Genomic DNA, 72,089 nt, shown 5'->3' with positions numbered 1-72,089 from the left:
AGAATAACAGGATACAAAGTAAAGCTTTGCCATGGCATCTTTGAAGTGCCTTGAAAGACATCCCCAAGGTATCTGAGTCCCAGCTCCCCACTTTTCTTTCCAAAGACAAAGCATAGGAACAATTTGAATAAAATGCTTATTTGACTGCTAGCTAGGTGCAAGGCTCCCAAGGCTGGTGTGGGTAGAAATTGTTTGGAGGCCCCTAACAAAAGCAGAGATTATATAGCTAGTTGAGTGTCTGGCTTCTTCATCACAATTGGGTCCTGTTTGATTTGTTTGCATTGACATTCTCTTAGTCATTATTACCCCAATCAAGCCAGTTTTCACAACGATATTCCATAACCCATTTTCATCACTACATGAAATGTAGCGTTGAAAGTGCCAGGAATCTTTCATGAAGCACAACAGGACATTGACAGTCAAGCAGATTATCTCCAGATTCAATCCCAGGGCTTACTTCTTTACGATTTTTTTTCTCTAGACCTGCAGGCTTTTGCTCATCAGGCTGACCAAGGCTCCCTTCACACATACCACTCAAGACTTCTGTACAGTGTAAAATAGAAGATCAAAAGCAGGTATAGAAAAAAGGAGCCTAAGAGCAAAATGAACCCTGAAATAAGCTCAGGTTTCATGTTGGTGATGATTAGTTTCACAAAAATCTCAGACCCATGGAAGCATCTCTCCTCGTCTGAAAACCCAGCCTTTTCTTTCTTTGAAAAGACTTTTCATAATGAGCAACTCTTCTCTCATTTGAAGGCTGGAATCTTTTCTGAAAAAGTTTGGTAGGCATTTGAACACTGTCACATGCAGGGAACCAGGTACATGGAGGACAGCTGACTCTACAGAACCAGGGACTTGGGTAAGTGCCCAGCATGGAAGCCACTCAAGCTGGCCACTGAGCATGGAAGACGCATTTTAATTTAATAATTATGTTTTCTTTACTCACACAAGACACTGGTAGTGACACTCTAGGAAATGATTTTGGTTCTACTGATGGGTAGGTAAACAGTTTGAACTGGGAAACATATAAAAGTAGCAAAAGGGAGTGGAAAAAGGTGTTCTGCATTTCACTTCAGAAAGGCAGCTACAAAAAGAGATTTATTTATTTAGTTTTTGTGTGTGTACTGCAGTCATTTGTGATTATCTTGCTGAGGCTTGAAAAGAGAACAACTATTTAGGCAGTTTCTTTAATTTTGGGGGGGTTGGGGCTTGAGATCCTAAGTTGTGTGGTATTTTCATACCATCATATTTTTGATATCAATTCCAGTCCCTTTCCCTTCCCAGACTGATACAGCCCAGAGATTTTTGGGTAGTGGAAGGAAACACAATTTATATTGTAGATTTCTTACCCAAACTCCAATGCACCGGAGAAACTTGGTGGACATGGGTGGCATCATCTCTAGTTACAAAGATATGATAACTGAAAATAATTGTAGCTTCATTTTCTTCTAAATGAAAATAATTTTAGCTATCACCTATACAAGTGTTGATCTGGAATCTCACATGACCTGCGTGAACTTATCCATTTCTGATGGGATAACTTTGGTTTCCATTTCTTGGGAGGCTCTTTTCTTTCTTGTGGCTCTTTCTACTTGCCACTTGCCAGAACTAGGTTCCTTTTCTTTCTTTCTTTCTTTCTTTCTTTCTTTCTTTCTTTCTTTCTTTCTTTCTTTCTCTCTTTCTTTCTTTCTCTCTTTCTTTCTTTCTTTTGTGGTGTGTGTGTGTGTGTGTGTGTGTGTGTGTTAAAGCTGTGTTATTATTTGGGTCCATATATTTGACACAACAATCCTTTTGGTTTTTTGTTTGTTTCTCTTAATAAGTTTCATTAAAGCAAAACAATTTTTTATTTGTTGGTTAAATTTATTTTTTGCAACAAAAGAGGAAGTTGAATTTATTTAACTCCTAGGATTTCTCTTCATTCATAAAAGGAAGTATGTGTTAATTTTCTTTTTAGTCACTAGTGTGGCACACTTTAAAAAAAATGTTACTTAAGTCATAGCCTCTAGTTGTTAAGTTTAATGTCCCTAAGTGAATTTAAAAATTCTTATTTGCAGTTATAACACTAAGCAAAATACAAAAATTTGGAAATGTACTGTATGAAATTTAATTTTAGAAATTATTTTCAGAAATGTTCTTAAAATACAGCCGTCATTCTTAATAGTTGCCTAGTACAGTAACAAGAGCAGTGTAGGGATTCCTATAAATTACATACCTCAAGACATTCAAGCTTTATATTTTCCTCTTATGATACACAGATGATAACTGAATTTCACTGCTAGAAATTTGAAATTTAAAGGTAAATTTTGATCAATTGAATCAAGGGAAGATGCTTAGATTATAATTTATTTAGTAAGGCATCAAACCTTAAATAACCAAAGATTCATAGTTTCATAACCCTTTCAATAGCCCAGGAACCATTAACTTCATTGGGAATGATTGATAATACTTTATATCATTTTAAGAAACCCATAGTAATATTTGCTTGCAAGAAACTCTGGTTGTTGTCTAAGTTAGCAAACTTATGCATTGTCTTTCTGGATTTAGGCTGGGATGTAAACTAGGTCAAGACTATAAATTATGGTTGTTTACTTGGCTGCATTTTGTTTTCACTGCAAAATGGTCTAGCTGGAAAGTGGATATTGTAACTTTGCCAAGACACGGCTAAGTAAAGCCTTAAGCTGAGTGTTACAAACTTAAGAGTTATCTTTCATTTTGATGATCTGTCTAAGATGATGTCAAGTGGGAAATTAGAAAGCATCCCACACCCATTTCTTCAGTGATGAGGAAAAGAGAGACTTTTAAGAAGCAGCCTAGACACTCGGCTAGTTCAACACTGATGTTCCAAATGCCGAATGAAAATCATGGTGAGGCTTACAAAAATAGTAACAAATGAATCAAAAGGTACTTATTTAACTAAATTTTCACACACACACACACACACACACACACACACACACACACACACACACATACATCCCATCCTAAGCTCTGTATCTGAAAGTTTTGTGTAATTAATTATACACTAATTGCTTTTGTCATCTCAGTGAAGTCCTCCATGTAAAGCCAGATAGGAAATGTTTTACTTTGTTGTAAATATCTGTGTCCACTACTCATCTGTCATTGTAGTTCAAAGATGGCCATAGAAAATAGTGTATGCAAATAAGATGTGTTCCAGTCACACTGTATTAATTGATGTTGAATTTTATGTGGCTTTTACATTTTTAAATGAGAGGTTATTGCTTTGCTTTCCTTTTAAATATCCAGAACTGTAGAAATTACTCAGGTTATGAGTCATAGAAAAAGTAGGTTACAGGCAAAATTTGGTCATAGTTTAGGGACTGTTTGGTTTAAAACATTAATTGTCTAGAACTCACAAAATGATAAGCTAATATAAAAATAATATAAAATTATGCATATGTGTCTAAGATATTTCAGAATAGTAACACTTAGAAGTGGAACGAAGCTAAAAGAACCCAAAGCTGTTCGGTATTAAGGATATCAAAATGGAAGCTATGTTACTTAGGTTAGTGATCTCTATCACTGCATGTCTAAAGAATCCATACTCTAAAGACACACTATCAAAGAGATATTTTTACTTTTATTTTCACTAAATGACAGCTGAAGGGGCAACAAAAAGCCAGTGGCTTTATTGTTTGCCAAGTTGAGTCTATAAATAAAGCTTTCTTGAGGCTTTCGCTAACATCACTGTCACTGAATATGTTTGCATTATTCAAAAGTGAATAAGACTAAAACCAGTTGTTGTTTTACTCTAGCACTCAGGGTTTGTTCAATGTCCTTATCTTAGAAGAACCCAGCTGTATTCCTACCTTTGTCTCAGCTAAGCATGTTATTCTGTCACAGGACAGCAATATTTGTATCTTGGGATCTGCACTTTATTATTAAATCATCTTTCATTAGATAAGAACTATTGTGGTGTTGGGAAAAAAACTCATGGCCAACTTTTCCATTTCAAATGCAAGTTATGGAAATTTAGATATAGTAAGTTGTAACAATTTTGCAAATTTTAGGAATTCTAATCTTTTGTAGATTTTTAAATCATCCGTGGAATTTATTTGTTTTTAAAACTCATGTATTAGTGCTCATTGATTTAAATTCTGACACAAAAGCTCTAAATAAAAATTTATTTTGAATAAATCTTAAACTTGAAGTACATTTATGTTTTCTGGTTTATAAAATCCTTCTTTTATCAAGTCTATCAAAATGCATTAATAATCACTATTAATAGTGCAGTGCGAATGGAGACTAAGTTAGAGATTGTGCTATTTATATTTCAGTGTTCTTTCAGCTGATATTGATATTGTTTTTGAGGCACCAAAAATACTAGCTGAAGAAATTTTTAAGTGAATCAATTAATTGAAGTATAGAAAATAAATATACTAATCAGATATTTATAAGAAACTGGATCAGTTTATCAACTAAATTCACATAGTCTTTAATTCAAGAATTTTTCATAAATTGTTATGATTTCAGATCAATTTGTATATCAGAAATCCCATTTGTTTTTTCTTTTTTATATTAGAGGCATATTAACCCAGTATAAATCACTCTATTTATTGGTGAGCTGATTTAATTTTAATTTGACTAATGTTTGGATGAAATTGAAAATTTTAATTCCATTAGTGATGGAATAACTAAACACTAACGTACTGTTTTGACAAGGACTAAATATTGATTCACTTAATTTTCTACCTTTCCTTTGGTTACATGATAATCGTCCATTGACAAAAAGGTTTTGAGAATCTATAGATCATCTCGTCTTCTACTAGATCCTAAAAAAATAACAATGAAAGCACATTGTTATTCTTCAGGAGCTTATGAATTTATTAGGAGGGCAAACAAATGCCAGCAAGAGTGACAGTTGTTTGTAATTGGTCACCAATGTCTGCAGAGGTTTTGAGGATCACAGCTTGAGTTGGGGAGTGTACCTTTTATGTCTAAAAGCCAAGGATGATTGATGTTAAACATACCAAAACAAAGAGTTACCTGAAACAAATTACCAATAATACTGACATCAGGAAATCTGAATCAAAAGCAATACAATGTTCGGACCGCTACAGAACAAGACATGAACTTTTCTAGGAACGCAGTTACTCCAGTTCCAGGAGATTCAATGCCCTCTTGTCATCTTTGTGGGCACTCATGCAGTGCACATACACATACATGTAAGCCAAATGTTAATATACATAAAAATAAAAAGAAATCTTTAAAAAAACCTAAAACAACAACTCAAAATAAGGAACGAATCTCAGGTATAGTGAACTCTTGTTTCTCTGTGTCAATGTTCTCAACCCTGGAAGCTTGCTAAAGACAGAGAGATGGAAATCTTCACTTCTTAAAATGATCTAGGTGTGTGTGTGTGTGTGTGTGTGTGTGTGTGTGTGTGTGTGTGTGTGTGTGTGTGTGTGCGCGCGCGCCTGTACAATACAACATTATCTGCAGTCAGCCAAATATCGCCATCTCAGTGCCCATTTCCTTCCACTCTCCCCCATGGTCACTTGCCTGCCACTGAGTTCATGGGCTTGGAGTGCTTAATACATGCTGTGGTCCACAATGATGTTTAGACCTGATCTGCTCCGTAAGATCCTCAGGGCCTCTGTTGTTAATGAGACAGGAGCTGAGAGTCATGCCTGGAGTTATGTTCTGTAGTTCCAGCTCTGGCTATTGCAGGACTATAATGTTGTTAGAATTAGGTTTATCTCATCCAGACTCTAAACCTCATATACTGTCTTAAGTGGTAATAACTTTGCTCTTTATCAGAGACTTTTATGACAACTTTGATAGTCCTGACTTTGAAATAAGTTAACCTGATTTCTGCATCTTTGTCTGTCTAACTCAGCAAGTTAAAGGATAGAATGCCATAAAGCAAATTTGTGTGACATCATTGTAAAAACTATTTACTTACTTAGATCATGTTTCATAGACAAAGAGAGGAGAGAGAATATGCAGTGAGCTAGAGATGATGTAGAATGAGTTACTTAGAGATGATTCACTTTTGAGCTTTCATATGAGACATTTCAAATATACAGTATTGAAATAACTCAATTGTTAATATTTTGTATAATTCACATACACTTATTTTTTAATGACCCATTTTAAACAGAAATACAGTTGCTACTTAAAAGTCAGGAGTAACAATTATTTCTTTCTAATGAGTCATTTTAAATAGTCATTTTAACAGAATTTAAGATTTAAAACAATGGTCATCTTTAGTGATCTTTGAATGAATGGTTTTTAAAAATTAAAAAAAAAATTGGTAAAATATAACCAAATGGTGCTGAGTAAGAAGATTAAGTGAGCAGGAGAGATAGTTTGGTAGGAGAAGGTGCTTGCTAGCAACCTTGATGATCTGAGTTGGATCACTGAGACCTGTGTGGAAGAAAGAAAGAACTCACTCCTGGAAAGTCTTAATTGTTCTCTAACCTCCGTACATATGGCAGGATACATCTCAAGAATACCCCTCCTCCCACACAACACCTTTCCCTCTCTCTCTCTCTTTCTCTCTCTCTGTCTTACACACACACACACTCACACACAGTCTCTCTCTCACTCTCTCATATATACATAAACACACATAAAGTGACTAAATGTAATAAAAACATTGAAAGGAAGTATAAATATAGATATTTAAATTTCAGATTCTCTGAGTTCAACATTTATCTGAAATAACGTATGATACTTGCTCCAACTAGCTGCAACTTCAGTGGATCTCATTTTTTTCCTCATTATCATTTCATCACAGGTATGTTAATATGCTGTTTGCAAACAGCTAAGTTTTCAATTTTAGAAATATTTTGCTAGCTGATTTTCACTTCTCTTCATTCAGATTACTCATAGCAATCAGGCATTTAGTTACTTGCCATCAATTCCTATGCCTAACAGATAAAGGTGGTTTGTTTCTCTCCCTGTTATTATTCAGAGGGAGGCCACAAAACTTATTATTATCTCCCCTGAAACAACTTAACAAATAATATAAGAACCCAGGAACAATAATGAGAGTAGGGCTAAATGTGTACTTTAGGCAAAATAAAATATTAGCACAAATTACCAGCGGCCTATTTTATTTTGTGAATATTGCTTCTTAAAGCCATTTGAGGAAAAAACACAAAAATTGTCACAGCAAGGAGACATTAAATAAGCACATGCAGCCAATGGCAATATACTTTCCCATATAATTTAAACTTTACTATATTATTTCAGTTTTGTTTGTGGAAGGAAGAACCAAATCACCCCAAAGTGGAAGGGCTAATGCTTTTGTTAGCTCTATCTAGAGTAGGCTGTGGGGGCTTCCTCCCAATTTCTTTTCTTAGAATTAATAGTAAATATGAGAGTTTTCTGGGTGTACCATCTACAGCTTTATCAACTATCATGGTAGGAAGGGAAAAACAGATTACCAGAGCATTCTGATGTCGTGGTCTAACTCTAGATAATGGGCATAGGTCAACTTTCTCTTGCAGCTGTTTATGTTTCCTGGGATTATAGGCTCTTCTTAGATTGGCATCATCCTGTAGCCCCACACTTCATACTTGAGGTAATGGATATAATAAGTCAATCTTGTGACTTCTCCAGGCCACACTGATAATTAGCATAGAAAAGGGGTGGAATCCAAACCCTGTGTTACATTTATACAGTTTTGTTAGTAATTGTGGCATACATATCATATTCTAGGAGATAGATACCATACCTGAAAATATCTGTTGGAAGCTAGGAGAAAGTTATTATATGCCTGACTACATTTTATGATGGTGAAGCATTTTTAAAAATAAAATATATCTAATTGTACATAGGCCATATGCTCTAAATTAATTTCTAGAGTCTTTACTACTGCTAACACAATGATGGTGAAGCTAAAATGTTTCCCCTTTGATCCCATGCTTCCTAAGAGTATACTGTGTATACTAATGCCAGTTACACCACACTGGCATTTACTGTCAACAAATTCAACCACAATTATCACAAATTGCATAGTCTTCCCATTGTTCTAGTTATTGGGCTCATTACTGTATAAATGTGAACACAATTCAAGCTGATTTTAATTCCAATGTAACTGTCACACACAATTACATTGGGTACAAAATTTTTAACACTAATTTTACTTATGGGTGTGTGTGTGTGTGTGTACGCTTACATGAATTTATACTGTCACTTGATATGTAGATGTCTGATGGCGATTTGTAAGATTCTGTTTTCTTTTATACTATGTGAGTCTTGGGTTCAAATTCAGGTTGTCAGGTTTGGCAGCAAGTGTCTTTGCCTAATCAGCCATCTCACCTGAACATCATTTGTGTGTGTGTATGTGAGACATTTTTTTTTATGGCACACATTGATACATTGGAAAATGCATTGAAAAAAATTTAAGGATTCATATTCAATCAAATATGGAAAGCTTCCAATTTATCCTTCCAGATTCTAAGCTAAAGTTTTAATTCTATTAGAATTTGACTGTCATTGGTAAATGTTTTCAAGTGAGCATATCCATTCTTGACTCTCAGTCCTTTGGTTCTAAACTCTGGACTTCTCAGGCCAGCCCTTCCTGATATCCTCAGCTAAGCTAGGTTATTCCGTTTACTTTCTCAAAGGATCTTTTATGTTTCTTCTCCAGCATCACCAAATCATTTATAAATACCTTCTCATACTTGTGACTATTTATATGATGTTGATCAAGTCTTTAGTCTACAAATGCTGTGGAGGTAACAACCGTGTCTACTTTGCTCATCATTGTACCTCTAAAATTCTGAGTCTCAAACTTAAGTAAGACATGAAATAATTATTTGTAATAAACAAAGAGTGAATGGATTGATGTAGAAATTTGAAATAGTGAAAAACCTATTGTAGAGTTAGTCAAGGATTAACAAAAGCATTCATCTATATTTCCATTCATGCTGCTTATATGAATATAATTTTGATTTTGGAGAAATCAGTTGTAGTCTTCTAATTACCTTTGTTGTATCATCTGGTAAATATTTTGTAAATCATCTCTACTAAGAAGGACATATTTTCATTCTGTAATAGTCATTCTAATAGTCAATTGTCTAATTAATTAGAAGGAAATGATTCTTTATGCTAATCAATGAAATTATCATTTTATTATTAATTTGTTATGATTACACTTCATGTAAGACAGAGGAAGTCAATACACTAGTACTGCACCGAAGCTCCTTCAGAATGATAAAATATACAAATATCCTGCAAAAGAACTTGATGAATTATTAAGGGAAAAAAAAAGCTTTTAAAGTGATTTAGTTTAGTCTGTCAGTTCACTTACTCCCCTCAAACTAAGGTGCCAAAATAAATGATCTAAACTAAACACTGTGCATCAGTTAATCACTAGATGACTTGAGGCAACCATCAGCAGATAGACAAATGAAGGAGGTGGCAGAAGGAAATACATGAACACTCCCTCTGTGTCAGAGAATACTGGCGTGGATTTTCCTCCTAGGAGCAGCCTTTAGCTTTCATATTCCTTGTGGTATACATCAACACATTCAGAACCATAAAATCTTGCAATGAGCTCTTGGTGGTGACACACATTTCCTTCTTTGTTTGAGGCATTGTTCTGAAACTACATGGCGGGCTTTATTCTTTGTTTAACAAGACAAGGGCATTTTATGTTAACGAATATATATGTGCATAGTAATAGATGTTTCTGATGAAGGTTTTATATTTTCATTTTCCTTTTCATATATATGTTGCCTCTAGTGTCCAAGCATAAAAGAAGTAAACAATATAGAACTTTAGTCTAGACATTCTGTCAAAAGCAATCTTTCTTTATTAAAAAACTATGGTCTCCAGCACACTTTGAAAACAGTGATTTTGAGAGTGAGTAAATGCATCCCTATTTTCCCCCACCTAGTGGGAAGATTGTAGGGGAAGGATACATAACTCAAGGAGACAGGAGCTTCCCTGGCAAACATTAGTGCCTCTTTACCTAGGTTCTGATGCTTGCTACTGAGAAGGGAGTAGCCCTTCATTTCTGTACCTCAAACTTTGACAGCTGTTGAAATACATTTATTCCAGGATAGACATTGCAAAAACTTGGGGAATGTGCCTCCACCTGCCAGATCTATGTAGGACAGCAAAATCAGGGCAGAGGACATGATGCCAGGGAGCACAAGGCATAAGTTTTGAATCTTGTGTGTGTGTGTGTGTGTGTGTGTGTGTGTGTGTGTGTGTGTGTGTGTGTGTGTATGTGCCTGTGTATGTGCCTGTGTGTGTATGTGTGTGTGTTTCAAACTTTCAGATTTAGCTTAGTGAAAAAGGCACCACTCTTAGACTGTTGATTATTCATTTAAGAAATTATACTTAGCTTGCATTTTCCATTTTTTTCTTCCTAGCTATCTAATCTAGCAAGTATGAAGCCCATACAATTCAAAAGCATGAACTTTGATAAATTGTTGTACCCATTTGTCTTTGCAAAGTTATTTCCTAAGAGCAGAAGAAAGTACTTTCCAGGCATGTTCACTCTCCACCTGCCCATCCCTGGTCACAGAAGCAGGGTTAGATGGGTGAGTGTGGAGTGGTTTGGGGAGGGGGAAGGGAGGATGTGGGGTCACTACTTAGTATTCATCTTTATACATCTGCAAAGGCCAATGCAGCTTTTCAAAGTGTCTAGGTTATTCCTAAAGAATAATTTATGAGCTGATTTTTTTAATTTGGGTAGTACTTAAATAGGAAGAAATGAAGTATAAGCTATTGACAGAAAGGACTGCTTGTTTATAACTTACAGCTATTCCTATGGGTTAATGGTATATTTCTGACTACATATACAATTTCAGTACTCTGTCTCCACTTCCTCATTCCTCACTCTATTTTTACCCATTGCATCTATCACATACATATTTTATATTGTACTCATAGATTTCCCCCACCCCTATTTCTTTTATTAAATTTAAGTTCTATGCAGTCTTGCCCGCCCCTTTGTTTTACTTTAGTTGTCTTCTGTTATAGGACCAGTTACATGAGATTACATGAGAACATTCAATAATTATCTGGTAAGTGAATAAAAGAAAGGTACTGCATTGATCAAGTGTACTTGGCGAATGCAAACTTACAGTTGACTTGGTGCTATGTGCATCTTTTTTTTTTCTTTCTTTCTTTCTTTTTCTTTTTTTTTTTTTTTTTTTTTTTTTTTTTTTACTATGATGTCACATAATGGCTGGGGTCAGTTTCTAGAGTCTTTGAACATAAATCCTATTACAAGCTGGATGTCTAGTTTCAAGCTGATTTTTTCACAATTCAAATTCTTTATTTTCTTTCCCTAAGAATAAACAGAATAAATTACCCATTTGGTTAAAAGATATGTCTGAATTGCTTAAAACATTCTGGTGTACACTCAGACCTTATAGCTCATTTGTACTTTGATTAAGTCAATTTGCAAAATGAATAATATTCTTCATGGTCTCATTGCCTAAATGAAACAGGGATGAAAATTATGTAGATACTAAGAAATATTTTCCCCCAATTATCGAAATCACTTTGCTCAGAGCATAGTTAAGCATACATCATTAATATAATTTACTTTTTGTAAAGTAGAAGGACATTAACTTTATTTATTGAACGAACCCCAATGAAATCAGACTGTGGTATAATCATTACAAAGGTCAAGTTGAATTTTGAATTCTGGGCTGCCATTTCCTAAATCTGTGACCCTGTACAGCTCAATTAAAGTCTTGTGGCATGGGTGAAAACTAAATCTGTATTAGTAGTTGAATATTAAGCACAACTCTGTGGTTGACACATACCAAGTTTAAACAAAAAGAAGGTACAAGATACTATTTTAGAATGAAATCTAGAGAATGGTGCTTATGAGAGACTAATAATTTATACTAATAATTTATATAAAGTTAAGTAAGAAGTGAAATTTTATTTGTTTCACTTCAAATTTAGTCTCAAACAAACAAATTAGAAATACAAACTTTTGAAGAATTTCCCATTTGTAAAGGAAATTCAAATAAGGTAAGTATTGATGTGTGAGGCAACAAATTAATTATGATGATGCTTCCATTGTGTTAATACCTATTAGCACCAGTTTAAGAAATGTTAGGATTTCCTTGTTAAATTGACATTTACAATTTTTTTCTCTTTTCCTTGACTTTTTGAAACAGAGTCTTATGTAACCTCGACCATTCTTGAATTCATGATGATCTTACTTCTTCAAGCTCCTGATTGCTAGGATTATAAATGCACACTTCCATGTGTGCATTTGTCTTTAAAATTCAATATTTATACATACAGTCCTCTTTTTCCTCTGCTGCATTTGACTTAAATTTATGATGGTGCTAAGTCAGATGCAAAAATCTCTTGTGTATGTAATATCTAAGCATGTCATTGATATTTGTAATTTTAACTGTTAGGCCATTTTAAAAACCACTCTTCTCTGAGGTAGGCATGGTAAGGGCTGCACTTCCATTTGGGAAGAAGAGTGCAGGCTCTTCTGTAGAGGGTCTAGCAAGAGGCCTTTGGAGCCTTAATGGGACAAAAGACAGTCTAGAGCATTCCATGGTGTTCCACAGACATCAGCCTGTGCCTAAACTTTTTTAGTAGGATTAGTAAAGAAATAAACCATGTGTGGAATAAGAAGAGCTGCGAAGCTCCTGTAATGAATGTGACCTAATTTCATTTCAGAGAAAAACAAAAGACAAAAGGCACCATGAATCTCCCTTCCTGTTACTGAGAGTGGAGGCTCCTATTTTCTATGCACCAGGGAACGGTGGAGACAGAATTGAGGATAGGGATATTGCAAGTTAAAGGCTTTGTTTTGCTTTCTTCTGTGAGTAGAATACAAAGGGCTTCTAGAAGTGTTGAAAATGGCACAAACACAATCAATATTACATAAATTCAAAATATATATTCACCTATACAGGAGATGTACTAATTACACGTTAACACTAAAACTCAGGTGAGTCCCAATATCACTAGAAACCAAGCAATGTGATTCAGATAATTACAGCTGTCACTAACCCAGGGGATACCGTTGTGTCTGGTGTTAGTCTGGCACACATGCTTAGGTGAGGAGTGCAGACCTAATCATTGTCCTTTTCCTTGGAGATACTGTGTAGGATAGAAACTTGTAGAGCAGTGTGTGGTGACCCTAGACTGCAATCTCAAAGCTTTCTGTGTGCTCAGAATTTAGGGATAATAAGATGTTAAGATCAGCATCTTGGCTTTGAAATGACAAACCCAATAAATGACTGAGAACACTCCGAATCCGTATTTGCTAACACAAAAAGTAAATGTGTTTTCTCTTAGAGGAAGCTGCCTCCCACTTCTGCCTCTTCTTCATCAAAAAATAAACTGCCAGGAGTTTTAATCTTCAGGATGCTGCTACAGCATTTGTGTAAACATAAGAAGGATGGTGAGAGTTCACTTTTGGACAGCCTTAGATTTGATGTATGGTTGGAAAGCAATCTTTTACTGCTGCTTGTAGCCTGATTCAATTAGCAGGAGTATCCATCCGTTTTAAAAACTACAGATGAGTCTAATATTTTTATGTTTTTTTTTTCACAATGAGAGAGGAGAGCCTCCCTCAAAGAGACCATCTCTGTTTTCAAACTTGCAGCACTAAGACAGAATTTGCTTATTCATTCTCAGAAGAAAAGATCTATTGAAGAGTACAAACTTTGCAAATGCAAAGAAACAGCCAGTGATGATGGATGGAAATGAAAATGTCAACTAAATTATTTAGTAACTGCTGATGCCTAGGTAGCTCAAGCAACAGGGTTGCTATCAGAAAACATGGGGATGGAATTGTATTTCCTTTGTTTACTTTTTATGCCAGTTAAACTTCCCAAGACTCAGTTTTCCTCTACTGTACTGGTTAAGTGATGATCCCAACCTCAGCCATTCATTCAGGAAATATAATTGAGAAGGAAAAGTAAATATAATATGTCAATGAGAAGGCACAGGCATATATCTGTCACATCCTTGTGCAGAGTACAAATTTGGGAAGTTATGTTTTGCTTCTTAAAACAAAAGCTTGATGATGTTTCATTCTAATAAAAATAATTCAACCAGATAAGGTTCCAGGCCATGGACCCGTCAGACACACTCTCTATTTTGGGGAGAAAACAGTGTGGATTTAGAGTTTCCAGTACTTTTTTGATAGGACTCACAGTAATAAGGCTGTTGAAGTGCAGTGTCCAACTAAGGCTTCCCTGCTCTTTTCCCTAGCCATCTTTGAGCTTCTCAAGTGAGGAATAAAGGGGTCAAGATCATGCTGGGAAAATCCACAGAAACAGATGACCTAAGCAAGTGGGAACTCATGGACCCCAGTATGACAGCTGGGGAACCAACATAAGACCAAACCATGCCCCCTGAACGTGGGTGTCAGCTAGGAGGATTGGGCAGTATTATGGGACCTCCGGCACTGGAACCAGGATGTATCCCTAGTGCAGGAATGGACTTCAGGAGTCCATTCTCCATGGAGTGATATTCCCTTAGCCTAGATACACTGGGGAGGGCCTAGTTCTTTACCCCAAATGACTTGACAGATTTTGATGATTCCTTATGGAAGGCCTCACCCTCCCTGGGGAATGAAGGGGGATGGGATGGGATGGGAGGATGGGAGGGAGAGGAAACTGGGATTGATATGTAAAATAATATATAAATTATATTTATATATTTATATAAAAATATAATATAAATATATATATATATATACATTTATATTAAGAATGAGCTTATTCTGTTCTATTTTAAGTGTCTTGAGGACCTAGACAATGGTGATGTAGATGTGGCCAGCAGAGGGCAGCCATTTCTGTGAGCCCTTTGTTTACAGAGTGTTCCAAGGGATTAGAAGTTACCAGATAGACCATTGATGTTCTTGCCGATATCATGAGGCTTGTGACTTGGGGTGGTATGACAGAGGGAAGGATGCTCCCGTTGAAGTATGCTTTTCAGTCTATTTTTGAGAATAAAATCATGCCTTCCTTTCCCACATCCTCACCAAAGTGACTCTGTTCACCATAAACTTCGTTCTAAACTGGTGATTTAAAAGAGGCACATTTCCTTCCTTTTACTGAAGATGTAATTAATCAGACAAGTCAGATCTTTAAGAGCAGCTAAAATATTGTTTTTTTCCTCAAAGCCCAAGCTCAGAAAATGCATTTTACTGAGTAAACATTTATACTTTTATTCTCTTTGTGCCTTTCATGCATAGACCCAAGCCACTAACTGATTTTTTTCCCCAAGCGTACAGACTACAATGTGGGAATAAATTGCATATTTCTGGAAGCCATTTTAACTTCATTAGACCAATAAAAGCTCATCCAAGAAAACATTATTGAACATTCAGCCAATGCCCATTTATTTTTCTCAAACCCACATTGGCATCTTACAGAACAACTTCCTTTATCTTAGAAATTCAGTGTTCTTATAGGGATATTAGTCTTCCCTTCTCATCAAGGAGCAGTCATTCATTAGAGCAACTGCCATGTTATTCACACACACACACACATACAGCTTTCCTAGTATTTTGCTCTATTCTTGTGTTTCTCGAGAAAATATTACACAAGTCATTGATTCCTGAGACACATAATAGTCTAGAATTGCTGTGTTGAAAGAAAGACATTTCTGATGTTATTTGTTCATTGAGAATATTGGTAATATTCCTTCTCAGAATAGAGCACTGAATGCTTGAATACCCTAGACTGTTTCTGTACCCCAGATATTACACAAGTACTGTTGCCTCCAAATTTGTTAGTCTGTGTGAACTGGCCACAGATTGGGTTGAGTTCATCATATTTACAACATTTTTTTTTTCTTTCTCATACTGTTTATGATTTAGCATTAGTTCTTTTAGTACAAAAACATAGCTTTGTTACCATTATCAAACTGAAGTAAACAAATTAATAGATTGAGCCATTGTATCCAAAATCTCTGTCCTCAGTTTTTATGATTGCTTTCTATGATCCCCTGGCTTTGACTGGATAGCTATAAGTTACTTACCCGAAAAAAGGGCTGAGGTCTGCCTCAGTCTTTTTAGCAGGAAAAACTGATGGTTGTTGATGTCCACAGGTTTGTTCTTCTTTTCTAGGTCTTTGCCATGGAACGAATATGGTTGCTGCTCCTTCTAGCGATTAGAGTGCTTCCAGGGTCTGCTCAGTTCAACAGTTACAACTGTGATGCCAACCTCCACAGCAGATTTCCTGGTGAGTCTGGGCTCCATCTACTCTCTAATGGCTTCTAGGAAAAATAGTTATATTTATTTAAATACATTTGAATACACATAGAAAATGAGGTCTATCCCTTTGCATCGAATGGATATTAACAATGGAAGATGAGATCAAGAAATTTTTGGGGGGATTTTAATTTATATCACATTAGCATACAGAGTGGTCATCGAAGTTAAGTGCTCACAAATGTGGAAACATATTGGTCAGTGGGCAATAAATTGTGAGTCTAATTTCCTTTAAGTTTTGCCTAATTGATGATCTTTTTCTCAACTTAATTCAAACTTAAAACCGTCTTTACACATGGATATCTTTATTTGGGAGTTATAATTTAAAGAAATAATTGTGAAATACTATATGGTAGTTCCAAAATACTGTTTCAATGAAATGTTTGTCACAATCAAATTGCACAGGTCAACTTTTGAATGATTTTCACAAAACCTATCAATAAAATAGTTGGGAAATATGTCCATATTGGTGGACATGTCCTATAGGCCGATAAACCAACATTTAATGGGGAAGATTCTCTGTACCTTATCATTCTTCATTAGCTAGAGTTACATCATTTTCAGCCCACATTTACAAAGTATGATCACAGAATTAGAAACTGTTTTTCCAAGTCCACCATGTGAACTAAAATACCTTTGGTCAGCATTTGTTTCTTCATACTTGCCAAACTCCAATTTTTAGAACATGTGAGAGCAATAAACCTGAATAGAGCAATCAGTAGGTTTCATTTGATGAAGGGAGAGTTTTGAAGCAAGACTGGAGTGGGGCCAAATGGTTTCATAAACTCAGACCTCTAGTCTGAGCTCCTGACCTGTGAGGCAAGATATAGTGGTCATTGTGTCAAATGCTCAAAGGTGAATCTGTAGAATGTAAAGGTGAGGTTTTAATAATACTGAGTTTCATGAATAAATTTCCTTTTCAAGTCACCTTTACTTTACAGCTAATGTCCACTTATGAGTGAGTAATACTATATTTGTCTTTGGGTGTGGATTATCTCACTCAAGATGACTTTTCTAGTTCCATACATTTGCCTTCAAATTTCCTGATGTCACTGTTTTTTTAACAGCTGAGTAATTGTGTAAATGTACCATAATTTCTTTATCCATTATTTGGTTGAGAGGCATCTAGGTTGTATCCAGCTTCTAGATATTACAAATAAAGCTGCTCTGAACATAGTTGAATACGTGTATTTTTGATATGCTTGAGCATCTTTTGGGTATATGCTTAAGGGTGGTGTAGCTGGGTCTTGAGGTGGATTGATTCCCAGTTTTCTGAGAAGACACCATGTTGATTTCCAAAGTGGCTGGGCATGTTTGCACTCCCACCAACATGGAGGAATGTCTCTCTTGCTCTACATCCTCTCCAGCATAAGCTGTCATTTATGTTTTGATCTTACCATTCTGATAGGTATAAGAATCTCAGAATCATTTTGATTGATTTGCATTTTCCTGATGGCTGAGGATGTTGAACATTTTTTAAAGTGTTTCTCTACCATTTGAATCATTTCTGTTGATAATTCTTTGTTTAGTTCTGTAACACATTCTTAAATTGGATTATTTGGGTTTTCTTTTCTTCATGTCTAGTTTCTTGAGTTCTTTGTATATTTTAGAGATCAGCCTTGTGCTGGATGTGGGGTTTAGTGAAAGCATTTTCCCATTCTGTAGGTTGCTGTTTTATTCTGTTGACAGTGTCCTTTGCTTTACAGAAGCTTTTCAGTTTCATGAGTCCCATTAGTAATTGTCAAACTTAGTGGCTGGGTAACAGAGGGGGACCGAGTGCAGTCAGTGGAGGGGAACTGCATGGATCTCCCTGGGAAGAACAAATAGTAGAGATCTCCTGGGTTGGCTGTGGGTAGGTGGGGATGGGGACTTGAGGAATCAAGTTGTGAGGGATAGAAGAGGAGAATACTAAAAGAGAAGACTGGAAATGGTATGGGGTATATTCTGGAGTAAGGTAGAAACCAGATGCAAGGGAAACTCCAAAGAATCTACAAGGATGACCCCAACTAAGATTCCTAGCATTGGTGGATATGTAGCCAGAACTGACCATTTCCTGTGACCATATTTGTGACTCCTTCAATTTTCATCAGAGACCCTTCATCCAGTAGCTAATGGAAACAGACGCTGATTCACAGCCAAACATTAGGCCAAGCTAAGGGAAACTGCTGAAGGGAGGGAGGATTGTAGGAGCCGGAGGGGTCAAGAAATCACAAGAAAACCCACAGAAAAAGCTAACCTGGATTATAAGAACTCACAGAGTCTGAAGCAACAACCAAGGAACCTGTATGAGGTCCACCTAGGCCCTTCACATATATGTGACAATTGTGTAGCTTGGTCTACTTGTGGGACTCCTAAGAAGGGGAGCAGGGGTAGTCCCTAATGTTTTGGCTGGCTCTTGGGAACCTGTTCTTCATAATGGATTGACATACCCAGCCTTAATACAAGGCCCCAGAGGGGGCCTGCCTCTTTTTGAGCAGAAGTAGAGGAGGAGTGGATGGGGGGGGGGCATAGGGAAGGAGAGGAAGGAGGGGAAATAAATGTTAAATAAATAAACAAAGTAAATTAAAAAATAGAATGGACCATTTCAAACACACACACACACACACTCAAATAAGAATAGTTAAAAAAGAAACCTTAAATTGGTCATACAGGTTTATTTACTATGCACATTTATAATATTTGTTCCATCTCTCATTTTCACTCCTATTTCTGGCCTATTTTAAAATAAACTTATTTTTCATGCTTTGGTATGCACATCTAATGGAAATAAGTCTAAAAATCATTAAACTTTTTGCACATATCTAATACACTTAATAATTCCTTGAGAGGCTTTAATGCTCAGCCAAGTTGCCTCTAATTTGGTCATTTGTTCTATACTATCAAATCTATAGGATCATGACACTTTGGATGCAGCTGCATGCAAGTTAGAGGTGCTGTCTGCCTGCTCTTCTTGAAAACTCTGTGAACTAATTAGGGCTGCAGTTTTGAGTGAATTATGTTTAACTGTTTTGGCAAGAATACTCTCTGTTACATAGTGCAATGGAAATGTTCTTACTTTATCTTGTAGGTAGGGAAGAGACTAAATCTTATTTAAACATGCTTTTTGGTAGGTGGGATATGGTCTGTTTTGTTTTACAGAAGATGTGTTGTTTGGAAAAGTGAAAGAGTTACGTTAGCAGAGACTATGGGCAGAGAGAAAAATTATGAGGCTACTGACAGTGGAAATAATAGAAAGAGACAACTTTGTTAAGAGAAATGTTTCCTTTAGGCTCAGCAGAGGGTGAGATTGATTTGATTTGGGAGAGAAAGGGAAGGCTAGATGATGTTCTGCCCACGGGCAACTGGTGTGGATGATGTTAACTAATGTGGAAAATAAAAACACTTTGTGCTTTAAAAAGAAAGTTGGGGTTTAGATATAATAGTTTAGGGGAATTTTCTGAAGAGTGGGTAGTGGCATCATCTCTCTCCAAGTAGGAATGCAGACCTGGGTCTGAGAAGGGATGTCCAAAGTGACGACAGCTGTATGAAAACAAATCCCTGCCTGGTGTGTGAATAGAAAATAGGAGTGGCATAAATATGACAGGTACTTCAGAATGGCTACTGTTAATGATTATTTGTAGTTGGTGAAGGAAAAAGAAGTGTAGCTTAAGCCAGAACTTTAAATTAGGAGTTTTTTTTAGACCCTGAGCCATGAGCTCTCATTATGTAAAGTCCTTAGATACTGGAAATACTCAGGAGGAAATGAACAACGTAATAGAGAATGTGTAGAGTGGTATAGGCAGAAGATGCAACTCTGTGAGTATAGAACTTTTTCTTTTATTTAGGACCCAAAGAGAAAAGGGCAGAGACACTGATTGTGTTCCTCAAATCAGGCAATGGAGGGTACTTCTTAGAGCTGAGAGAGCAGATGGCTAAGTAGGGCAGTGTAGACAGAACCTTACTTGGGTAGATAGGGGGCTCACTTGTTCAAAAGATTGCTCAACAGAGAAATACAGTTGTTGTAATTCCATGTTCCTCCTTTCTTCTTCTTTATCCTCCCCTTCTGTGCTGTGTTCATATTATTTCCCTTTTTTTTCATAAAATATTTTCAAAAAATAAAAAGATCATGCATTGTATTCTGACCATAGTTGCCTCTCTTCCAACTCCTCCCAGATCCTTCCCACTGTCCCACCTATACAATGCCACACCATTTCTTTCTCTCAAAGTAGAATAAAATGTGGTGGTTGATCACAAAGTGACAAGAACAGCAAAAGATCATATGTATCCAACTAAAGGAATATGTTAAAACATTAATTTATAATAATTAATACTATTTACTGACCACTTATAGTAAAATCACTTTGAGTACTTATGGGATCCATTACTTCACCCTAAGTACATGGTGTTGTTTTCCAGATATGATGACCCAAATCTATATTTAAACCATACAAATAAATCCAATGTACATTTATGATTAATAATAAGTGGCTGTATGCTTTTGCTCCATTCCAGAGTCTATTATTTCACTTAAAAATGACAATCACGTTGGGAAACAGCCTTTGAAAATAGAATCACCTGTTCTAAAACTCCTCTGTGCCTACAAAGTAAAGAAGAAAACACCTTTGGCATTGAATTAGCATTCATCTCACTCATCATGTCATGTGTACCATTTCAATGAAATGGATAGTGAAAAGACAAGAGAATCTAGTAATAAACAAGTGAAATAGTTATAGCATGTATGTTTTTAGACAAACAACACTGTCCTTGGTTGAAGACTGTGACAGCACCATTAATCATACATCCTAACTTTACCTGGTAATTGGCTGTTTGTGTCAGTTTATCAGGTTTATCTCCAGGAAAATTTGTCTTCCATACCCTTCTATAATTGGAGTAGTTTCATTATTTGAAACATAGTTTGTGCTAAATGTAAGCCTCTCCCTCCTCACAGTCTAGGAGAGAGTGATGCTGTTATATCCCTTGCTAAGTAATGACATCCCTGGGTCATCAACATTAATCAAGTGCTATTCACTCTTTCTAAAGAGTTGTATACATTTCAAGGAGGGCAGAAAATACTCACAATTCCATGTTATTTAAAGTAAGTGCTCCAAGAACAGGGAGGAAGGAGAATTCTCTAGTTTTCAACAGAGGGGACCAATTAACATTCCTGTTTCAATTTATAAATGTCAACACTATCATGGGGGTTTCCCCAGATTGTTCCAAATGTACCTGCTTATATGCAGTCACCCACATATACCCATGGTTTACAAGTTGTATTAAAGTATAAAGTAGAAGTCTCAGGAGAGGTTTTAGGCTTTTGTGAGTATTAATTCATATCCTTTCTTGTTTTGAAGGTTGTTTGTGAAAGGACAGAGTGAGCAAATAAAACCTACAAGTTAATTGTTCATTGCCCTTTGACTTTCCATTTCTTTTCCACATCAGAGTCCTTCTTGGGGTCAGCAGGAGCTCTTGGATCTACTCAAGATTCTAGGCACTGAGGTAGAATGAGAATGAGTCTGGCAAAAGAGAAGGACCATCTAAATGCAAAGCAATGTTAATAAGGATGGGAATTATTCTTGCCCTATCTGACCTCTGCTGTTTCAGGACATTGGAGCTATTTTCTCTAATTTCCATGGCATTTATTCTTGGGCCAACATAACCACCATGGTTCTAATTTGTTTAAATTCAAAGAAATACTATCTAATTTTAAAAGTAGTGAACTCTTTGCTACCCTAGCTAATGACAAGGAGCAGACTCACGAGCCACTGAGACGATTCTCACATACTTCCAAACTAATCACACAGTTAACTTTTAGATACTGAAAATTATATTTGTACAAGTGAAGACTACAGATAAGAGCCATTGTCTTTGAGATTGAGGGCTCCTTTTTAGAAACCAGCCTTACTTTTTATAAAGGTGTAGTAGGGAAAGGTTAGACAAAATTTATAGCCTTGTGAAGAAGGCACAACCATCTTATTGCTAAAGGCACAAGCAAAGAGACTCATGGGAATAGAACACATATGTCCTGACACTATCATAGGGCGAACTAAATGGTTATAAGAAATCTTGGGCAAATCAGTGTTTCCCAACTTTAAACTTGACATTCTATTTAAAATAACATTAATAACAATAATAGGTTTCATGGTTTGATTTCTCATAGCAAACAAGCAAAGTCACTTTTAGACTTCTTTTTGTAGTGGGAAAACAATATTAGATTTTGGCTAACATTTTCAAGTTAGCTGGGACTGAATATAAAGCTGGGACTCTTTCATCAAACATCGAAGCCCCTGCCCCTAAACAAACTTCAGATGGCAAGTTTAAAAGATTAGGTCAGGATGAAGAATCACACATAAAAATATCCCCTCATTAAAGAATCAAAAATCCATATGGTGAGTGTAATTGTCATCCTTTTCAGCGGAAAGGATTAAATAGGTGAGTTACACAAAATGAACTCAATTTGTGTTTGGTTTTGCTTAACAGTTGCATTGTTCCTTTCCCAAAGAGCAGGTAGTAGAATCATAATTTCAGAGAATATGGCTGGTCCTCTGTGAAAATAAAGAGAGCCAATTCTCCTGCCTTCCTACTTGGGGCAGTATTTCAGTCGCCGGTTTGTCAAGGGTGAACTTGCCTGCATCTTGCTTTGCACCTGTGACCGTAATTATTAAACAGATGAGGCTAAAGAACTGATTCAGGCACTGAATACAGCTCACATTCTTATTAATCGATAATGATAAAGCATTGTGGACGAGACAGCAATTAGTCAGCAAGAGCAGCAGCTGAATAATTCAGGATCCAACCCCAATAGCAAAATTATTAACTACATAAAAATTATACTTCCGTTGTACAAGCAAACCTGTATCTCCTCTTTCTTTTTTTTCCCCTGTCCTAAAACGTTTATCAGACTCCTCTGGTCCTGAAGTATAGCAGCAAATGTGATTATAAGTCTTGAAAATTTGCCTCAGACTCCACATGAATATCTGATAGCCTAGGAAACAGCAGCTTGTACTTGCTAACGAGAAACAGATGTTGCTATGAAAAAGTAAGATGGTGAGAAACCTGTTCAATATAGAGAGGAAGCTTGAATCCCTAATCCACTTTAAATTCTTCATCAGCTGCTGGTATTTTGTGTAGATGAAATATCAATACCCCTGAAGGACTTCTTGCTGTTTTAGTACCAAAGTCTCATTCTTGTATAAAAACTTCATGAAAGGAAATACAACTTTAAAAATGAGTTAAAGAAACACACACATCTGTTCTCTGGAAAATTTTTAAGCTGGGATAATGTGAACAGAAATGTTATATAAGTTATTCTTTATGTCTATAATGATAGCACAAGTTATTAGAATATTTATTGGCTTCCAGGAGATAAGTGATTTCCAGGTGAAATTTTCTATGAAGCTCTATAGCATTCTTCCTTGTGCAGAAAATAGTCCTTCTTCTCTACTCAATTGGCTCTTCTTTGTGCTGCTAACTTTGCACCAATACTTTTTTCAGCATATGCACATGAGCCCGTGAGTAGAAGTGTAAGATTTTGTTCCCATGATCCTTGCATCTGAAGTCTGTGGAGCCTCTACCTACTCACAATTGACCATCCACACCATTGCATATCTCCAACCATTCCAGAGTCCCCCATGGGCAGGAAGCAAATAGTTATTCTTAGTCCCTTCATCATATTGCACTGTCTTTGCTAAAAGCACCACTTCTGAAAACACCATTCGACTTGGCACAGTAGCGTTTTGAAGCAGAATATTCTGCTGTGGTTTGCGGAGTGGGGTATCAAGATGAGAAAGAAGACTGGTCCTCTACCTAGTTCTGTCATATGGGTTATTCGTAGCATACTAAAGCAGATTTAAGCTTAGACTCAAGACAACTCTGTTTGACTTCATTCAGATTCAAAATGAAATAAATAGCTCCTTGGACTAAGAAGGGAATTATATGTATTTTTTTCTCTCCCCCTCTTGTTGCTTTTATATTTGAACCTTCCCTCTTGCAAACCTGTGCATGCTGCATCCTATCAATACATGTTTGCTGGGAATGCTTAGCTTCTCCAAGTGAAATCCTCCTAAGAGCTTCTGCCCAATCAAAATAATTAGCTGTATCTTAGCAACTGAACTGACTGAGAGACTTGTCACATCAGCATCACCTGGGAGCTTGTGAGAGGTGTGAGAAGTGCAGGTCCCACTTAAAACCTACTGAAGCAGAATCTGTATTTTAATGAGCTTCCCTTGTAATTCAGTTCTCCTAAAAAGTATAAGAAGTGACACTTAGAGAACTTATGATGGCCTTGCTGGCTTTATATATCCAATCTACCATGTCAGTGCCATCTACATCCATATCTGGCTGTCTCACACTTGCTGCTGTTTGGGATGATAGGCATCAGCAAATATGTCAATTGGAAAAGTAGCTGATTTTAAAATCAATAGAAAGGAGGTAAGATAACAAGTTACCATGATTTGCTCACACTTAAAAAGTTAATAAAAAATACCTGAACAAATAGCAAAACCCCATGAATTACACATACTATTTTAAGCTTTTCAACATGAACTCAGATAGTAGCTACCAATAAGTCTCTACAACTGTTCACTGGAAACTCTGAAGGCAGAGTCATTCTTAGGCAGCTATCAAAGACAGAATGTAGTATGGACAGCCATGATGGATCTGTCTGTCACCATATATTTTCTTTGTCTCTGACATTTAGAACCTCATATTATATAGTTAGTAACTATGAGGGTTATTTGTGAAAGATTTACAGCAAATGTTTAGTATACATAAACATTTTTCTGGTACTGCTAGGCACTCTGGGAAGAAATTCTAGAACCTTTGATTAGTTTATAATTTAACAAGAAATGCAAACATCTACTCACAGATAACACGAAAGTGATTTCATAGCCTCATTCTTAAGCAATATGGAGCATGGCACATGAGAACCAGGGATACCAGGCAGTTACAGCAAAGGGCGGTGTTGATGTTACTTTGTTATTAGTTTATTTTTCTTTTGCCTGATCATTGTCACCATATATTGGCTTGATGCAAATTTATTGAAGTCATGCAAAGTATAAATGTGACATCACTCTGACAATCATCTAACTCCTCATGTATAAAATAATGTATTTTGATTGAGAATTCATAGACTATATTTATCATAGAAGTAGGGTTAAAGATGTGATGGACTTTGGTGTATATATATATGAATAATTGTAAATACACAACTTCTTTCCCATGAGTAAAATCCCATTTCTTTAAAATGTAACTGTAGTTTTGTCTCTAAATAGCACTTACTAGCCTCATATTTGCAGGGCATTTTACATATATTTAATAAGCCGAGCTGCCTTTGATCTCATTCTCAATAATCCCTTAGTCAATTTGGGTCAATTCAGCAGCGTACAGATGAAGCCACAAATTACTACCTTGTGACAGCCTGACTCATTTGATCTCATCTCAGTACTTTTTAAAAATTTAATTAATGTATTTATTTTACATCCCAACAAGTTTCTTCTCCCTCGTCTCCATCTTCCCCTCTCCCCACCTTTAACCTGGAGATCTACATCACCTTCAAGTGCTGTCAGAAGGCTTAACATTGTTAAATTATATTATTATAAGAACATGGATCAGTGCAATTAATCAAATCATTTGTATCTTTGTAATTTCTGATACTGAGCTAGGAACACACTGAAATCTGGCTGCAAGTCTGAACTAATCACTGTAGTACAGTGGTTCAAAATGCTTACCTGAGAACAAGCATCAATATGAAGAGAAGTTTTGGAGGTCATGTTTTTAAGTTGTAGGATACTCAAGAATCAAACATAAAAATCAGAACATAAAAAAGTCAGAGTTAGATGGTTGACAGAATGATGGTATGTTTATATTTTGCCTGACTTCAGTAAATAGGCATCAGGTTATCACATAGCTAAACTGGTAGGTAAAAGGAATAGGCAACATTATTTTTTTTTACCAATTTGATTTATTAATATACATTTCGATTTTTTAATGATACTTAGCCTGTCTAAAGATCTCCATGAAAATCATTGCACTACATAAACAGGTCTGTGGCTTAAATGCATTCACTATCTTTAAACACAGGACATTAAAAGTCATATCCTTGGGATAATCACTGCTTTGCTCTCCTCATCAACTCATTGGGTTAATACTCAAGAATAATACAAAGAATGCCTTCCCAACAGCCAATGCTCCCAAAATGGTTAGTTATTCAAAACCAGTGTTATTCAAAGCTACTTTGGCAGTAACTGTCATTTGGCAAGTTGAAGTATCCTTTTCTCCCCTCTCGAAGCTTCCCAAAATGAGCTGAGTGGATGTCTTTGGTATCTACACCAGGAAAGAGGAAAAATGTTTTTCTCTGAGGGGCAGTGGAAAGTCTTTAGAAAAGAGCAGAATGGATTGGAGCAGATCTCCTTTGTTCCCCTGTAAAGGTCCTTTAATTTGTTACCATATCTTCAAGTAGGATCAGTTTGTAGCAAATTTAGTTCAGCAGCAGGGTTACAAGGCTTCAGCAGTAAAGCAGTAAATGGAAACAAGCTTACATCTGAACCCAGAAGCCTTTTCCATCCTCTGAGGTGAATTCTGAGCAGCAATTAATCCCCTCAAACAGAGGTGTGGAAGTTGAAAACTTTGGCTGGCTTAAGTCAAGGAAAGGAAATCTGTCTCTTTGGACATGTACATTGAGGTGCACTGCTTTTGGTACATTTATGATATATCAAGTAATGTAATCACACTTGTTCGCTGAGCATGAAGCAAACTCTCAAGGAACTCATTAACAGCTGAAGACTCCACTTAACTTTTAGGTAGATATTTTGATGTGGCACAGACTGACCATTTTGTATGTAGACATTTCTCATATCTTAACAGCTCTTGCCATATGGCTACATGACCTGACATTTCTTTTCTTTGTATTTTAAAATCATGATGAAAATGGCACTTCCTGCATCCCAAACACTCAGAATTTGTTTTATTCACACTACCCCTCTGGTGTTTTATAATTTTCACTCTTTTATTTTACATGGCTAACTCTTTCAAATTAAGCCCAGTGCCATCTTCTCCAGGAAGCCATTCTTAGTGAGCTCATCTCGGTTTCTTTGGCTTTCTCTGAAAGATGCTCCACACAACCTGAACATTTTTTTTTCTGTGGGTCATGCTATTGTGCCTGCTTTCCTAGATAGGTTGCTAGCTATAAGCAGTATAAACTCTTCATTGCTGCCAATTGCTCCAATTCTATATATATAATGAATTACTTCCTCTATGGAGTGCATTGGTGAATATAATAGGTTTGGTACCTTCTGAGGCACTCAGTTTATTGGACAAAAATCAAAATGTATACATAATTTTAACACTACATGACATCAAAAGCCAAATGGCATGATTTTTATTTGGAATCAGGGAATCTTTGAGAAAACCTATAATATTTGAGACCTGAAGGGTGAGTCAGGGTTACTGAGGTACAGCTTGGGTATGGGAAGAGCTTACAGTGCTTTGTAGTATGTAGTAAGATGTGCCAATATTAAGGATGCGGTTTGAAATCCTGGCATTTTTAACCTGGAGTTCCTTTATAGAACTCCCAACTAGATCATACATTATAACTTCTCCAACAATTGTTTATGCTCCTGTGCTAGGAATATGTGTCCTAGGAGGTAAACACACCCTGGTGTCTATCACTCAGTATAGTCCTTTTAAACACATGAAAAACATTTTGTTTAATAAATGTGGGGAACAATCAAGATACAAAGAAGAGAATACAGAGTGAGGCCAGCGAAAGATGTGGGCGAGTCTTGCAAATCTAATTAAGGTATGGACTTTGGCCTATAGGAAATGACCAACTTTTGGGGCTCTAAACAAGAAGTTGACATAGTTGAATTTGCTATCAACTACACCAAAAGAAGAGGTACAAAGGTGGTTCACAGATCCTTAATATATCCCTTTAAAATTAACTATTTTATTCTAAGAGAGAGGACCATCTAAAAAATATGGTACATTTAAATGTTTAATGTTGCTTAAGACTGTAGAAATATCCCCCAAATTGAGTGGATTTATCTTCTATGGTGGCAAATCACATTTTCATTCACCTTATTTTTCACCTATGGATGAATTATTGTGATTTTTGTCAAACACTTAGCCTACTATTTTCTTTTTCTCCATAACAAAATTTTCAGTCATCACATACAATTGTAACAAGTTGAAGATTATTATCAAATGTGGAAACTTCCACAATGACTTATTTACTTCCTCAAAATATAGTTAATTTACTAGTAAAAATACAGAAAACCATATTTGAAAATATCTATTATTGACACTATTAAGAAGATTGAGTTATTTAAGCAAATTAATTCTTTGCTGAATATCTTGAATGAAATTTACATATTTCTCAGATGAACATTCTATCACATGTCATAACTATTTTGCTTGTATTTTTCCTTAATCATGGTAATTTTTCAAAGCAGTACAATTGTCTATATTTTGTAAGTTCAATGCCACCTTCAGAGTTTTCATTTTACTGGGAAACTATGTTAAAAGTGGTGAACTTACTATATTCATTTTCTGTACTGGTGCAATAAAGTATTACCTAGAAAGTGGTATAAACAATAGAAACATGTTGTCTCACAAAGTGAATTAAAACCATGGATGATTATCTCACAGTTCTGAAGTCCAGAAATTCAACATTATGGTGTAGCCACATTCCCATCAAGCATTCCCTTGTAGCCTGGTGATATTCAGACAGTCTTGGTGTGCCTCAGCTTCTAGAAACATCATTCCACTCTTCTGTCATTGTGTTCTTCCTCAGCCTTTTAACTGCATCAGTCATATTCAACTGGAGCTCACTTCACAGCAGTGACCTCATCATCACTTAACTAATTAAATTTGAACCAATCCCATTTTCAAATGAAGTCTGAAGCAAGAGAGGTTACAGCTCTGCTGTATGGTTTCTTGGGATGGGGCACCACCCAGGAAAAGTGAAACCTGCTGCTAGGAATTATTTACCCTCTGATATCTCCTTTTTTGCTCTGTGTATTTTCTTTCTTTCTTTCTTTCTTCCTTCCTTCCTTCCTTCCTTCCTTCCTTTCTTTCTTTCTTTCTTTTTTTGTAGGAAACCGTCTAGAGGCATAAAGAATCTCTCTCTCTCTGTGTGTGTGTGCTCTGTGTTTATGCAATGCTCATTCATGTCTAGAATCTTTCCTGATAAATAACAGAGCCATGGGGAACCATGCAAGCTATGTTTTGCTTTTCTATGCCCAGCAAATGCATGCATAATCACTGGCAAAGTTTTTCCTAGAGCAAGCTATGCATTTTGTACACAGCATCATCACATTATTCTTTATTTTATTTCTCTAGTATAATCTACTATATGTTAAATAAAATGGTCCTGTTCAGGGTGGCTATTGTTTTTGTGTCCTGGCTAGCATGTGTTACCAAACAGCAATGTGCTGCATAATTTGGTGGAGTGCAGGTTTTAACTGCTCCCTTTCTCTTGAGAAAACACATTATTTGTCCTGCTTCACTTTAGACAGAGATCTGAATAATTCAGCTACTCTAGTCCTAAATTTTCTCAGCAAACTGGTTTTCTCCACTCACTTCTCCTGTCATTCAAAAGTGCTAGACTGACATTTCCTGCATAGCCTCTGAAATCAAGCTCCAAGAGACAGAGATGATTTATAATGCATTTTCATAGCTACTTTTCTTAATGTCCTCCATATTGGATCAAGACTCAAAATGAGTTAGACAGAGAAGACGGCAAACAGACCCGGTAACACTCCAGTTGTTCACCTGCTTTCTACTGCAGTTTTATGACTTACTATTTCTTTTATGTATTTTTTTTCTTTGTTTGTTTCAGCTGAAAGAGACATCAGTGTCTACTGTGGAGTGCAGGCCATTACAATGAAGATTAATTTTTGCACGGTCCTTTTTTCGGGTTATTCTGAAACAGATCTGGCATTGAATGGAAGGCATGGGGATTCCCACTGCAGGGGCTTTATCAATAACAACACCTTTCCAGCAGTGGTCATTTTCATCATTAATCTCAGCACCTTGGAGGGTTGTGGAAACAACTTAGTGGTAAGATTACTATGAAATCCTGTGCTATACCTGAGGTCATAAATAAACAAGCTTCCATTTCATGAAATAATCAGGAGCCCAATCTGTCTTCAGGAAAAAATTCCAATAAAGCCAAACAAATCACTCTCTTATACCTTTCTGAAATTTGAACTCCTAAATATACAGTTTTGTCTTCTAATAATGATTGTGTTGATAGGAATTTGGGCCTTGGAGAGACATGTGGTCGGCTGTGCTACTCTAAGAAGTATTCTATTAGACTGACATTGGTAGATGTCTCTCACCATGAGCATATTCTTTACACTTTCTGGATGCATCAGATCATAAGGACAGCTTTTGTTCTTTTGCTGTGATCTAGCTCTAATGACCCCGTTCAGTAAGAAATATTAAAAATAGAATGGGAAACTTGAACTCTCATTTCACGTTTTACCCTTGACTGGTTACCATTCATCCTTTGTAAGACAGCTGTCTTTCTTGTATGAAGTTCATCATGGCATGGGACTGCCCTTTGCATTTAAAAAGACTTATCATACCCAATTTTACCCATACAATTCTGGCAGCACCTCTTTTCAGTTATTTTGACAACCGAAGCAGTGCTTTGAACATTTTTACCCTGACTAAGAATTCATAATTAATATCACTCACTATTTTATTAATTCACTCAACACCAAAAATAGAATTAAAGAAGAAATAGATACTCCAGGGAATGAAAGTTAATTGCAATTAATAATATGGGGTAGGAACATTAATTACATTAAATTTCACCTAGTGCTATATTTTATTTAGCTTGCTCAGATATCATCTCCTCAACAAACCCTAACAGAATTGGTACAATACATGCAATCGCTTAGCACAATAAAGAAGGAAAAATTGGCTTTCAGTCTTTAAAAAATATTGCTAGAGATTAAAAAGGAAGGCTTGATTATTCTAAGGGCATGCTTTCTATGATTTGGTGGGGGCTAGCAGACAGGAGAGAGATTTATTTGAATCTCCTTCTTTAGCTTATCCCAAAGGGCAGTTAGAATATTGTGCCCATGACCATTTCCAAGCCAGCAGATTGTGCATTGTTGACTCTTTTTATTAAAAACGTTTATTCATCTCTTTGAGTTGTGTTCACAGAGGTTATGAAGCAGGCCTAAGGGAGAGGGTGGTTAGTTGATTATTGCATGTTTTGTTTCCTAGTGGAGAGAGCACAGGTAGAGACCAGCAGAATTTTCCCTCTTCCCACCATGTTCCAAAGCCCCACTTTCAAAGATTGAACTTGCCTTGCTGGATAGAAAATAAATCCAAGAAAAGAAAGGGAAAATGCTATTCTGTCCATGTGTGCTTTTCGCATTTTAGAATGCTAGTGGATGTAAAAAGTGTGTGTGTGTGTGTGTGTGTGTGTGTGTGTGTGTGTGTGTGCATGCCTGTGTGTGTGTGTGTGTGTGTGTGTGTGTGTGTGTGTGTCTGTGTTTAGTTTACAGAACTGGCATACTCACCTAGTAAGGTGGAAGAGAGGCTTTCTTTATTTTTATATTTTACCTTTAACATCACTAACTTTGGGGTCTTCTTATAGGATATTCCTATGTGGGAAAAGGTAGATAGACTATCAGTAGTTTGGAACTAAAACAAATGTTTTCTTTCTACTGATTTTTTGCCTCATTCATGAGCTAGATATTTGCTTTAGCCCTGCTTGTGTACTGTTGGACTCATGCATAAAACTTATCCTACTATTGAAAATTTAATATGACTTACCACAGAAAGATCTCCTAAAAGTATTTAGTGAATGCTGTATAATGTTGGGCATGTTGAGAGGACAATCCGTGTCCTTTCGTGGTTTCATGAAAAGCATAAACATCTTAATCCTTAGATGACTGTTTTCAGTTTTGTTAGCATTTGGGAACCCAATGAAAGCTAAGCAGTGTTAGGAAAACTCATATGTAAGCCACATTCCCTGTAACTTCTGGGAGTTCGTGGTCTTCTTGAAGTTTGTCTGAGAATCAGATTCTGTGATTCCCCCAAAGAAACACCAGAGAATATATTCCTTAGTAGATTTATGACTTACATTTTCTTGTTCAAAAATTATTTGTGAGACCCATGACATGGCACTGTGGTGAAGACACAAGCATTCAGGTGGGCCCGGTCCACCAGGCATTCTAAGGATGGTTGGGAGAATGCAAAGCCAGCAGGATGCCTATGTGCTGCGGTGGGAAGTGATGCATGTGGGCAAGTCAGGGTATTTAGTTGGGAAGATGCAGTGTTACACATGGGTGATGGGTCCTGATGAGGAGAAAAGGAGAGAGGTGGCTTCAGGAGTATGCCCAAAGGCCACAGCAAGGAGGGCTGTGGTGTGGAGCATTGTATCCAGAGTGGAAGTCTAAACAGGCTGACAAGATGGCTCAACAGGCAAAGCCTGCACCTGCATTCTGGTGGCAGAGCCACAGAAAGGTGGAAGGGAAGAAACAATGCCACGTGTTGTCCTCTGAACCTCACATGTGCACCGTGGCTCTCATGCTGCATGTATACAACAACAATAACAGCAACAACAGTAACGTGAAAAAGTCTGGGGCCACAAAACCATTGAGAAAAAAAGAGGCAAAACAAATCTTTTAACTCATATCAGAAAAGTTGGAATTTATCAATGATGTTTTTAAAAATTAACTTTGGACTTCTGCATATGTAACTTTTCCTTTCTTGTGAAATAAACAGAAGTCAAATGTCTTTGGTACACATAAAGTTCCATTGACTTTAAAAGACACACTGTCAATTATAATTTTTATAAAGTATATGTAATTTCAAATCTATAGCAGGTTACAGTGGAGCCAAAATGATAAATAGCTGGTCAAAATATTTTACTTACATGTAAAGTACATATATGTGTAGATACCAACATTTCATCAGTAAACTTGATTTGATGTCCTAACAGGTGTCCACAATTCCTGGTGTTGGTGCTTCTGGAAATGCAACCTCAGTACAGATAGGAAATATTTCAGGATATATTGATACTCCAGACCCACCAACAGTCATCAGCTATCTTCCTGGGCTCCTTTACAAATTTAGTTGCAGTTATCCACTGGAATATCTGGTTAATAACACCCAGCTTGCTTCGTGAGTTCATATTTTATTGTTGCTTTCTCATATTTTCTTTATGTTTGCTTCTTATTTTTGATGAAAGGCTTGTGGTCAAACTCAAATAAAGTAATGGAGAACAATATTGACTCAACTATCTAGCATCTGTGTGTCTATCATCTATCTCCTATCCAACTATCATCTCTCAATCAATCTATTATCTATCTATATTTATCATCCATCTTTTCATCTATCATCTATCTATATCATCTCTCTATCATATCTATCTATTATCTATCTTTATCATCTCTCTCTACCTATTTTTCCTCTATCATATTATCTCTATCATCTATTATCTATCTATATCTATCTATCTATCTATCTATCTATCTATCTATCTGCCTACCTATGATCTATCTATCTAGTATTTTTGTTATTTCCTTTCTCAAAAGCCATGGGTGCTTATATAGTTCTGAAGTTTTGTAGTGTTTCCAATGCATAGGACAGCTGGTAACTACATTGTTGGGTCCTGCCTGATCCAATTGCTGCTAGCCCTCACTATTGGATTCTATAATTCCAGCCTCAGATTTCTTATGACTTTTATAGAAGGGTACAGATGGATACCAAGGAATTCTTGATAAGGTCTGGAGCTATGGATATATCCATGTCCTTATTGATTATTTCCAAAAATATGTACATGAAGACACGGTATGTCTACAACATAATCACCCAAATTTGTCAATTATTTGACAAAATGGAATAGCTGAATGAAAAGTGCCCCTCTTTAATTTTAGGGTCTGTATTATAGGGCTCTAACTATTCTTTAATTTCAGCACATGGAAATAAGGAAGGAAGTTACCTATTGCTTCAAGGTTAAAAATACAGAAGATTTTCATAGTACATTGATGGTGTGAGATTCTGTCAAAGCAAAGCTTAGATGTAGAAAGGCTGAGGCTAAAGGATAAAGGTGTAGGGGAAGGCATCCCTTCTTTTATCTTCACCTGGCTTACTAAAGGAACATGTTCATTTATTCAAGCAATGCTTATTAAACCTCTTTTACTTACTGTTTGTTCTAGCATGGACAAAGGTAAACAAATCCCTGACTTCATAGAAGGTCTTGTGAAATTGATGACCTTTTATTTGCCTCAAGTTCAAGTTCTTACAAAATGAGTTTTCAAGCAAAAAACTTATGTATGTAATGCCAAATAAAAAGATGACTTTACCAATAAAAATATCACAAATGACAGTCTGTCTTTATTTGAGCTCCCTTGCTTTTTGATAACTTGCCATTGTGATGATTTAAACACTATACCCATTGAAGGTCTAGTTAAAAGTGTGTCAAGCTAGCACGAGAGCTTGTCTAAAATCTAACATCTGAGTATAAATAAAACTTTTAATTTAAAATCTTATTAGTGCTTTCCCTCTTTCAAATCGGCTTTAGGTCCTCAGCTGCTATTTCTGTGAGAGAGAACAATGGAACATTTGTCAGCACTTTGAACTTGCTCCTTTATAATGTAAGTTGATGGGTGAAAGACGTTATTTTTCCCTTTCATTGTTGTAAGGAGTCATTTATGTGAATAGCTTTTCTGTAAAAACCTACCAAAAGTCACATTAACCCTGCTGTAGTTTGGTAGTTTATCTATCTTTACTTTCATTTTCATATATCTTAGTTATAAAGGTGTACTATACGCCCCATTAAGTTTTCAAAAAGTTGACAAATGATTGAAAATTCATACTACAAATGTGATTCTGTAATAATTGCTCCACAAATCAATCTACATTAATTTGTATCTCTTTCTCTCTGTGTGTACACATGTATGTACGTGTGTGTGTGTGTGTTTTCATAGTTAAGGATTAAGTTTGTTGGCATAATGTTTTTGTGATGTGATACACACCATTCAAACGATACTTCTCTTGGAGGCATCAATGGTGATGAATGTGTTAATATTTTGAACATGGGTTTTGCCTGATGACAGTTCTGTCACATCTGAAATAATCTGGATTGATAACATGGCATTGTCTAAACTTTTATCATGTAAATATCGAGAGTGGCAGCAACACGTGAAAAATACATGAATTTCTATTTATAACTGTAACATTAATCCCCCAAATGATATTTTCATGTTGATTAAAATTTTTATTCATACATTTAAATGCCTGATTTAAATATCAATTTTTCAATCTATCAACTAACATTTTTGTAAATTATGAATCTGATTTTTGTATTATTATTCATGTCATCATGCCACTGAGTCATAATTCATGCAACTGATTTAAAAGTCAGTGCTTTATCCTTTGAATATAATGAGCTATAAATATTGTAGTAGGACATTTTCCAAAGGCATTTAAAAAATCGTGTTTATAAGTTTGCAGTTTGACACCACAGAGTTCTAAACAACACATTAAAATGTGTTGAACTGAAGATTGCCTTTCTATCATTTGTAAACTTTCTTCTGCAAAGAGACCCTGCCAATCTACTTGATTCTATATATTTAGCAAATATGTACTGATATTTTGTTCAGATGGTGGCCATATATTTAATATTTTTCTTTGGTTTTGTTTTTTGAGACAGGGTTTCTCTGTAGTTTTTGGAGGCTCTCCTGGAAATCACTCAGTAGATCAGGCTGACCTTGAACTCACAGAGATCTGCCTGTCTTTGCCTCCTGAGTGCTGGGATTAAAGGTGTACACCACCACCACCTGGCTATTGTGTGCAATATTTTTTAAAGTAGCTTTAAATGACAAGATTTCTCTCTGTTGAGTACTGTGTGTAAACTCTCTGGGGTACAGTTCAGGTGGATCATGTTAGAGTCAACAATATTTAATGTTACTGAGTGAAGCAGAGAGAATTTTCATTATTAACATAGTGAAAAATGTATCCATGTGCCACTCAATGATATCTTTATTTTCTGTGAAATTGAACTGTTTTTCCACTATAAAAGCAGAAAATAAAACTATAGAAGGGTATGTTTGAGGACAATTTTCATGTTAAATTATCTTTATCACTAAAAGCAGTGTTACAGTTCTGTGACCCAAGCATATTCCTACAGTTTTTGTTGGTGCCAAATAAAAGCCTGTAGCTTAATAATAATCTTCATATTTCAATTCTTTTGTCAGAGGTAATCATTTTATTGTAAGTGAAAGAGTGCTAAAATTAGCATTTTAATCAGTTTTCAATAAAAATATTAATAATTGAATTAAAATAAAAATTGAACTTTAAAAGTTTCTCATCTAACCTCTGAGCCATCTCTCCAGCCCTTAAAAGTTTCTTACCAATTACGTTCTTAAATTCAATAATTTCCAACAAAGTTGTTTTTCTTTTATGTAGCTCTGCATGTGGAGTATGTTTGTTTAGGTATATTTTCTCTGTATGTGCAGAAATAAATGTAGAGGCTCTAGGTTATTGTTAGTAGTCCTCCTATCTTTTTCCAATTTATTGAGTCATGATCTCTCAATTGAACCTAGAACTCAATGGAGGCTAGATCCCTTGCTCAAGGGATCCCCTGTCTGTAGTTCTTGAATGATAAAATTACAAGTATGCTACCATGCTCACCTGACACATATTTGTTAATGGAGGGGATGAATTCTGGTCCTCATGCTGTGCTGCAAGAACTTTAACCACTGAACCTTCTCCCTGGACAAGTTTTTTATCTTATTTTAAATAAATAGATTTACTATATTTGAAGCAAATTTAGGTTCATAGGCAATTTTATTTAAAAAATAGACTATTTCAACAGACCCTTATAGCCCTATAAACATTTTTCCTCTGTTATCGTGTCTTCTACTAGTATTGTTTATTTGTTAAAAATACGTTACTGTTCACTAAGGTTGACCATTTACATTTGTTTCACCCTTCCTATTGTATGTTCAATGGTTATATAAGGACATGCATCGTTCATTGCTGTCCCATGTAAATATTATTGCCATAAAGTAATCTAACATCATATTATTTTGTTACATAGCAAGACATTATAAATTATGAATTCACATTAGAAAAGAAAGTGTTGGAATACTTTCATTAATTGATTCCAAGCCACATTTATTATTCATTTGGAATATTAATATTTAGTCACCCAATTGTAATTGTATTGTAGCATTTAAATTTTAATGTCATTTTACAGCCATTAAGAATTCTATTTTCCCCTAGAGAAGTTTTGTTTGTAAGTCCCTAGCCATACTTTCAAGTTGTTTTACATGCCTACTGCTGAACTCATTTCTCTTGTTTGTTTTTAGGACAGAAACAGCTGCACACTGTACAGACACAGCCCTCTTTCTTCTTTTGTGTTTGCGCATAATAGGATATAGTCTACAGTCTATGTGCTTGGGAAAGTTATATTTATACGAAATAACTTTTATCGATGATGAATTTTTCTTTACATGAATGCTATTTTGCCTGGAATCATGGCCTTCTATTTGTGTCATATAAAAGTAACTGTTTTCTCTTGTGTGGAAATAGAAAGCAAGGCTGCCTTTTGTGTTTGAATTGTACCCAACTATTAGTGCTTGCTGAGTGGTTGAATAAATAGGGCTGGGCAAATAGTGATGAAAAAATTTGATGACTCATGACCCAACCACAAATAGGTTGTATATCATTTGCAAATGTTTTATGAGCTTATTTCTTAAGAAGGAAGTCAGCATTCTCTGGGACAGTATTAATGCAAAAAAAAAAAAAAAAAAAGTGCAGGGACAAGATAAGTAATGAATTGAAATTTATTTGAAGACATTGGAAAAGGAATCCACAAACACTATAAAAAGAAATACTAACTCTCTGCCATGGCTATAGGAGCCCATTGCTACTTACCACAGAAATGTAGGTGACAATTATAAATACAGGGCTAACACTTTCTCCAATGTAAGATGTACTATGCAGTCCTTTGTTTCAGAATGGAATGTTCCTGCATGGGTGCAATTCTTTCATATGTCAATCATCCAATCTTATTATTTTAATGTAAAATTTCTAAATACTCTGCTTTTGTTCAGTTAGGTAAATACAATATTCTCCATATCCTTTGGTAACTAAAATTTCACAGTGAATCTTAAAAATGATTTTGCTGTAAAACAGCAATCTCTTCAAATACTAACTTTGGAAAACAATTTTTGAAAGGTAAATAATTTGACTACTTAGATTTCAAGGATTTGTTTTTCCTTTGGCATTTTATATATTTCTTTATTTCTCTTTATTATCAACTCATGGATACAACTTCCAAATTTCTAATTTAATCTACTTTAACCTACTGCTGTGTGGGGGGATGATACCAATACCTTATTTGGAATTGTTCTAAAATATGGAAAATGAAATTTGGACAAGACTTCTATGGCAGACATTTTTACAACATTGCTCTCTCTCTCTCTCTCTCTCTCTTTCTCTCTCTCTCTGTGACTTTAAATTAAATTTATGTTCTGAAAGATTACAACAAATGAGCACCTGACACTTCAACAATGAAACACTTCAATTGAAGCATGTTTACTTAAGGAAAACTGAAATTAGTGACTAATACAAATAAATGGAATCCTACTTTAATTCAACTCAATTTGGTAATTGAAAACTAAAGAAATGAATACTAACCACTAACTATTGAATAATTTACATGTGCTGAACATTAACAACCATATATGACTAAATCATGGAAATGATGATTTATGTCCTGAAATAAGCTTATTATATTCATATGGATTAGGAGAAGTTTTGTTAAAATGAGGATAAAATAAATCCCTTTGGAGTCAGTTGTGTAGATATATATTGATTTGATTGTTCTTTGTTTCTTTAACAGTTTTAAATATTAAGCATTGTATTGATAGAAAGATAATGGGAGGGATACAGAATGGGGTGAGGAGATTGACATGTAAAATGATTGTTTCTAAATAAAAAAAAGAAAGATAGTGACATGAGGATTGTTTATTATTTCATCATTAGGATTCAACCTACAGAGAGCAATTAATTATCCCAAGTATAGGATTACCTTTGAAAACCAAAGTATTTGCAGCTGTGCAAGCTACTAATCTGGATGGAAGGTAATTGTTCACTCTTATCTTGATTAACTAAAATACTTAACATTTCCCAGTCATAATGTTAGTGTATTCATTCTGAAGTATTACCTGAAATACATGACCATTGCCACACCATTAATTCACACTATTAAAAAAAAAACAACAAATTATAAGGTCTAAGGATCTGCTCATTTTATGTATGTCATTAATTGAGAAATAACAAGGCTGCCATGCACAGTTGGGAATAGTGACTGGAGAGGCACCATTATGGAGATCTTCTGGGATGCCAGAATGCTCTCTCTCTCTCTTTTTTTTTTCTATCAGAAAGATGACTAGCCTAATGTCATTTTATACCCTTGTGGATTGTGTATTGCCTCTAGGTGAGTGTGTGTGTTTAAAATCCATAAAATAACTGTTGTATGAATTTGTGCTAAAATTATATAATATACTGTGATAGTTTTCAGAGAGAAGTCTGGAAAAAAAAAAAACAAGCCCAACCAACCAAACAGACAACCCAAAATTCTGTCTGGAAACTTCACTCAAATTTTCTAGGAAAAACAAAAGTTACTACTCAAGAAAAATCCCTATAAATGATGGAATGGGATCATATTATGACACCATTTAAAATAAGAACACAATGAAAACAAAGCATACAAAAATATCTTGTAAGAGAACTCATGTGCCAAATAGCTAATATAGCCCTGTTAAAACTATGTAATGCATGACTGTTCATTTTGGGGGGTACATACTATGTTTTAAGTTTGGAATTTTCTAGAATATGCCCAAATTGGTATACCCTAGAAAATTCAGTGCCTCTTCACATTCTCTCTGTCTCTTAACAATGGGTTGTGCAACATGCAACTGTTTAAAATCATTTTTACCAACTGTAGAAATTTCTTTTTACATTACTGGCATTTACTACCTATGGCAGTTTTTTTTTTTTTAACTTTTGCAATGCACACATCTGGAATCAGGAAATTGATAAATCTTACTCCAATATGATTTTGTGGTATAAAGTTATGTACCCACATCATTGCTTTCTTCTAATAAACTGTTATCAGGAAATCCCACCTCTACCCATATTGAGTCCATTTATACACCAAACTCATTTTACATGTTTATTATTTCTATATTTTTATGTTGTTTGATTAACATCTATAAATGGAATATGGTTCATACTGAGACATATCTGTATATTAATGCAACTCTGTAGTTTTGTTCCTTCAGGCTTTGGCAATTCACCTACCTTATGTCTTATTATTTATGACATTAGTCTCCAACCCACTTGACAATTTTTGCAGAGTTTTAAATATATAGATTTTAGATAAATTCATAATAAACAAGAAATTTCTGCAAATATCAAGTAATGAAAATAAAATTTATGTAATGAGAATTTGGCTAATACTTTTCCTTGGATTAATTACCAATGCTTCAGGGAGGACTCTGACATCATATTATGTTTTCTTCTCTCTGCAGATGGAATGTATTAATGGATTATTGCTACACAACTCCATCTGGGAACCCAAATGATGATACTCGGTATGATCTCTTCCTTAGGTAAGTGTCAGAGTCTTAGTCTTGCTCTGAAACTAAGTTTGTTAAGATCGTTAAAAAGGGATATATAGGTCAGACAAACAAATTATACAGCACTGCTGTACCTTCTGAATTTAAATTTTTACAATTTGAACTTGCAGTCTTCAGTACAAAATTTAAAAGCAGTTTGCAACACAAAATGCTGATATGGCTTTTGTAGAATGAGAATTGAAAAACTAAATTATACCCACTAACTATGTTTTATTCATGTTTAGAAGGTATGGGATATTTCACTGTCTTAGGCATAGCACAGAACAGTTATCATTCTCAATAAAAGAGGGGAAACAGGATGGTATTTTTTAATGGCTGCTATACCATCTTATCATATGTCAAAAAGACAGTAAAATTAAAGTAATGGTTAGATAATTTAGATCCCAAAGCACTTTTGTTCATTTATCAGTATTTATTATGTAAGTATAATAAGCCTGCTACTCCTTTATACCAGAGCCAATAACTTCAACTTTGCTCCCCAATAGACAGTGATAGAGTGAATGCAATCTATGTCCAGGGAAAGGGGGCATTGATCATAAAACCATTCAATCATTCCAGCTCCCTTTCAGCATTTTTATCTGACAACAGAATAGACTTGAGAGTTAAGCAATGTCTTCTAATCATGCTTGTAAAATGCCGTTGGCTCAGATCACTGCAGTTATTGACACATGACGGGAGTAACATAATGGAAAACTAAAGAATGTGCTTTATTGGCTAATCAAGGTTAAGGTGGTGTCTGGAGAGTATGGCCAAACTACCACTTTTAATATATTAGATTGCTGGAAATATTAATCTCAGGAATATTTTGGAGAAAAATACTGTCAGTGTGTATGAAAAGGCTTAAACGAGTTCACATTGTTGGATTCTACTTTTCCAAATTGGGAAGTGTTCTTTGCAGTATTTATGATACTTTAGCCTATCAGTTTTATTAAAATGGAAAGCATGAGAGTAAGCTGAATATGCAGCAATGAAAAACAATGACCAAGTGAATGTCAGAGGACCATTAAGCCAGGGAGTTCACACTGGTGCTGCTATCATATGGTGACATATAAATTGGGAAAAAATTAAGCAAATTTATCTTTTTCCCCTTTCATCATCTTGATACTTTCATTCTTGAAGTTTAAGAATGTAAGTATAGTTGGGCATTGGTGGTGCACCCCTTTTATCCAAGCACTTGGGAGGCAGAGGCAGGCAGATCTCTGTGAGTTCAAGGTCAGCCTGGTCTACAGAGCTAGTTCTAGAACAGGCTCCAGAGCCACACAGAGAAACCCCTCTTGAGAAACCAAAAAAAAAAAAAAAAAAAAAAAAAAAAAAAAAAGTAAGTGATTTAGGAAAGAAAGTTTAAGAATCAAATATATACTTTTGTATATTGTGAGACTCACTTATCTAAAGGAAAACACTATAAGCCAAAAAGTTCACTGTGAATATTTATTAAATGGAAGGATTATGATTCATTTTGATTTGATATCTGTTTTCTAACATTTCTATAATGACCATAAATTAGTTATATGGAATGTGATCATGAGACATGGAATAAATATGGTGGCAACTTCTAACTAATCTCGTTTCTTACTGGAAGTTTTAGAGGGTAAAATATGGGTGCTAATGATGGCAAATTGGAGAAGCAACTCTGAGGAATGTGGCTAGGAGTCTTCTTTGAATTGGAGCTGTTGGGAGCAGACTGAGGTCCAACATTAGCTATGGATGGGGAACATGAGAGATGACATTGGAGAGGGTTCCTGGAGTCTCCACAGTGGTAGATCTCGTTTAAGTGGAAGGAAAGAAACCTGTTAGGCAAAAGACTCACCTGTGACTGCCCCTCCCTCCCTTTGTAGCACTGGGTGGTCAATAAATTCTCTTAATTTCTTCAATCTCAGACAGGCAGAGGAAATTTAGCTATAGAACTGCAATGGAGTCAAACACATCTGTCATTATAAAACAGAGGCACAGAGTCCTGGAGCATAAACAACTGTGAAGAAGGCTGTTACCATCCTACTTTGCTGCAGGAATCTCTGAAAGTAGCAAATCCAGCTGAATCCAAACACTTCATAAAAAGCACAATCAAAGGCAGCCATTTCTTTGCAGTGTTATAATGCACTAAAAGAAGAAAAAGTTGAAAATACCAGAAAAAGAGTTTTAAATATAAATTTATCAGAAGGAAATAGCATAGAATAGGAAAGTGTTGTAATTGAACATGTCAAGAGTGATTTTAAAATTACCAAAAGGGTATTTCAGTCACAGTGATTGAATTATAGGAACGTAGGAAAGTGAAAATAGAAATACAGCTATGAGGATGTGAAAAGGGAATTGGACAAATTTAGATGAAAAGGAAGATGTGAATGGAATATTATCATAGGAGTAGAGAGAGCCACAGAGTAATAGAGCATAAGAAATAAAGAATGAAAGACAAAATAATAAATGTAAGCTAAAAGAAACAACTGTAAAAGCAAAAAGAAGAGACTGATGTAGAAATGACAGACACACAAGAAGGATGATAAAGGGAATAAAAACATATATTCATGTATGCATATGTGCATTGGGTATGTATTATATTATATAAAATAAATACAATGTATTATAATGAAATATCTCCAAAAGAATCCAAAATAATAGAACATTATTTTAAAATATAATTTAAGAGTACTTTCCTAAGATGAAAAATAATCACACTGATTTATTGAAAATATATGCTAGGTGAAATTTAAGGTTTCCTAAAGTAGAAACTAGAAGAAATTGAAAAAGACATAGACAAAAATCTTAAAAAATGGGAGACTTTATTCCTCAAGAAACTTAGTTGAGATCAGAAAATAAGAACATTTCTCAGAGAATAAGATAGACAGTGATTGAGGAAGGCAACTGAGCTCAACGTCTGAACTCTGTGGGCATGTACATCCATACAGGCAGAGATGCATACACATGCACACGCATGTGCACACACATACACACACAGACATGTGAGTGTGCATGTACACACATGCCCTCACACACACATACACACACATGTGCAAATACACTCACACACTCTCACACATGCACACACATACACAAATGATACATACATACATATATAGATAGATAGATAGATAGATTATAATAATATCATAAAATACAATGTCTTGTCACATGGACATTCTAAAACTCAGAACTAATACTTGAGTTTAAAAATGAAATACATTAACTATTTAAAATACATTAAGATAAAGATTATTTGGGGAAAATAGTGACAGTATAATGTGATAAAGAAAAAAATTGGCTTGCTGATACATACAAAATGCAAAATGTCAGGAAGGGAGTAAGTATGAAAACCAGAGAGCATGGTCCACAGCATCCCATAGCAAAAGCCCTAATATTAGCAAAGGATGCAGTGTTGTGCTAGAAACGAACAGTAAGTTCTAAGTGGTAAGTTTAGAAGAGGAGAATTCAGTGTCTCACCGAGTACAGCACCCCAAGTGTGAGGGGACGAACAGGAATTCAAGGAGAAAAGAAAAGGTCTGGGGAATAAATAACTGAGAAAAGTATAAGTCCTATACTCCACTCAATACAGTATAGTAAAACCCCAATAGAGTATGAATTTAAACGCATAAAATTTATCTTTAAAAGTAACAGAATAAAATACATAAAACATCTTTAGAACCCTGGAATAAAGCCAAACAACAAAATAAGGCAACTTGCAATATTTGTAGCAAATCAGGAATCTTTCATGAATCAGAACAATGAAGCCCAAGGCCATAGTTACATATAGGTAAAGAAAATAAAAATTCACAAAATATATGAAAAGAGAGATAAACTCATTTTTGGTAAGAACGGTTTACATTAAAATTACATGGGCATATTTTCTTATTACTATCAATAAAACAGAGAACAATACACTAATATATATGTATATTATGTATCATACATGTATATATCTCCAAAATGAAACTATTATAGAAGACAATGTGGCAGTATATATTGTCTTAGAGATCTGTGCATTATTTGTACACATTTAAAATGTACTTCTAGGCCATTAGCTTTTTATTAGAATGAATAATCAAAGAAATCAATTGTATCTAAATAAGGAATGACTAAATAATTCTAGCATACATGTACACTGGAACACTATACAGTTGTTTAAAAATAATGAGGGGGCTATTTAAATACCTACATAGAAAGATCTGTAGAATGAACTGGTAACTTAATAATAAAGAATTAAAGTAACAATATATTCTTACATGAATATATACTTATTTTTGTTTAGATCCTGGGAGAGTACCAAGTGAAAATAAATATAGTGATCTTTTCTATAATGTTTCCAAGTGGATGTGGTGTGGATAGGAAGATGATTTTGCGTTGTTTATTTGATATTATTTGGACTTTTGAATCCTAAGATAGCATGACGCTCCTAAAACTGCATGTAATCCTGTGATCAAACACTGCTCTGCTTACATTTTACAATCTAGTCGTATTTGTCATAACTGGTTGCTTTATATATATTCTTTCAATTTGTTTGCAACACTGAGAGTTCCTTTTTGCTTATAATATAATGATGATATCCTTTGTACCACAGAAATTAATCTACAAGACCCAATTGATTGGTGCATTACAATGATGCCCTGTTTTCACATTCCCTAAAATATAGCTGTGACAAAGATCCTCAGACGACTGTCATCGAAAATGGCAGAAGCCAGCGGGGCCGCTTTTCATTTGAAGTGTTCCGTTTTGTGAAACACAAGAATCAGAAAATGTCCACTGTCTTCCTGCACTGCCTCACAAAACTCTGCAGAGCTGATGACTGTCCCCTCCTCATGCCAGTACGTTTATAAGCAATTTCATTTTAACTCACTGAATTAATCTAACCTGAAAGATTATTCAGTATCCTTAAAGTCATAGGCCAGGGGGAGCTATGACTTGACCATCCAATAAGGATTTGTGGAATGTTTACTTTGTGCTAAGCTGAGGATGTAGTGATGAAACTATTATAGATTTGAATTCAATTGGCTTATCTTTCTTTTGGGATCAGGAAAGAATGGTTCAAAAACAAAGCTAAAACAGGCATAGCAAAGGCAGACGAGTACCTGGGTTGAAGTAAGAGGGAGTGATTGCTGTTTGAGGAAGGAGAGGACAGACTGGAGTGACAGGCAGAGGAGATGGTCTGGCTTGTGATTCTGAGGATGGATGAACTCCAGCAGGGCAAAGATCAAGTGTGAGAAACAGACCATTCCAAAGGACCCTCAGGAGTTATAGACACATGTGGGTGGGAGGAGCAGAAGACCAAGGGAGACATGAGGAGGGTTAGGCTGGTTCTAGAAGGCAGATTAGCGCCAGATGGCTCAGGAATCCTTTCAGCTAAAAAATAAAGTTACTGAAAGATCTGGATCCAATGAGATGCAGCCACAGTCAAAATATAGGTGTTGCAACATTGACATTAACCTGAGAACAAATATAAGCAGGTTTTCAAATGAAAATTAACTTTAATATGTTTGTATAAATACCCAATCTATGCAATAAATATGAAGTTATTTCTTCAAGTCATTGATTTCTTTAGTCATAACTCACTGCATCTGATGGAGGCAAACACAGACTTCACATACCGTGGGTCTGTGCTGGCCAACATTTTAGGAAAGAATTTATTAAAAGCTTGAGAGACATAAAAGTAACAAAGTTTGATAAACACAGCTAGTTTTCAGGAGAGCCGTTGAGCTATGTAAACTAATGAGGCAATGCACAATTACAGCGGGGGAGGAAATAAGAAACGTGGTTCAAGCCAGAAGAAGAAACACTGGAGTAGTTATATGCAGAGTAATTAAATAAATGCACAGAAGGAAATGAATAAAATTAAACATGTGGTATGTCTTCCAAAAGAATCTGCTTTCCAAATGGTCATAAAGAAACAATTTTGTGCTGGTGTGGAAATTCATTTATTTTCATTAACATCTCAGATTTGTAGCAACAGAAAAAGGAGAGACGCTGGGAGCAGGACAACTTGGGTTCCCCAGAGCACTTCTGGAAATGCAGTCCTGTCTGCTGGTCCCATCATCACTCGCAGTGGTAAGAAAGCCCCTCCTTTTGTATGCAACAGGAGAGGAAGCCAAAATGGCCAGCTACTTGTCCTCCAAGGGGAACTCCAGGTTTCTAAAGAGCATTAGCAGTGAGACTGGTGAACAATTTTAATACCACAGCAGTTTCCCATTTACTCAGTGTCTACGCCAGAGGCAATGTGTCTTCCCTACATTCCTTTTGTTTTACACTCCACCCACCCACTCTGAAAACACACATAGTGTAAAAGTTTCATGTTGTGCCTCCAATTTACGCTTCCTGCTTATTCGCTTCCCCTTGTGGCTTATTTGTGTGGCTTGTATCCACCTTTTCCCTTGTTAAACTAGAGCAGCAGGAGGCACTGTCATAAGCCTGGCAGCCTCATAGGTATACAATCCTGATCCTCTAACATAGTTTCCTTGGAGATGACTCAATAGTTTAGAGCACTCACTGCTCTTGCAGAGTACCCAGGCTTGCTTCCCAGCTCCCACTTAAGTTCACAGTCTCCTGTAACCACAGATCCTGTAACCACAGGATGCACCTGGCCTCCAGGGGCACTAGCACTCCCATGTGCACACATGTGTGCATATGAACACATAGACAAGATGGGATCTTTTAGAAAAGCATCACTTCTCTTTCTAAAGTTACACTCTCTAGGAGCCTTTCCTTACCCTACTGCCCAAGAAACTCTGCTATCTCTTGTCTTTGAAAACTATCCTAGTAAACATTGTTGAGACGCCCAGTTTGAGTACCATTTGACTCATTGCTTTCGTATTGTCCTTTTACACATTTATGTGAGCAGATGGACATGGGGTTAATACACATATTCTCAAGGACACAGTTTTTTTTTCCCCATACATTTATGTAAAAAACCACACAGATGTGACAAAGAGATATGGCTTTAATTCTGTATGAAGCTAGAAGTTTCCAGAATTGACTGGATAAAGCAGGTAGAAATAACAGTGAAACTGAAGTTGGACACACTTGACTCTAGGTCTAGCTTTTATTCTAAAAAGCCATGTGACTAGTGATTAATAACAATATTTACCTGACATGATTCTTCTTATTAAAATACAGAGTTTTTAAAGGTAGATTTTGAGATTCTTTATAACGTAGCGGTAAAATGTTCTAAAATAAATAAAGAGAGCAATTTTGGTTTGGTTATATGTTAATAATGTTTTCTCAATTTTGTATTAGCAGTAAGGCTGTTATTATCTCTCAGTTAATTTGTCTTTACCTTTTTTGCCAATGTCACCTACTTAATAGTAAAAAAAAAAGTTTGCCTGAGATCCATAAATAATTAAGTAAAAAGTACTTTAGCCTAAAATATGCATGAAATTGAGTTAATTATTCACTTCCTCGTGTTTATTTAAGCATATCATTATTGAAAAAGACGCTAATAGGACTTTTAAATAATGTAGAAAATTATTAAATGTAAAATTTCAAACTTGGTCTCTACTCTCTGAGGACTTGCCTGAATGTTTTGAAAATGACTACTTAGGGTTTTGTGAAAGACCCAAGTATTGTCTATAACTAGTTACAAGAAATTGCTGATGGAATTATATTGTATGGAAGTCTCATATTTCCAGAAATTAGAAATGCTTCAGGGCAGGCAAACAAATGTAGAGTCATTGTTTTTACTAGAAAAGAACTTTGAAAGAGATATCTGTATCCACCTTGGATAGATGCTTTAGTTAGTGATCCTGCTTTCTACATACCTAGCCCAAGAAAATTTAAACAACATAAATTTTGAATATTTGTTAGTGTAAGATAGTTTTCAAAAATCACAGCAAATTTAAGACCATCAAGCCCTATTAAGCTAGCCATTCAGGCTTCTAGATTTCACAAAACCCATGTGTAGATCCCTAAAATATCTCTTCTTTTAAAAATATTTTTATCAGTATGAATGAGACTCTCTAGTGTATAACACATATGTGTGGTTGGAAGAGAACATCAGCTTTTCCTGGAGCTGGAGTCACAGGTGATTATGAACCACATGATGTGAGTGCTGGGAACCCCATTTGGATACTCTGGAAGAGTAGCAAGTACTCTTCTCTGACCTGCTATTCTCTAGCTACAAAAGTGTCTACATTCTTAAAGCATGAGAGCCCCAGAAGACTGCCTCTGCTGTCACGCTCAGAGTTCCTCCCTTTTGATTTATGAACTGTTCCCACCTCAAGCATGTCCCTAATCTGACACATTCTCCATTGACAAAACATGGAAGGATAATTTTCAGATCTTTGAGACACTTCTGTGTCCTTCTCGATCACTCATATTATGTTCCTGTTATTTTGGTAAGTAGTGTGAGGTTGGTCTTTTAAATGGCCTCATTGTTTACAGTTCAATATATCAACATTGTAATAATGCAAGATCCATGCACTCCTAAAATTCCACAAGAATGCAGACTTCAAGCCATGTCTACCCTCAACAAATCCCATGCAAGCTTCCTAGCCAAAGTTATCCCTTTTTCTTTTTCTTACAGTAGTTTCCACTTGAGTCATTTAAAATTTATCGCTTCAGGACTAATGATGGGTTTTCTATAGAAAAGTCCAAATCAGGCTTGGTTTGCTGTCTCCAAAGTCCTTTTGCTCAATTTACTCAGGGAACCTTTCCCTGACCCAAGGTAGCTGGTTTGGGTCAAGTTCAATAAGTTGAAAATTCTTAGGAATATTTTTTGTTTTGCTTCTAAGTGAAATCAAATCTGCTTTGGTTATTTTTGCTCAATAACATTAACCCTTTTGTTAGCTAATTTATTAAAATGCAAAATCCTCAAAATTTTTGCACTGTTCTTACTAAAAGCTTTCAAACATTGATAGTTCTAAGGTAGACAATTGCCTGTAGCAAATAATTATACTACAAATTCGGGAAAACAATAAAAATTGTTTTGTTAACATAAGTTGTTACGAATAACCCAAAGCCACTGTCTTGTTCAAGCAGTGTTATGGGTAGTTAGTAATTCATAAGAGCATGCTTATTTAGTCCCTTCATAGGACAGGCTCTCAGCTGGAAACTGACCCATGATGTGGCCCCTTAATGATTGTAGGGCTCAGGGCTAGACTGTTAACCCGCATTATACAATGGGAAAATTTAAAAAGTTCAGTGATTTTTAAAATATAAAATAAAGGCTGCACTTTATGGGATAGGAAATTAAACATTTTTAAGTTTGCTAGAGATAAGGGAAATATTTATTCTCTGTATATCTCCCCAGTGAGTGATGTTTATATTTTTCATTTAGTACAATTTTGGTTTTTTTTTTTTTTTTTTTGATAGGAAGAAAACATGTAATATAATAGCAAAGTGTGTGCCATTTCCAGCTTTAACAGCTGTGGTTCTGCCACCATTGCCTTTAGCCTCAGACAGCTGTATATGCACACATATATTGAAGATCTCACTAAGTTCAGTATTCAAACTTATCTGATTCCTTCAGACTTCACGCCTTTCTTTTAGTATATATGCACACATCAAGACCAAAAGAACTGGAGGGAACACAGAAGTGAATGGTGACCTAACACATCTGCTTCTTCTTTGGGCTTGAAAAGTGTTATTTATTTATTTAATTACAACAACAAAACATATTAGCAACAAGAAACACAAGGGCAATTCTCTACAAGAATCTATTATTTAAATGCAGTCTCACGCTGCATTCAAACAGAATGGGGTTTGATTTCAGCTCTCTGACAGCAGTGCTTTCATTTTCTCTGTGTTAGAACCTGGAGCTAGTGTTTTCATTTGACATAAGGGGTTTGTTCCTAATGCACAGGGACATTTTGTTTATAGAAAGCATTCATTGGAATATCCAGAATATTTCGTTTTTTTTTTTTTTTTTTTCAGTAGTGGGTGGTACTAGGAATGCAGATGTTCTGATATTCTTTTAACTTAGGATACAGAAAATTGTGTGTGTGTGTGATGCTTATATAGTCATAGCATCTCTGCTGCTGGAAACATCATAGGTAGGAGCTTTCTACTCAAAGCAATCTTAAAGGAATTAAATGCATCCCCTCCCAGAGAATGTATAAAAATGATTCCAGCTTATCCAGTGCACAGGACGTGGACATCTTTCAGATGAATTGCCACAGTCCATTCACCCCATTTATTTCTATGAGAAAGGAAGCAACTTTATAAAGAGACCTAGGAAGGAGGCTAGGTTGTTCCTGTGAATGTTGTTTTTCTTTTTTGTGCTATTACAATACACTGCACATTGTAAATGATCCTCTGTACGAGTACCAAAGTACACTGTAAGCATCCTCTGAGTATTAATGCACATCATGAACTATCCTCTGAGTATCAATGAACATTGTAAATTGTCCCCTGAGTGAGTACCAATGTACATTGTGAAGCTTCCTCTGAGTATCAATGAACATTGTAAATTGTCTCCTAAATGTGTGCACATGTGCATTGTAAAGAGTTCCCAGAGAGGGTGCCATATTAGTTTGAAATCTGTATTTCAGGACCCGGTAACAGAACTGTAATGTTTGCTATCAATAAAGTGTTTGAAAAGACACAGAATCAGATATTTTATATATTTCCCCAGGGCCAACTATAGAAAATATGTTTGATTATGGAGATTAATAATCCTGACTATTAAATATTTTCTATACTCAGGCAGTTTATACTATTTTAGAACAAAAGCCTCTGAACTGGAGTCCTGATTTTAGCATATGTATTCTTTGCCATGGAGGCAAAGGCCCCGGGTGGTTTACTCAGCAGTATAATGGGGGTAGCAATAATATCTAAGCCACAGGGCTATAATGGATATTAAATGTGACAATGCATGAAATAGCACTTCATGAACTCTATGGTGCTACGCAATTACAGATGCATTAATTGGAAAAAAAATGAGTATAGTCTGTAGTCTACTGTATATGTCTTATGATTTAAATAACAACCACAAACATACATGTACCTGTTAACATGAATATGAAATACTCTAGCTGCTGGTTCAACGGTTAATTTTAACATGATTGCAAATTTTCCAATATGAATGGGGAAACTAAGAAAGTGTGCTCATTGTCTCTGTCATGTCCACCAAAGAGGAATTAGCATCAACTGTGTTAATCTTCAACGTAAAAGATACAGCTAGAACTTCAGCTCAAGCTTTGCAGTCCAATTGGCCTTTTGTTTGGTTATTGAGAGTGAATTCATCTTCTTGGATCTCAGAATGATGTTTTTGCAGATTATAGTAGGCAAATTGGCAACACTTAAAATAGAGTGACACCAAATAATGAATATTCCTCTGCAACAGAATAACAAATGGCAGGTTATAGGCCCATATAAAATGTAATAGCTGTTAACAATTACTGCCCTCACTAACCTGGCAAAGAGAAAATGATGAAACAACGTTGGCAGGAAAGAATGCAGTTTAATAAATTTTGTGATGTTATTTGTTGACTTGTGGATGAAATCTGGTATATGGGGAGTAAACAATAGAAAAACAGAAATGTTTACAGGATTTCATTCATGAATTGTGCACGGTGCTTAGGTGAGGGGCTGGTGAAGAAAATAAACAGGGCTGAAGTTTCACAGTTAAGGAGTTAGAATACACACAAGCAAATGTTTGGAGACACATTTTCACTTCTGTTTTTCTCTTCTCTCTCTTCAGATGAGACTCCAACCAACAATTCACAGCTTGGTAAGATAATTAGCAAATAAAAATCTAATGTTTCAAAATATTTTGGTGATCTGTTACGAAACTGTAGTCAACTCTATAATGAGCTCTATTTGCTTAAGTTTGCTACATTTTAAATAACAGTTCACAGAGGAATGTTAAACCCATATGTGATGTGTTGGTCAATTTTTATAGAATTTTTTTAGCTTTTCTTTTTGCTCTTTTTGCCTTTTTATGGGCTACCATACAATACTTCAGGTGTTTAGTAAAATTATAGTTAATGGATTACTGCATACTCCAGTGTGATGCTGGGAGGTAGTGATAAGGGCTAATCTGTAAGAGTAGAGTGGAAGGTGGTGAGATGAACACATTTTGAAGACTTTCTAACCATGTATGATTCTTGCAGGTTCCTTGAGTGTGCCTCCCTTCCAGCTGAATGCCACCACCAGCTCTCTGATATCAGGAATGGTCATTCTGGGAGTCATGAGCTTGTCTCTCCTCTTGTGCTCACTGGCCCTTCTACACAGAAAGGGTTCCAGCAGCTTGGTATTGAATGGTGTAAGAAATCCTGCCTTTGAGTGACAATGACAGGTTCTGTTCCTGGAAGAAGGCTTCATTTACTACTCCACATAACTGAGTTCAGATTTCCATCTGAATTGAATGCCAGCCACATTTGAGGGATATTTTTTTTTGTTGTTGTTTGTTTTGTTTTAGTTTAGATATATTTCATGTTGTAGCTCATGAGTGATAAGATAGTGAAAGAGTTTTGATGATATAGTTACTGCCACCTATGTAAGTGGCCAAGCCTGTTTTTCTATCATCAATGGGAACATTGACAATAAACACAAATATTCAGGACTTGGATATTAAAAGGTCAGTCATTTCTCACTTTGTTTATAATTTCTGTTAATTAGTGATGTAAGACATAAATGTAAACACAGAGGGAAAATAATTTGTTTCATTTTCTGCTAAACAGTTCAGCCCAATACAGTAATATTAAATTGTATATCTGTTCCCAAGATATACTTTTGTTTTATTCCAGCTAATTCAAGCTTAAGGCTACATTTTAATGTGGCACCTGAGATTTAACTACTATTTCTATTGACCTGCCTGTGTCATGGGTTGATTTTTATTCCTGATGACATTTATTTAAAAAGAAAACACCAAACAAAACTAAAAACACTCTTGGGATATATATTTGTAAAAAAAAATGGTAAAAGTAGTTGTTAATGCCCAAAGGATACAGTGTGTCCTTAGAAAATTATTCCTTTGGATGTTCATGTTTGTGAGGCCTTGGTCCTGGTTCATATGACAGCATTAGCACAGACTAGTCCTCCTGCCAGGTAAACATTCTATGTGTCCAGCAGCAAGGGCATTCTGGAAGTTTATTTTTAATTCAGAAGTCATTGCACTGTCAGCAACATACAAGCACGATCTTCCTATTAGGGCTTTTTTTTTTTTTTTTTTTTTTTTTTAAGCAACCCAGCATCCTCTTTATCCCAGAACAAAGAGGAAATGTAGATCAAGTGAAGTTTCTAGATTACTCTCATAGACACCATGAAAAAGTTGTTCTTTTGTCCTAAACGTTTTATGCCAAGTAGGGACATGAATGGTCCAAAGGAGCTATCTTTATATGATGTCATTTTTTTTTTTTAGATGTCATGCTCATTATGGAATGAACAGTGAACAAGTAGCTTTCCCTTGTACTAAACAGTGAGGACATTTGATCCTTTAGCAGTTTTGCAAAATATTTTTAAAACCAGTTTTTTAAAAAACAATCCATGTTTAACACAAAAGCAATAAAAATATCAAAGTTTATTTTATGTTCAAATTATTCCCACATTTGAACAAGTAAAAGAATCTAATGACAAACACCAAAGCCTAGTGTGTGCAGCTCCTGGTAGTGCTGTATTAACTGTAGAGATTTGATGTCACAACTGTCATTTGTGACTCATTATTCCAGACAGACTTTAATATGCAATGTGTAAATCAATATTCAGTTTTAGATTTGCTTCAAGGGGAGTATGTACACTGCAAATTAATATAATAATTAAATCAATCACCAAGTTAAAAGACCACCCTTTCTCCAATTTGCTTGACTATTTCGGGAGCAAATGTTTATATTACAATAATTAGCTATATAATTACCTCAACTTCTCTATTTCAAGGTGGGTGTACAAAGTGAAGGGGGATAGGGAAAAACAAATCCTGGGTAATTTCTTCACTATTAGAAAAATTAAATCACTTAAAAAGTCAATCTCGCCTTTGATTCTGCCCTCCGTCTGTGTTAACGTGATTAACTGACCATCACATTGTATGACCCTCTGTGATGTGGACAGTCCTGAAATCCTGTGATGAATCTGTCTCTGATGCCTGGGGGAAGGAGGTGTTCGAGCTTAAGCTCTGTGAAGTAGATATTAGATCACTAAAGCTGGTTTGTGTGAATTCTCTGCCTTTGGATGGCTGAGAGTGCTCAGCGTGGATGGCTTGCTTCAGTTTTTGACCTTTGAATCCTACACTTCATTTCATAGGAGCAAAAAACACGCATCATTTTGGAAGCAACTTAAGTCTCGTTTTACCTTCAGCTGACCTTTTATCATGAACAAGAGAAGCAAAGATATAAAGCAATTACCGCATAACACCCAAACTGTAGCTTTTATTTAGTTATACTGAATTTTTTATTTGGTTATTATAGTGGGAAGAACTTACAAATATGTGCAAATGTCTTTTCAGTTTTAATACCTCAAAGTGTTTATTTTTTTCTGAGCTTCAGGGTTAACTTCTGATGACATATAAAATTAATAAAATAATTATAAATGGATATTTTGAAAATATTAGTTGTTTATTCAAGACAGTATTTCTTTTTCCTGCACTCTGTAGCCTTATTTTTTCATGAATGCTGAAAAAGTGACTCTAATACAAGCTTCAACATGGAAGGCGGGTAATATCTATTGACCCATGAATCTGTCCTAGTAGCACTGGGCTTCCTGGCCACAGGGCTGATTTGGGACCCTTCACTAACTTTCAGTCAGGAAAGATCTACCCTTTACCTGGAGTGTGAGCTCTGACTAAAATGGACTTTCACATTTTGGTGGTGTAGTAAAAGGTGAAAAGGAAAGGAGCTGGCCTTTTGTGCAGTTATGGGATGCAACAGGTTCTGGCTGGCATCCGTCCACCTTAGGGAAGGTGAGGTGGGAAACAACACAGTATTTACGAGCACTCCTGTTCTGGAATCAGGGAGAGGTCAGTCTTTGTGAATATGACATGGAATTCTCGAGTACTTGGAATTAGCTTAGGAAGTGCTGCCACTTTGAACATTCTTGGGGGACTCTGTGGCACATGAGGCACATGAGGACTCTGTGGACCTTTGCAGTGAACTATCGGGAGCCAGAAGCAGAAGTCCATGGATTGTACTGCCATAAAGATATATAACACATAGTTTCTTGAATTCTTACAGTACTTGGTCAGAGACTATTATGAGATAATGGAGAACCTGAACATAGATACTCTCATTCCATATCTGTAAGTAAAAAAAATAAAAATAAGCTGATCATTGATGGCTTGCTTTTGGCAATGAGAGGGAACCTTTAACACAAACTGTCCCCATTTATACTTTGGAAAAGAACTTTAAGATGTGGTTAGTAAACAAAACAAATATATGTGTCGAGTAGACATATTCCTCAGAATTCTATAGGAAAGACGAAATACTAACATATATAGTTTATAAATAATGATGCATGAGAATGGTATTTATACACAAAATAGAAAGTACTATGATATATACATATAAAAATAAAAGGGTAGATAATGCATAAAAGGGAATTGACACACACTTGTTGAGTCTGAACAAATAGAAAACCTGCTGTAGGGAAGGTAGGTTTCAGGGGATCTGATGGCATAGCTACAGTCAGAAAGCCAAGACCAGGCCCTGGAAGAATTTTTGCCTCACTTTGAGGCAAGGGCAAGATAGAAATAAAGTCAAAGCTTGGGAGGCCATAAGGAAGGAGATTCCCTTCTTTGTTTTTGTTCTGGTCAGGCTTTTAACCGACTGGATGCATCACATTGGTGCGAAACAAAAGTCCCTACAAAGTCTGGGATATTAGGGAATGGATGCATAAAACACGTTAGGAACAGAGGATCCTAAATTAGTTCTTGGAGGGGACAGACTAGAATTGTTGGTAACTGTTACTCTTAGGCTATAAGATACAGTCCATCTCCGGCACAAGCTCAGAGTAAAGGGAAACAAGATAAAACTTTCTATTTTCACGTGTGTGAGCATGCCTTGCCCAACAGCTTTTGGGAAAACTGTATCAAGTCTGCAATTCCAAGTAACACAGAGAAATAAAATAGCCTTGACTAATGTAATTTTCTGAAAAAGCAAGGGAATGCCTTGGTTTGAGCTGGGTTGGGGTTGTGCTCATCTCTACTGTATGTGACACTTAGAAATCCTTGCTAAGTTGTCTTCAGTTTTAAACCTCTACAAAGGGAAATTGAGAGCTATGATTGTAATTTCAAATTCCCATGCTCTTCAAGAATCTGGATATTTCTTTCTTCACTTACACTTTTCTCAGTTTTCCTTTCACTTTCTATGAAGAAGAGCATAGAGCTGCTGCTGTGGAGTGACAGTCAGAAGCAGTGGGGTCCATGCTTTGAGGTTCACTTTCATTAGGAACCAAGCTGTGTTGGCATTACACAGGACAGAATCCATTTCTAAGTCATCTTGCTTGTCAGGCTAACCAAGCTAACAACATAAATTCTGGGAGAGCAGCGGTGGCTTGACAACTGCATGCAACTCTGAATCAAGTGTGTGTTGGCCATGAAGCCACTTCTTCTTTCCTATGTGGCTTTGCCCCTGTGTGTTTAAAGTTGTGAACAATCACCTAACATGAGAATTTACCTTAGAGAATATGTTTTTAGTAACTGTTTACTTCTTGGGAATTAGAATCAACTTATTATTTAAAAGCTGTTATTTGTTACTGTAGAGGTGTAATAGACAGAGAATTAAATCAGCTTGCTTTTTTTTTGTGAAAGAAATTGAGTACATTTGAAATTCAAAAAGATAAAGGCTGTATTTTTAGGTATCTCGCCTCAACCTCTGAATACAATATGGAGGAAAGTTGATAAACTCTCTCCATTAAAGTATTCTACATTTTTTTGTTTGTTTGTTTGTTTGTTTGTTTTTTGAGACAGGGTTTCTCTGTATTGCTTTGGAGCCTGTCCTGGAACTAGCTCTGTAGACCAGGCTGGCCTCGAACTCACAGAGATCCACCTGCCTCTGCCTCCCCAGTGCTGGGATTAAAGGGGTGCCCCACCATCACCGGGCTGTGTGTTCTTAAATTTTTAATCCCTTCCAGTTTGTCAATGGGATATTTAAAAATATAACAAATACTGTGGTTAAATCAGTAGAATGTTATAGTTATTTAATTAATAAACTGTTGAAGAGATTTTTTTTTCTAGGCTAAAACAGTGTATACACATTTGATGTTACAGTCACAATTTTATCTATGAAGAAACTTGCCTCCTACTACTGTACTGGCTTCCAAATCCCTTGACTCGTCTCTCAGAGTTGATATTGCTGTCACCCTAGAAGATGTCTCCCCAACCTAGTTTCTGTTTTCTTTGTACTTACACATTAAATTAATTATTCAATGTGGTAGAAAATCAAAGTAATTATTGATCTATCATCTGTCTATGTAATCTATCTAATCAAATTATATATAGATATATGTATGTAATTTGAATTAGAAAAATAGAGCTATGGTTTGAGAATTTTAAAAAAAATGACCAAATCTATATGTAATAGAAAGGGAAAGAAGTATAAGAGAATATTTACTACTTACAGATTCCTTTATGAACTACATCTTGTAATATGATTTAATAATAGATATGTTGCTTGGGGAATAACTTAAAGTATTTCTTTATTTACCTGTATCTGAGAGACTATTTGTCTTTCAGGTTTGATTCACTAGTTAATTCACCTTTTAGAGTTAAATATTAAGTGTTATCCCTTACCAAATTCTTACTCATTACTTGAAACAAATGTACTTCTATGTGCAATACTTGTGAATGATGAGGAAAAAGGAGGTGTTATTGATTAATGTGGTTTTATAGATATTGTATCATTAATAGATGGCAAACTACTCCCAATTAGATTTAGTATGTAGTGACATTACTATAGATACTATTACTATGTGTTGGATTACCATGCTGGATTTTTATCATTATAAAGTATGTACATTCATACTGTCTAGAATTGCATTGCATGCACTAATTCCAAAATGCAGTAGCTCAAATATAAACTAGAGTTTTGACGTAACTGCCAGGACTGGCACAGCAGTCTACTCTATATAGCCTTCATGTTAAGCCTCCTTTTGTCTCACTGCGCCTCTATAGCCATTGTTCTATGATTCATAATAGAAAAAAGTACAAACAAGATGTATGAAATACGTTTAGTTTAAAGAAGGGTTTTGGCAGCTGCTGTAGGCATTTTCATTACACACTGGGCAAAACCTAGTCAACTGTACCAGCAAGGAGACCTGGGAAATGTAGTCTTTACTGAACATGTGTAGAGGAGCAGCCTAGCTGAGGACCCAACTTAAATGTGTCATCATTTACAAATACATTTAAAATGTTATCTATGCTGCTTTATATTCAAAGGTATTTATTATTTCATTGGTTACAGAAATATTAGATGATACATGTTCTTAAATACAGAATTCTTAGCTGTATCTTAGATGTAGTAGTGTGATATAATAATAACAATAACAAAAACAACAACAATAATAAAAATAACAGTAATATAAACACCATATTAAATAGTTCAGAAGACTTTTATTAACTAAAAACTCATACTGCAATGTTAAAAAATAAAACCAGGGTAATACACAATTTTAATATGAGTGCAAATAGAAAAAGACAAGGATGAAACTGATAGAAATTACTATAACCAAGGAAACTGAATTGTTTTAATACTACGTCTTCTATATCTCTTGAGGAAATACAGGTCATTTAAACCGGAAACCATTTTGTTTTTAGTTTTCTGATTATTGAGAAACCAGAGAATGTATTTTGTATCTATTATTATTTTAGCTGTATCAGATTTTAACTTTATTTAGGTTCACCCACTCAGAAAAAAATTATATCTAAAAGTATATAAACCAAGCAATCAAATTTCTGAACATTTTTTTTTGCTGAGATGTAGTTAAAAATCAATGGTTTTGTTCATCCTTGAAAAATTTTAGCATTTTTCTCAACACATAAATGATCTGCAGTGTACTTCAGTTTACAGCATGGCAGCATACTAAGCAGATGTGGGAACTCTGGCTCCTTTTGACAGCAAGGAATGAGCTGTTTGACTCACTGTTTTTCATCTGTGCCATTGTTTTCCCCATATCACCAGCATTAGGGTCACACAACCAGACACACACAGAAAATGAGCTGTGCTCCGAGAAATGGTTGAAGAGCATCATCATCTTTATTATGTCAACAATGAAAATTATGTTTGCCCACACTCTCTGGAGCCATTGGCTGGAATGTTTAGAACAATCTTCTAGGCATTTTCCCTCTCAAAATCAACAAAATCTTTCCATGCTGGAGATGGTAGCTTTTGTTTGCTTGTTTATTTTCAAATAATCTGTGTTCCCATTGTCCCTTAGGGATGAGAGGAGCTGCATGTGATGAATACTGTTTGTACTTATGGGCAATTTCCAGAATGAGTACAACACCACTGCCTGCTGTTTCTTGAGAAAATACTTCAGATTATACATACACTTCAACACAATCTATTTCTTAAAGCAAACATGTAACTATTTCCTATGCATTTTCACCTTCCTTCAACTTCACATCAAGTGGGTGTCTAGAACCCCACTGTAAACACAGCTATCATATCCTGTCATGGTAAGGTAAGCAGAATTCCTGCCAGACTAAGAGAAAGGTGGTAATGGCGTTAGCTTCTCCATTAACTTCTCTTCAGGTCAGGGTATTTCTTCAAAATGGCAGCCAAAGAAAGTAGCATTATTAGTATCCTACAGGCTTAAAATAAAGCTGGGAAGATAGCATGGCTTTTTAAATTGTCAAATGTACAGACCCCCCCCCCCACCGCAAAAGATCACATTTTGCCTCACTTCAAAAATAAACAATTTCCCCTTCAAATGGGACAAGAGAATAACAGAACCAAGGATAGCACAGCAATGTGTTTATCTTTGGCTCTTTAGTCAAAATTACTTTTTCCAATATCTAAGCTCGGTGCTCACTCTAAATGGAAGGCAGGGAGCAAAGAATGATATGCTGCTTTAAATGTAGATGGAAGATAAGATGTTGAGACTCAAATTTAAAAACCACACCAGGACAGATTCATTCCACTCTCACATTTAAATAATGCTCACATTAAATAATTGTTCCAAAGGAACTGTCACAGTGAAACAGTCAGTCATCGCTTTGCCTATCTCAATTCTGACAGCTCTAAAGACTCAGGCACACAGTGAAGCTATGAAAATTATTTTTTTAAAAAGTCATTTGCAAAACATGAGCAAAACCTTATTTACGTCTGATTATTGACAGGTAAATGAACAAGTTCTACAATATCGAAGATTGGAAGCTTCTCAGATTATGTTGGTTATATAGGGCATTCTCTGGGAATTTAAAACTTGTACAATCCATGCATAATTTACAAAGCTATGGACAGTATTGTCTTTAACTTTCATCTTAGTTGATGTTGGCGACTGTGCCTCCTAAGCTCAGGAAAACGTGGATCTCACTATGGAGTGCATCGACTCTGCAATTTGTGTTTGGAACTTTCTGGAGGCCTTGATATGCTTGAGGTCAAGAAGTTGAGCACTTGTTTAAGAGGTGTGCTGTTCATTTCTGATAGATGGTATCATTTAATGAATATTGGTCTGAAGTAAAGAGAGTGAATAGAAACTTGCAGTCACTTCAGGACCTGGCTGAGCATGGTGACTCACACCTGTCATCCCAATACTTGGTTTGCATGAGGACATCTGCAAGCCTGACAGCAGCCTTGTCTATACAACAAGTTGGAGGTCATCTAGGGCTACATAGTCTCTGTTTCCAATTAAATAGCTCCTCTCTTGTACTACAGTCTTTGGTAATTCTCAAATGTGTTTTCATGACTGCTATCCTTACGACTTTCAGAATACTGGTCAGAAATACAATTCTGGAATCCCATAATTTTTTTTTAACACTCCTTCCAATTGATTCTCCTAGCCTCTAAGGAACGTAGTCACTTGCTGGGTCAAATTCATATGTTAAGCAGTCTTCAGAGTATCTTTTCATTATTCAACTAAAGCGATTTGGAACATGCCTAGAACTTTTCTGCCTATCATTTTATGGTAGAAATTGAACATACCCTGAAGTGTTCCTCCCTGCCATTTCAGCCTTTCACATATGTTCCATGTTAATGAGCAAAGCATGCCGCTCTATCTTACATCCCTCATCTGTCACCTTAAACTTAGGGTACTTAGGAAACTCACTTACCACACATCCTTAGGAAGATGCCTGTCTCTAAAGTACTTTCATGCATGTGTACACACAGACTTCTTAATGGGAAATTTTTGGCCCCACTTCCTTTTGTGAGGGATGGACATTACTTTGGCAATAACTCCCATGCTCTCACTAACTGATGCAAGTAGGGAATAGTTTTCTGCTCTTATGTCTTAATCATGTTTATTTTGCTTCTACACTCAACAAAATATGACCCAACTGAATTCAGTCACAATTCTCTTGTCTGCCAGAACTTGCAGAGAACTTTCTAAGATAAGAATGACATTAACTCCAGAAAGTTGAAAGATATAACCATAGGCAATGATACCATCTGTGTGTCCCCAGGGAGATAGAAAGGTATATTTTACCCATTGTCCCAAACTAGAACTATGCCTTCATTATGAAATAAGTCCACTCTATTTATCAGAGCAATCTTGCCTCATTAATTACATTAACCTGTGATTTCCTGGTCACAAGGGATGTTTCAATTGACTTGTAAGATGAGAATGTTCTTTCAGAGCTCCTTGTTTATTCTTAGAGGTCATAACACACACACACACACATTGGGTTAAAGGAATCAACTTCGCAAATTAGAAAAGCCACTGATCAAAACACAAATACTTAGATTCTTCTATTCTCTACCACATGGCTTAGAGACACAAATTTCGCTGACAATGAAAATTTTGTATTCTTAATTTTTAAAAACAATACGATATGTGATTTGGAGCTGGAAATGGTTTGAATCACATTTTTGTTATTTGTTGGGTGACCTTGAGAAAGTCAGGAAGCTTCTTTGAGCTTATCCTGAGTGATGGTTTCACTATAGCAGTGGCATTTAGGGCTAATACAGAACTAAAGATCATCTCTGCAAATAGTAACCTTACACTTCTTGATCTTTTCTTCTCCCCTTAGTGTTGCACCTTTTCTTTGTTACTTAGTATTTAATTTTGGGTTGACTTGCAGGGAGTTCTAAGACCATGGGGGTGTATTGTCAGCCTAGAACAGTCTAAATTGGGACTGAGGTGTATCTTTTGGTTTACTTGTGTATACCAAGTGAAAATATAGTAGTATTTTCATGACTTAACTTTGCATGATCTTCTAAGAAATTAGTTGTATAAGTTGGTTACCAAGTGACCAGAACATTGCAAGCAGGCAAGAAGATGAGCTACTGCCAGTGTCTTCATTCTGCAACTCTGTTGCTACATCACTTCTCTTCCCCATTATACACGTTATGCTCTTGAACATTGTCCATTGATGGGGGGAAACTCACCCATTAATTTATTCACTGAACAAGTATTTTTGTAGACATATTATGTGAGAAATCTTGGGCACAGAAAGACCCTTTGCTTCACCGATGGAAAGCACAGATTTGCATGTGTAACTTATAAATGCTCAAATCAGGTTCTTAATGTGTAAAATGGAATGATTTCTTCAGAGTAAATGTTAGGGTTCAGTAAATAAGACGAGGCAATGAGCACGATTCTGAATGATGCAGTGGCACACTTCAAGCCAGAGCCCCTATTGCTTTGTTAACACCTCTGCAAATCACATAGCTCCAAAGCAAAGGAGAAGAGTGATGGGTTCTCTCCCCACATGACCCCTCACATTGCTTTTGCATTTCTTAATAGAATGAGGTAAGGGGAAAGAACAAATAACATCACAATCCAGAAAACAAATCAGAAAGAGCACACTCACAAAGGTTTACACATTCCTGAGTGCTTAAACTGACATCTTAGACTCCTCATTGTACTGTGCATCACCAAAGTTATTTGCTGCAAGGAACATTTGTATACCTCCCAGGACTGCTGTGGTCTGACGTGTGTGTCCCTTTAAAATTTATGTATTGAAGTTCAATTTTAAAATTAACTTATTGTGGCTTGAGTAAGCAATGTCTCCTATAGACTCACTATGTTTGAATACTTGGTCCCCAGCTGGTGGGAAGTTTAAAGAACCATCAGGAGGAGGAGACTTGTTGGGAAAAGTGAAACACCAGAGTCTGGGTTTGAGGTTTTTGTTGTTTGTTTTTATTTGTCAAGGTATTTTATCACAGCAACAGAAAAAAATCAATATAAATAGGAGTATATGAGATTTTACCAGCTGGCTTGGGAAGCAACACCTTTTTTGATCTTCGTAAGCATGTTGCCAAAATTGGAAAGTTCTTCATTCCTCCATAATAAGGATTGAACTTGGAGCTTCATACATTCTAAGCAGGCATTGTACAATTCTAAGCAGGCATTGTACAATTCAGCTAAATTCCAAGCCTTTACATCTTGTGATGACTAAGGTAGACAGTGCTAGGGGCAAGCAGACTGGTTCTCTCCAGACACTGAATTAACGAGTTCTGTGATCTTTGATGCCAGTCTCCACAAATGTGAGAAATTTTTTTATACGACATGCCCCTTACTGCATTTTTGTTGTTATTGTAGTAAAACAAATAAGCTAATGTAAAGATTTGATTCTGAAAATAAGAACTTTTGTTTTGATCATCAATTTAGGACACTTGAGCTCCAATCTTCTGGAGGATGTACCACTCTGTCCCTGTGTTGAGCTGCCTAGCTGAAGGTTACAGCAAAACCAGTCATGAAAACACATTTGATTATGTTTCAGGGTTATCTCTTCCATCAAAGGGGATGAAAGGGCTTACATTTGTTTATCTTGCTCTTTCTCAGACCCAATGATACTGAGTCTCTTGAAATTACCTGGATGTCTGCATGTCCATCAAGCTGAACTCTTTCTCATTGTCAGCTGTCATAACTTCATTTCTGATCCCTGACTTACTCACTTTTATGACAGCCTGCCTAGCTTTTTCATTTGTCTCTGTTTCTATCAGTTGCTGCCCAGCTGGAATCATGAGCTGAAGATGAAAACTGTTACAAATGTTAGAACATTTCTCTTTTGATTCATCACTATCACTTAATTCCCTTTGGAGTTTTATGCTAGTCTAGGCACTTCTCTGCTTGTGTGGTTAGTATTTGAATTTTAGATGTGTAGTTACCCCTCAAATGTGGGGATCCCTCTGCACACTGAATCTCTGGTGCTTTCATGACTCTGATTGCTGAGCATGCTCAGAACTTCTACCCACTTGAACTAAGTGATTATGAGGGACTCCTTTGAAAAGAATTCTTTTTAAGCATGTCTAGGCAGCAAGTTAAAATACTCTAGCCATTGAAATCATAAAACTTATAAAGAGGGCAAGCAAAAATATTGTTAATTAAATGTTTAATCTTTATTATAGCTAGCATATTAATTTTAAGTAGTTTAATTTATAGGATAATACAGCTTTATTTATGGGCAGCATGTATACTTTATAGCATAGAGTACTGTCTTGCATAATCAATGTGTATAAGATATTTATGCTCATTTTATTGGGCTCTGAGCATAATTTTACTATTAAGTATATGGAAGAATTTTATGGTTGTTTTTTATGGCGTCATTGGCTTAAGCTAGTCTTACTTTCATGCCAAGTCTCTTGTCAAGATCAGGGCTCTCAATTTTAACATTGTTTCTATGGTAGAACACATAAATCCATTGTCTTTCATGAACATCTGCCTATCAGCAATTTTTAAGGAGGCTAAAGGACAGAAACACACAGTCTCTTCTCTACCTCCTTGTGCGTATAGTCTGGAATAATGATTTTTCTTGCAATTATGTGGTTACATTATGAATCTTTTAACATCTGCTAAACACTCATTTCCTTCAGAATCAAAATTCTCAGGAAACTGGTGATGTTAAAAGGTGTGTGTGTGTGTGTGTGTGTGTGTGTGCATGCGTGCATTCAAAATGTAAGTGTATTATGACTTCTCATAAATTCCCAGAAAATAGTTTCAATTAAAAGTAAAGCTATTGACATAAAATGCAAATTTGACTTTTACCTTTATTTATATAGTTTTTTTAAAAAATCTTATTTTTATTTGTATGTGTCTATGTATGTGCACTGGTAACTATATTGGTGCCTGCAGAGGACAGAGGATGGTATGCATTCTACTATGGAATTATAAGTGGTTGTGAACCACCTAATGTAGATGCTAGGTACTGAACATGGGCTCTCCCAAGAAGCAGCAAGCACTCTTAACCACTGAGTCTTGTGCATTTGTCTTTTATTAATGAAGCTTTAACCATTCTCCTATCAATGTATTTTAAATCACTGTCAGGTTCAGATATCTAGACCTTGTTTGAACAGTGGGGTCTAGAAAATATCTGGGTGACCCTCTGGAATATGACAAAATGTGACAGAAAGAGATGGTGGGTCAGATCCTCAGTGACATTGAATATCTGGTGGTCCAATGAAGAACCAGCTATGATAAAGGATGTGATAGTTAGAATTACTAATATACTAAAAACATTGTTGAACAAAAGTTAAAACAGCTACTTTGGCAAGTCCTAATCTCTCTTCTACTAGAAACCTTGTTAATAACTTTATTAATTTTTGTACAAGTGAAAATTATTTTTGTATTTATTGTGTTCAACAAGTTTAATACATATTTAAATATTAATTTTAATAACATGGTATAATTATATATATTGTAATAGAATTTTCATTTTGACCTACATAACCTTAAGTTAAACTAAGAAAAAAAGATGTAACTTGGTAATTTACTAGCCACTTACTAGTTTTTAAATGATCACATTACATTTTCTTCAGGCTCAGTACAATAACAAAATCTCATAAGGACAAAATATCTAATCATCTTTGCTTGTTATTAAAAGCTTTCAATTTTCTGCCAGTTTTTCTTTATCATTATGTATTGTAACATGTAATTCTTTATAAGTACCATTTTGTTACTAATGAAAAGTCATAAGAATTTAGAAACTGTTTCATTTAATCCTTGAAATACTAATTTCAGTTGAGAGGAAGTGATACATTGCACATGCTCACAGCCAAACTCTTATAGCTCCAGTTTCAGGTTGTCAAGTACTTTGATTTCAATCCTATTTGACCTGTTTAAATTGCAATTTAAATCATTAGATTCTACCATCAGATTTTAATAACCATCAGTTTCATGAGAGTAGGATTCCACAACCCATTGTAGCAAGTTCATTTTCTGCTTAACCAAAGAGACAATATGCTTTAAACAGATGTTTCCTCTGTTAGTACTTTCCGGGTGAGAAACAGTTCTATCACAATCTATCCTATATCCATTTCTTACTCTTAAAAAGATACATGATTTCAATAAAGTGGCATCTGTATAAGGGTTAGACAAGAGAAAAAAAATCATGATGGCATTGATCTTGTATGCCAAAAAATTCTTATTTTTCTAATATTTGTGTATATGTGGACTTTCCATCTGAACCAGGAGTCTACATTCGCATACAAACTTAACTGAATACCTTTCAATATTTCTTTTATTAGAGTTATTCCAAATGCATCCATTTTGAAACTATTATTGTATAACTAAGTGCAGTGATGATAAAGGACTAAAGAAAAATATCTTTAATAGTTATGCTGTGGCCTCAGTTGAAGTAAATATGGGAATCTTACAGACTTCTTTGGCACTATGCACATTTTACATTCACATGAAAGCACATTGCAGAGAAGGAGACAAGAGAGGTACTCACTCTTATGCTGGAACCAGACCTTTCAGACAGCCTATTAGTTATTCCATGTCACCCCTGCCTTACTTTGCAGGGTGACCTTATAAGTGGTCTCAGTGGCCTGAGACATTTAAGTTGGGTCTAGAATTAGCCCATGGCAATTTATGCAGCAAAGTTAAAAGTCAGGCATGTTGGAAACCTTTTTCTTTGACTGTGTCCAATAACTTTGGTGTAAATATTCCCACGTCTGAATGAATGATAAAAAGGAAATGTTTTTTGTCACCTAAGTCTTGGGGATTTTTGGTATAACAGTGTCTGAAAGTGTAAGTGACTGTACCCCAATGTTCTAGCAACTTGGCAGAGAAAATTTTTGGTACATGGATATCATCATAATAAAAATAGGATGTGGCTGGAGATCTACATGTTACTTTAGGTCGGGTCTACTGTCATTGTCATTATTTCTGACAGCTCCTTGATCATAACTTAAAGCATCAGTGTACTCTTGAACCAAATAATAAATAAACTCTGCCAAATTACATTTTGGGACGATCTGCATATGTAGTATTAGAACATGAATATATAAACAGAGTTCTACATGTCTTTACGTAAATACGTGAAGATATTTGTGAATAATTTGCTGTGATGCCCATCACCAACTACATGTGATAGTGTTTTCCAGCTTTCGATTCCATCAGGTAATATCTGATATGCAGGATGTCTAATATGTGACCACTGTGAAAGGGTCATTTGACCATCACCACCACCACCCCGGGGGGGGGGGTGGAAGCAAATCACAGGTTGAGAAGCACTACTCTAAGGGCTCACATCTATGTCATATTAAATCATGTCCTTGTCAGATGAGAAAATGTTTGAGATGATTTTTTTTTCAGATTTAAATTTGATAAAAATTATAGTTATTTATAACATTCATTGAGGAGTACCAGAATGGCAATATTAATTGGCATCTCTAGCTCTAGGCATTCTGAATCACAACCCATCTTAAATAGCACTGCCAGACTTACTTGTTAGAGCTATTGGTTTACATTACTCACCTGCAAAAACCAAAAAACCAAAACCAAACCAAAACAAACAAACAAAAGCAAAAAACCAACCCCCCCCACTGTATGAACACAGTATGCCCCCTTTCTTTAGAACTTTTTCTTCTAATATTGTCTTGACATCTTGCCATCCGGTTCTCCTGCCCTTTAGAACAATTTCCTCATTTAAATGTATTGTAACTTTTCTTGCCTTGTGGAGGTAGGAAAATATTGACTTTTGTGTAGGTCAATATTGATGGAGAAAATTTTCATATCTTCTACATCTCTATCATTTCTACCCTTTATAAACCAACATGGATTTATTGTTTGTTTGTTTGGGCATTCAATTCATCATTCTTAAGCCTCCCTGGTGAAAAAGATTCTTTCTCACCTTTTTTCTACTTTTTAAAATATATCCATGCTTTCTCCTTTTATTTCGTCAACATATTCTGAGAGGCTGAGAAGGCAACATTAGAGCAGTCATTTTTGCTCAAATCTCCACAATGCTTGGTGATGTGACATTCACAAAGACTGTATTGATGCAGGAGAAAAAAAAAAAAAACTACTCACTTTCTCTGTAATGAATTTGCTAAAACTGACTTTCCATAAGGAAATACCAGAACAAAAGATAGAGGCCAGCTGGATTTTAAAAAGTATCCCCAAATCCAAAGGGGGCATAGGTTGGCTTTGATTCTCCCCTGCCTTTTTAATGTTCTCTTAGCCTGTACATTCTTTTGATATTTAGCCAGAATTCACTAAGATAAAAATCTTAGGCAAAGGCAGAGGGAGAAACAAAATTGTCCATGTCAAGACAGACTCAAATCTTTCTTTTAGAGGTTTTTATAAAACCTTTAACAACCCCCACTGTTGCTCATGCTCATGCTCAGCAACAGTAAGGAAGGACACACACACAATGCTTTGATTGTTTTTTTTTTTTTTAACCTATTGATAAGTCCCTGCATTAACTTGATCTGGATTGTTTGGTATTCAGAGTAATATGAAAATGGAATTTTGTTCATGACTAGTTTTCTCATGTTTGTACCATATATCTATCTCATTATTCTTTGGTTCTCTTTAGTTGTAAATTGCTTTTCTTGAGGCGACGTTGAACACTGGAGGTTGAGGTAGAAAAAGCCTGGCACTCACCATTACCAAGGGGCATGATCATTAATGTTTGTCATGTCTATCAACTGGGTAGTATGGTGAGATCTACTTTAGATGCCTTGAGTCTCCATCCATCCTTCCTGTAAGCAACAGTTTACTGTGGAGTATGTGAGTGATGCAGTTCTTAGGGTCATGTAGACATCATGCTATCGATGGCTGGATACTACTAGGAAGACTAGATGCTATTAGAAAGAATGTTACATCTTTCATAAAGCAACGGGCGGGATAGAACTTCCTCATTTTAAAATGTAAAAAAACTCAGTCAACATCACCTGATCTTTAAAAACAAATGAGTAAAATTTGTCAACAGAAAATGATGAGTCTCCCACCAACAAACAATAGAAACTAGTCATCTCTTCTGTGAGAAGGGTGTGATCTCAGTCACTCCTGATGGAATCTTGATTTAGTCATGAAAATAGAAAAGGACTAATAGTCTGTCCTTTCTGAAGGCAGTAATTATGCTGAGCAGAACAAGTGCATGTGCTCTTAGCTGATGCCTGACTGACATAATCAAAGCAGAGTCATGGCAGGAACCAAAGGGCCAGCATAAAATTTGAACCCATCTGCCTTGTCCCCTGGGTCCCTAAACTGACCTATGAAGATTAACATATTCTCTAGACATCACCAGTCCTACCTTGCATGTGATCAAGTAGCAGCATAAAAGGAATGCTTTCGTTTCTGTGACTTAACTCGTCTATCATTGTTTACAGGTGCCTTAGATTTGGTTGCAAGGATAATTCAAATTACTCAGGCTTTTCTTTTTTCTTTTTTTTTTTCAAGTTTCCCACTTGCTGTAACAGAGCAAACTCTCATAACTACATTGATATTTGTATTGTTTCAGACAGATACTGCCTGAAAAACCGCTGCTAGCTATACAATGAATAAAATATCAATGCTGAGCTGCATCAGGCACAGCAGATGTAACTATTCTTTTTGTAAACTCTGCCCACCAACAGGAGATATATGAGAAATTGGCCATGAGCTCTCCCAGCCTCATAAACAGGGCTCTAATTAGCACACTGATAAATACTTCAACAACCAGCAGACAGAGTAAGCATCCTGTTGTTTAATTTACACAGCCCTTCTCAAATGCCCTGGTATGGAATGATAAACATTTCAGCTGATACCAAGGACTCACGGAAGAAATAATAACATCAGCAAAAATTTATTTCCAAAATAATCTTATTATATGCTCCAACCCTGGTTCTCCCAGCAAATGATGGGAATGCACTGAGTGGATAATTGCAATTTATCAATATTTGTCTCATGTAGACAATGAGATTACCTTACTAACATTTGAAGTATAAATGTGTACATTGCTTTGTTAGCTCACCTCTAATTACTGTGATACCCTAGGCTTTTCCAGACTTCAAAAATAAGTCCATTAGATCAAACACCAACAGGTAGATTCTATTGATGCATTCCTATTGATTCAGTTTCTTTCAAAATGCACAAATAAAATGATGAGATATACAGGTTTCTTCAGGCACTACAAAGTTTTGATCAGAATTCAGAAGATTCAGGAAGTATTTGAAAATTTCCAGCAGAGGTAAGACCAGGTCTTATGGAGAACTGAAAGTCATTAGGCATTCAAACTGTTCCAGTGGTTCAATAACAACCTTAAAATTTACCTCTAGCTCAATTTCACTCTCTGTGTAATTATTTCTCTACATCTGTTTCTAGTATTGTTAGTATTCATGCATCTGTGCTGGCCTGTCCTTGGGGTTCTGACAGGATATGCTCTCAGATGCAACCACTAAGAGCACCACCTGTGCACATTCACTATGTTCCTTGTTAAAAGGGCCCTGCCCACTATCTCCCTCTCCCTCCTCTCTCCTCTATATCTGTCTACCCTCTCCCTCTGACTGTCCCACATCTCCCCCCCTCCTTTCTTTCCTCCCCCTCTTTCCTCTCTCCTGGTGCTCCTGTCCCTGGAGGCTGGTCTCCCCACTACCATTTCTCCCTTTTATGATCCCTTTGCCTAAGTAAAAAATTTTTGCTTGAGCCCTGTTTCGTAATATCTTTCTCTCACACACCACGTTTCTTAAATTACAACTACTTTTTATATCTTGGGCTATTTCCTTGTTTCTCATTATTCATAGGCATGGTTTCTATTTACTAAAGAGTGCCCCCCTCTTTTTCCTTTCCTTCTGTATGATGAACACTCTGCCTTATACCCAAGTTCTTAGGAAAAAGGGTACAACCAGGAAAGCTAAGTATGGTCCAGTATAAAGCATTTATAACAACAGAAATTTGAGTTTAGGGCATATGTCACAGGCTTTGTATATCATGGTAGGGCTTGGTGTCCTTGCCCTAACGATGCTTCAAGTGAAATACACAGCCATGTATGAATTGGAACTAAATTTTGTTTCATTTGTATCACTTAATAG

At 35.8% G+C, this 72,089-nt stretch overlaps 1 protein-coding gene across 1 annotated transcript; it reads left to right on the top strand.

Annotated features, from left to right (window-relative positions):
* The first annotated feature begins 16,060 nt into the window (after window positions 1-16,060).
* Window positions 16,061-53,075, top strand: Zpld1 (zona pellucida like domain containing 1). Its single transcript, XM_051190973.1, has 10 exons — window positions 16,061-16,166; window positions 30,009-30,229; window positions 33,135-33,316; window positions 34,719-34,791; window positions 39,191-39,288; window positions 40,741-40,821; window positions 45,467-45,638; window positions 46,767-46,875; window positions 52,463-52,492; window positions 52,875-53,075. Exons 1-10 carry the CDS (start codon window positions 16,061-16,063, stop codon window positions 53,048-53,050), a joined length of 1,248 nt encoding a protein of 415 aa, XP_051046930.1. The 3' UTR covers window positions 53,051-53,075.
* The last annotated feature ends 19,014 nt before the right edge of the window (window positions 53,076-72,089 follow it).

The sequence above is a fragment of the Phodopus roborovskii genome, unplaced genomic scaffold (genome assembly GCF_943737965.1).
Source record: "Phodopus roborovskii unplaced genomic scaffold, PHOROB, whole genome shotgun sequence".
In the NCBI taxonomy this organism is placed as follows: Eukaryota; Metazoa; Chordata; class Mammalia; order Rodentia; family Cricetidae; genus Phodopus; species Phodopus roborovskii.
Note: the sequence above shows the minus strand (reverse complement) of the source record. Positions and strands in the feature narration are given on the sequence as shown.

Excerpts from the sequence above, each read along its gene's own strand:
- Zpld1 (XM_051190973.1), top strand. The coding sequence starts at position 16,061 with ATGGAACGAATATGGTTGCTGCTCCTTCTAGCGATTAGAGTGCTTCCA. Across the intron at positions 16,167-30,008 it reads CCTCCACAGCAGATTTCCTG|CTGAAAGAGACATCAGTGTC; the intron begins GTGAGTCTGGGC and ends TGTTTGTTTCAG. Across the intron at positions 33,317-34,718 it reads AATAACACCCAGCTTGCTTC|GTCCTCAGCTGCTATTTCTG; the intron begins GTGAGTTCATAT and ends AATCGGCTTTAG.